Genomic DNA, 70,835 nt, shown 5'->3' on the forward strand with positions numbered 1-70,835 from the left:
GAGTACTGAATTTGTTGGTAAATTAGAAATGGAGGAATCTGAGTTGCATGAGTGACCTAATAACTTTAGCAGGTACTGGGAGCATTTGGGAGGTGCTCAGAGATACTGTGATGAAGTGAGACACATGAGTACCTAGACAGATGAATTAAACAACTAAAAGACAAAGGTTAATCAAACAAATAGGTAAAGTAAAAAAGGAAGCATAGTTTTAAAGGGTTCAAAACTGAGCTGAAGGGAAAAAAATCTTGGGCTGCATCCCATTGTCTATTTAGCTTTTTAGTATTTTGGGGCACTGATATTTCTTCATGTTTGGTCAGTGCTTAATAGACTTTGAGGCTTTATATAAATAATTACAGAGGAAATGCCAGTTTCCATTGCTCACATCCTCAGTACTCCATTGCAGTAACAGGGGCACACCTCGCTTCCAGCATTTACCTGATGACATTTTTGCTTCCTTCACACGTGACTACAGACTGCCCCGCAACCACTGACTTAATGGTCTTGCTCCAAGAGTGCTTGGCCACAATATTTCTTGTGGTTTATTGTGGCTAAAAATATTGGAGAGCCAACTGTCTTGCAGTTTGTAGTCATTCTACGGATACTGCATTGTGTTTGGCTCAGACGGGATTGCAGACGGATGCCACTCAACAGCCAGCAAATCGTGGCACCTTCCAGAACGGAACAGAATGTGGTAGAAGTGTGTAGGCCAGAGGTGGGCAGACTGCGGCCTGCGGGCCATATCCAGCCTGTGGGACCCTCCTGCCTGGCCCTTGAGCTCCTGGGCGGGGAGGCTAGCCCCCAGCTCCTCCCCTGCTGTCCCCCCTCCCCTGCAGCCTCAGCTCGCTGTGCTGCCAGCGCTCTGGGTGGCAGGGCTGCAAGCTTCTGCCAGGCAGCGTGACTGCAAGAGCCGCCGGCCTGCCCTGGTGCTCTAGACTGCGCGGTGGCATGGCTGGCTCAGGCCAGGTGCCACGGCTGCCAGTTCTGGTGCTATGAGCGGCATGGTAAGGGGGTGGAGAGCGGGGGGAGGGGTGGATAAGGGGCAGGGGGTCCCAGAAGAGGGCGGTCAGGGGACAGGGGGTGGTTGGATGAGGCAGAGGTTTGGGGGGGTGGGGGGGGCTGTCAGGGGGCAGGGTTGTGGATAGGGGTCGGGGCAGTCGGGATTGGGGGGGGGGGGGGGGGGCTGGATAGGGGGTAGGGTCCCGGGGTGGTGGTTAGGGGCAGGGGAGGTCAGGGGACAAGGAGCAGGGGGGGTTGGATGGATCAGGGGTTCTGAAGGGGGCAGTCGGGGGCGGGAGCGGATAGGGGGCATGGGCCAGGCTGTTTTGGGAGGCACAGCCTTCCCTGCCCAGCCTTCCATACAGTTTCGGAGCCCTGATGTGGCCCTCAGGCCAAAAAGTTTACCCACCCCTGCTGTAGGCCCTCTGGTTCACAACGGGAAGAGCCACAATTATGCCATGTGGGACTAGGGACAATTAAAGAAGATGAAACTTCCTGATTTCGGCATGATATGCCGATGTCATACCACCAAGCATCTCTGGCGAGGTGACAAGAAAATTTTGTATAAGGAAATGTGGTAATAACAATATAGCATGTGCTACCTGTTAAATTATGTCAGTATTTGCAGCATGTTATAGGAACAGATAATCATATACAAGCCATAGATACATGTAAATGCCTACCTTTAAATTACATCCCAGCACATAGACCCAACACTTTGCTTAGTATGTCATAAAACAGATCCATATAGGCCCCTATAAAAGCATTTATTAGACACTGTTAGAAGATGTGTGCCCATACAGAAAGCCTGCTGGATGATGATATATCAACTCACAGAATATCCTTACCAAATGTTGGGATCGATGAGCAATACACGGCAAACTGCTAGGCACAGTTGTGTAGGTCCTCTGAGCAAGGGAGTTGGGGCCAAACAGCTCATTTAAAGACTTTTTCAGAACTGTTGGTGAGGTCTAATTTTCACTGTTTAGTCATGCCTCCAATGAGGTACATGTTTATACCACCACCTACCGTTGTATAAATTACATTGCAGATAGGAGTATACAAAAATGTAAAATATGTATTACTAATGGTTTCCTCTGAATGACTGAACTATAGCAGATATGCTTATTGCCAGTGTTGATACCTGTGTATTACTCTGACTATTGCCAGAAGCAATGTTTAGCATTTACAGGCAAGGTTTGATTAAGGTTAAAGAGGTGCAGATCCTGTAAAAATCTCTGGCCTTCAAAGTGAGCACTTCTTCCCAGTGATGTGAAACCTCTTTCCCATGACAACAATGGAAGTAAAGTTACTTTGGAACAGTTGAGTTTTGTGACACCATGTCTTTAAAAATCACATTGGGGGAAAGAAGTCAATATGGTTTGATGGCTCCATGATTTGTAGGTATTTAACTACAGGCTGGTCCATATGCCGCATTCTCCACTGCCTCTAAGAATACTCCTGTTACGGTCTTCCAACATTACCTGCAGATTCTCTCACTCTACAGTCTGCGGGGTGAGAGTTGGAGATATCTACTCCCTTTTACCTACTAGCGATAAAATAATAGGACTATTTTAAGCTCTCAAACATCAACGTAGAAGTAGATGTACTCAGCCACTGTAATACCAGCAGCACTGTCACTCTATCACTTATGAGTTGAGTGTCTGCTGTTTTAGGGAAGGGGATGAGATCAGAGGAGCATTTTCAGGACCTTTTGGGTACAAAGGCATCTACTGAATCTTCATGTGCAAAAAATCCAGAACTCTTCTGCCTGTTAAATACTCAAAATCTAATTACTGTGCAGCAGAATTACGCAAACCACCCACCTGTCCAGGCACGTGTTGAAGCAGTCTGGAAATAGTATTCACCATATCCTTGCCTGTGAACATATTAGAAATAGGTCATCTTCCTATCATCCAGTATGTGTTTCTGCCAGAGATGAGGAAATTGGCAGCCTATGTGGATTAGGTCAATGTTATCAATTTCCTCTGTAAAGAGTGTAATTTGGCATATGATTGCTAATACTGTATTCTGGCTAGCAGACTGAAGGTCAGGTTTTCAATGAGGTTGGCATACAATTATTTATGCAAAATATCTTGCACACAGCCATTAAAATTTCACAGTCAAGTAACTGCATAAAAATGTGTCTAAGTAACTATTTGCACATACAGTTCTTGATCTGCATACACAATCTCACTAATTGCAAATATATACTAGATGTACAACCACAAATGCATTTTGTGCATACAATGGCATAAGCTTTCTGGAAATCAGTGAATGTTTGTCACTATGAAAACTCAGTGATCTACTGCACATGACTGCTGTATTTTCCTCACTGCATAGAGTCTAGGCGGGCATACGTCATAAAGCCTCTTACTCCTCCCTTTAAAATCCACCATTTTCCCACTCTTGACTTTCCCCTCCCCTCTCTCTTTGGCTCCCCTTTTGAGTTTCCCTCACCTCCTTCATCCGTCTCTGGTCCCCCACATCCTCTCCTCCTAGGAGGATGTTAAAACAGCAGCTACTTAAATTAGACATTTTAAAATCAGCAGGTCAGGATAATTTTTATGCAAGAGTTTTAACATTGCTGGATGAGGAGCTCACTGGATCATTTATTTTGGTCCTCAGTAAGTCTGGGGAAGTTTGAGAAGACTGGAAAAAACCTTATGTTTTGCCAGTGTTTAAAAAGAGAAAACAGGAAGACTCAGGTAATTATAGGTCTGTCAGTCTGACATTGATCCTGGTGAAGATAATGGAGCAGCTGATACAGGCTCAATTGATGAAGACTTAAAGGAGTGGAATATAATTCATGCCAATCAACGTGGTTTTATGGAAAACAGATCCTGTCAAACTAACTTGATATCTCTTTTTGATGAGATTACATGTTTAGTTGATAAAGGTAATAATGTAATATACTGGGACATCTGTAAGGTACCACATGACATTTTGATTAAAAAACCAACAACCTGGAATGATACAAAATTTACATGGCATGCACTAAATGGATTAAAAAGTAGCTAGCTGATAGGTTTCAAAATAAAATTGTAAATGGAGAATCCTCATTGAGAGGGTGTGTGTCTGCTGGGGTCCTGCAGGGATATGTTTTTTGGCCCTACAGTATTTAATATTTATCAGTGACCTGGAAAAACACATATCATCACTGATAAAGTTTGCAGACAACACACAAGTTGGGGGAGTGGTACATAATGAAGAGGACGGGTCCCTGATTCAGAGGGAGCTGGATCTTTTCATAAGCACAAGCAAACAATATGTGTTTAATATGGCTAAATGTAAACGTATACTTCTAGAAACAAAGAATATTGGCCATACTGGGGACTCTCCTGAGAAGCAGTGTGTCTAAAAAAGATTTGGGGCTTGTGTGGATAGTCAGCTGAACATGAGGTCGCAGACATGACAATATGGCCAAAGGGCTAATGTGATCCTTGGATGCATAAACAGGGGAATCTTGACTAGGAGTAGAGGTTATTTAATGAGACACCATTAAACCTGAAACATTTGTTTACCCAGGTTTTCACACATTTCATGGGTTGTCTATACAACCAATATATCCCTTGCCTAATGCTACTATAAACTATATAAATCTCCAGATGGAGACATTATACTACACCTATTACAGGATAAATCTATGGGTTGATAGTTCATGGGAAAGCCATAATGGCTTGTGAATGTGACAGGTGTCACTGATTTAGTGCTCAGTAGTTTAGTGATAATATTGTGCATGACAGCATTTTAGTTACGTACTCTGATATGCTTGTAGGGTCATGTTCAGGATTCTATTGACCTATACTTTTGTTTTCTTGAAAATGACTGTCATGAGGTCCACAGACTCTTTTATGATGTTTGTATTAATTTGTGTTTGCATCTGTTTGTCTTGATTCTAGCCTATGTGCTTCAAGTAGAAGTACTGTATATGCATCCCAATGGCCACAGTAGACATGTGAATTGACAGTTGATGTCAACAATGGAGAAATATCATTGTATTCCACCTCGCACGTAACTCATTGTGAGCTCACCAAACTGCAGGGAAACTTCTAAAAAACACCATAATAGATGCTCAAATTTAATGTATACCCCCAATTAATAATAATAATTAATAATAAAAAAAAAAGTAAGAGGGCCAAAATGTGCCACCATGGCTAAACAGAGTAAAAGGGGGCAGCTAGAGATAAAATGGCATCCCTTAAAAATTGGAATTCAAATCCTAATGAGTAAAATAGAAAGGAGCATAAACTCTGGCAAGTGAAGTGTAAAAGTACAGGTCAAAAAAGAATTAGAAATTCAATTAACAAAAAATTCATGTAAACCAAAAAAAAAAAAAAATTAAGTACATCAGAAGCACGAAGCCTGCCAAACAATCAGTGGAGCCGCTGGACAATTGAGGGTCTAAAGGAGCACTACGGGAAAACAAGGCCATTGCGAAAAGATAAATGAATTCTTTGCATCAGTTTTCACTGCAGGCAACGTGAGGGAGAGTCCCACACCTGAGCCATTCTTTTTAGGTGGCAAATCTGAGAAACTGTCCCAGATTGAGATGACAATAGGGGAGGTTTTGGTTCAAATTCGTAAATGAAATAGTGATAAGTCACCAGGACCAGATGGTATTCACTCAAGAGTTCAAATTCTAAAGGAACTCAATATAAAATTGCAGAACTACTAGCTGTGTGGTATATAACCTATCATTTAACTCAGCTTCTGTACCAAGTGTGACACCAATTTTTTAAAAAAAGGCTCCAGAAGTGATCCTGGCAGTTACAGGCTGGTAAGCCTAACTTCAGTACCAGCAAATTATTTGAAACTATAGTAAAGAACAGAATTATCAGACGCATAGATGAACATGATTGGTTGAGGAAGAGTCAATGTGGCTTTTGTAAAGGGAAATCATGCGTCACCAATCTATTAGAATTCTTTGAGAGGGTCAACAAACATGGGCAAGGGTGAGCAAGCTGATATGATGTACTTGGGCTTTCAGAAGTCCTTTGAAAGAGATTCCCTCACAAAAGGCTCTTCAGCAAACTAAGCAGTAATGGGGTAAGAGAGATGGTCCTCTCATAAATCAGTAACTGGTTAAAAGATAGGAAACAAAAAGTAGGAATAAATAATAAGTTTTCAGAACGTAGAGGGTAAATAGCGGTATCCCCCAGGAATCTGTACTGGGACCAGTTCTGTTACTAGATCATTTATGAATATGTTGAAAAGGAGTAAACTGTGAGGAGTTTGCAGATGATATAAAATTACTCAAGATAGTTAAGTCCAAAGCAGGTTGCGAAGAGTTACAAAGGGATCTCACAAAACTGGGTGACTGGGCAACAAAATGGCAGATGAAATTCAGTATTGATAAATGCAGACTAGTGCATATTGGAAAACATAATCCCAACTATACATACACAATGATGGGGGGTCTAAATTAATTGTTACCACTCAAGAAAGAGATCCTGGTGTCATTGTGGATAGTTCTCTGAAAAATCCTCTCTGTGCAGCAGCAGTCAAAAAAGCTAACAGAATATTAGGGACATTTAGGAAAGGGATAGATAAGACAGTAAATATCATACCACTATATAAATCCATGGTATGCCCACAGCTTGAATACTGTGAGTAGTCCTGATGGCCCCATCTCAAAAAAGATATATTAGAAATGGAAAAGGCACAGAGAAGGGCAACAAAAATGATTAAGTGTATGGAACAGCTTCCATATGAGGAGAGATTAAAAAGACTGGGGCTGTTCTGCTTGGAAAGGAGACGACCAAGGGGGATATGCTAAAGGTCAATAAAATCTTGAATGGTGGGGAGAAGGTGAATTTATCCCTTCACAAGAAGCAAGGGTCAACCAATGAAATTGATAGGCAGGAGGTTTAAAAACAAGCAAAAGAAAGTAATTCTTCACACAACAGACGGTCAACCTGTGGAAGTTGTTGCCAGGGGATGTTGCGAAGGCCAAAAGCATAACTGGATTCAAAAAAGAATAAGAAGTTCATGGAGGATAGTTCCATCAGTGGCTGTTAGCCAAGATGGTCAGGAATGCATGCTCTGGGTGTCCCTAAACCTCTAGCTGCCAGATGTTGGCACTGGACAACAGGAGTGGATCACTTGATAATTGCCAAGTTCTGTTCATTCTCTTTGAAGCATCTGGCATTGGCTACTGTTGGAGAGCTCACCTTAGGGAGAGCTCAGTCTCAGCAGTGCACTTTAGGAAGGGTTCAACAGTCCCCCAGACCTAGCCCTTCCTATACACCCCTCAATTAGAACCACCAGACTTGTGGAGGCAGAGAAGATGATCCAGCCCATAGACCTTTAACAGGGGAAGTAGGAGAAAGATGAGCTCTCTTTGCAAATGCTACCTGAGAAGAACTCTAAGATAGTAAAACCTGTAAATATTCATGGTTTGGAACAGAGGGGTATGTAGGGCCAAGTCCATTACTGATGTGTAACCTGCATAATTCCATGTATTTCAGTGAGCTTACAGAGAGTTAGCAGACAAACTGTACAGTTACCTGCTATGATACAGTGAACTCTTATTATCAACAAACGTCAGTATCAAATTCCTGGAATTTTCCATCAGGGGTTCTGAGCAACGCATCACCATACACATTTCAAATACAGCCTCCTATTAGGTGAAGTGACTGTGGAGTACTAGAGCTGAGGTGCACTTAACATCTTCATGTTGTGAGGAATTTGTCCTTTAAACTGGAGATTACAGAAACAGCATTGTGCTGCAGTTTATCTTGAAATATGTGACATGTGCCCTAACTGATTAAATGGTGATGGCAGTATGGTGGATTTCAAGTACATGAATGTAGCAGTCTGCAGATGGTCAGCGAAAAGTTATGGCTTAGCTGATATTTATTGTATTGTCAGTTTTATTTCAGAAAGACATTACTCTATATACAGTACAGACATAGTGAAGGACAGATCCTGCAGCTCTAACTCACTCAATACCCTCATTACAGTCTATGAAAGTTGTACCTAAGAAAGAAATGCAGGATCAGGCCATTAATGAAGATTTTCAACATGTGAATGTCACGTAGCAGTAAATGGAAAAAAATTGCAAATAGTTTGTGTAATCTCTCTCATCACATACAGAGTCAAAATGGTCTCATATTGGCTTGATCAAGGGAAGAATCTTAACAGGAAAATGAATATTTCAAGAAAAATATACTTTTTTTTTGACAAGGGCAAAATTTTAAAGTGTTCATGACTGTGATCTGATTTTTAAAGATTTATTTGAAATACTCCTTCCTGTGCATAAAGACAGGCTTTTTTCCCACTAATGGAAACACCAGACTGTGCTGATGAATCAGAAGAGCTCAGTCTGTCTTTCTGAGCATCACAAGCCCATGAAGGCCAGGCTTCGCAGTAAGATTTTTCAGGAGGAAACCCAGCCTTCTGCAGGTCACAAAAAAGAAACTTAACTCTTTGCACCAGAGAGCTTCAAAACCACTTGAAAAAAGAAAAGGAGGACTTGTGGCACCTTAGAGACTAACCAATTTATTTGAGCATGAGCTTTCGTGAGCTACAGCTCACTTCATCGGATGCATACTGTGGAAATTGCAGAAGACATTATATACACAGACACCATGAAACAATACCTCCTCCCACCCCACTCTCCTGCTGGTAATAGCTTATCTAAAGTGATCATCAAGTTGGGCCATTTCCAGCACAAATCCAGGTTTTCTCACCCTCCGCCCCCCCACAGACAAACTCACTCTCTTGCTGGTAATAGCCCATCCAAAGTGACCACTGTCTTCACAATGTGTATGATAATCAAGGTGGGCCATTTCCTGCACAAATCCAGGTTCTCTCACCCCCCCCCCCCCACACACTGTGCTGGAAATGGCCCACCTTGATTATCATGCACATTGTAAGGGGAGTGGTCACTCTGGATGAGCTATTACCAGCAGGAGAGTGAGTTTGTGTGTGTATGGGGGTGGGGGAGTGAGAAAACCTGGATTTGTGCTGGAAATGGCCCACTTTGATTTTCATGCAGGTTGTAAGGAGAGTGGTCACTTTGGATAGGCTATTACCAGCAGGAGAGTGAGTTTGTGTGTGTGGTTTTTGGAGGGGGGTGAGGGAACCTGGATTTCTGCAGGAAATGGCCCACCTTGATTATCATACACATTGTGAAGACAGTGGTCACTTTAGATGGGCTATTACCAGCAAGAGAGTGAGTTTGTCTGTGGGGGGGGGGGGGGAGGGTGAGAAAACCTGGATTTGTGCTGGAAATGGCCCAACTTGATGATCACTTTAGATAAGCTATTACCAGCAGGAGAGTGGGGTGGGAGGAGGTATTGTTTCATGGTGTCTGTGTATATAATGTCTTCTGCGATTTCCACAGTATGCATCCGATGAAGTGAGCTGTAGCTCACGAAAGCTCATGCTCAGATAAATTGGTTAGTCTCTAAGGTGTCACAAGTACTCCTTTTCTTTTTGCGAATACAGACTAACACGGCTGTTACTCTAAAACCACTTGAAGTGAGGAGGAAAGTTCTTATAACTGAATTCCTCACATTTCTAGCCATGACTAGTCTTCATTCACTGCCACTGATCTTATTATGGATCAAAGACTGGAATCATTCCCATTCCCCGTTGAATACAGAGGAATGGGCAAGTCTGAACCGGCTTAAAAAATTACACAGTGTGCATGCAGATGATCATCTGCAGTTACTCGGGACCCACTGCAATTTAGATGAAGGAGGCTCTCCGTTTAGTTTTGGGGGAAGATATGGAGGGTGATTTTTTCCCCCTTTTTCTTTTTTTACCTGATGAGGCCCCTTCATTGCCCTGTCTGGTCTCTGGAATGGAACCATTAGCTCAAGAAATGTCATTAGGCTGCCCACACCCTATTCAACATGTCCCTTGGCTTTGTTTCATTGTACAATGCAAACTCATGAATGCAGTGTGATATATTTTGGAATGTTGTTGATATGAAACTTGATCTTCATATAGGCTCTGATAATTTTCTTATCAAATACTAATGCCCGTTCTTCATAGGGACAGAGTGTTGCTAGAACACACCTACTATATGCTGTTTCACGTTATTCCCGGAAATACATCTAATATCAGTGCCTGTAAGATTTAGAAAGGGAAATTAAAGATGTACAAGTTTTAATATGAGGTATCTGATTAAAAGTGATGAAATAAAAATGATTGTACAAGAGAGAAAACATTTTATATTAAATGAAAAAATGTAATAAAAAATTAAACCTATTTGATATCCTGTTTAAGTTGTGTTGTCGGGTACAGCCCAGCAGATGGCACTAAAGTTTTCCTTTTACAAAACCTCCTATTGTGAATGATAACCAGGACTGCCCAAATTTTCTACTCTATACTAACAAGAATTTATGAACCATAGAAAGAAGAATTTAATGACTGTAAAATCCTGATCTCAAACAAGAACAAGCCTCACTTTCAGTGCGTCTGTTTACTGTATTTAGTTTGATTTGTCTGAAATATCTTTATACATTCCATCCTGCTTGGAAGTTTTGGGCCTGTTTACACAAACATTTAGTTTTCAGCAAATTGGGGTGTAAATCTATCTTGTACCACCCTGCTACCCACTGACTGAAGCACACTACAGTTTATTAGTGTGCTTTCATCTACCCTGTTCTCTTTTTTTAACACTAATCTTTAAGTAAATTACAGCATTTTTGAACTGTAAAGGCAAGCAAAGCCTGCAGCCCTCTGTTAAGAGCTGATGTAAAGAGCTGCATAGTGGAACCCATTTGCAGTGCCCAACATCAAGAAGTTTTATTGATTCTGCAAAACCCAGTAACTAAATTCTTAAATATCAACTTCTAGAATTTTTTCTATTAATTTTTTACATACATAAAGACATAGAACACTATCATGACACCCTTTTCCAAATAAGTTGCTTAGGACTTTAAACACTTAAAACGATGAATTGGAAGAAATGAAGCAGCTCTCACATCAGGTTTTTAAATAATGTTTGAACAACCCAGCCTACTTTTGAAGCATGAGTGACCGACAGGTTTGCCCTGTAGGTGAGATTATAGCAACAGTAGAGACTGCTGGTAACTGGTAATCAATTTACAGGAGTGGATGAAAAATCACAAGTGGTTGGGGGTTGTAAATATTCCTCTGAACCTGTTTGATATTTTAAAAAAATGAAAATGAATGAAATGTGATGCATTTAGTACCCTTTAACAAGAACGTAAGTAGAATTTTAGTGTTTTTGACAATCGACGAAAATAGCATTGCTAGCTCATGTGTCAAGGTTCCTTCCCCACTCTGAACTCTAGGGTACAGATGTGAGGACCTGCATGAAAACCTCCTAAGCTTACTTTTACCAGCTTAGGTTAAAACTTCCCCAAGGTACAAATTAATTTTACCCTTTGCCCTTGGATTTCCACTGCCACTACCAAACTTTATCTGGGTTCCTGAAAAAAAACAGAGTTTGGACCCATCTTTCCCCCCCAAAATCCTCCCAATCCTTGCACCCCACTTCCTGGGGAAGGTTTGGTAAAAATCCTTACCAATTTGCATAGGGGACCACAGACCCAAACCCTTGGATCTTAGAACAATGAAAAAGCATTCATTCAGTTTTCTTACAAGAAGACTTTTAATAGAAGTAAAGGAATCACCTCTGTAAAATCAGGATGGTAGATACCTTACAGAGTAATTAGATTCAAAACATAGAGAATCCCTCTAGGCAAAACCTTAAATTATAAAAAAGATACACAGACAGGAATATTCATTCTATTCAGCACAGGTATTTTCTCAGCCATTTAAAGGAATCATAATCCAACACATACCTAGCTAGATTACTTACTAAATTCTAAGACTCCATTCCTGTTCTATCCCTGGCAAAACATCATACAGAGAGACACAGACCCTTTGTTTTTCTCCCTCCTCCCAGCTTTTGAAAGTATCTTGTCTCCTCATTGGTCATTTTGGTCAGGTGCCAGCAAGGTTACCGTTAGCTTCTTAACCCTTTACAGGTGAGAGGATTTTTCCTCTGGCCAGGAGGGATTTTAAAGGGGTTTACCCTTCCCTTTATATTTATGACATCATGTGTAAAAGAAAGACCCATAATTCCAGCTGAAATCAATGGATGCAAATGTGTGGTTCAGCATCTCTGAGAATCAGACCCAAGGCATCTCAAGTTAGCAACTCCAAAACTGGGGTGCCAAGTGGCTACTTTTGACTGTTTGGGCCTTAGAATTTTTATTTCTGGGCCTGGTAACTAGTTACCTTTTGATAGCAGAAAATGGTGTTAAACTTAATTGCTTTTCTGTATATGGTATATTGCACATATTGCCACAGAGAAGGCTATTTGCCTTGGCCTTACATCTAAAATAAAAACGGAATTAGCAATTTAGAAAAAAACAAACAAAAATACAATGTATAATATCCCACCAACAAGAGGTTGACAAATCCCCAGCTAATGTGATGAGATTTATAGGAATTTGGTTAGCTGACCAGCTGTCATTTGTATTTTAACTGAGAAGATGGTAGAGCATACTGATCACAAAAAGTAGAACTACTGCTATTTATATCATTGCCAAACATGCTGTGATGGGAGTGTGCACCCCACACAGGCCCTGAAAGGGTTAATGTGGGCTTGAGAGGCTGCACCTGGAGGGAGAACCAGGCTTAAGTGAACATGAAGCCCAGCTGGGTAGGAGCAGGCTCCTTCCTATAAAGCCAGGAAATTTAGAGCAGGAGGCTGCAGGGAGAGTGTCTGTGGTCACTTTCTGTGAGCAGAAAACCCAAAAGGGAGAATGAGACTTGGAAGGAGGGTCAATCCCAGAAGAATTGTGAGGGAAAGAAAGCCTGAGAGTGCTGCGTAGGAAGAAGCCCAAGGAAACAGCAGCAAGGAGTGGGACTGAGCAGAACTTAACTGCATGTTATAGGGTCCCTAGGCTAGAACCCAGTGTAAAGGATGGGCTGGGTTCCCTTACCAGCCATTGGGAAGTGGCACAGGATTGTTGGAAACACTAGCTGGCCCACAGGAACTTTGTTACAGTGGAAGGGGAGGACTATTAAGGGTATGTCTACACTGCAATTAGACACCCGCAGCTGGCCTGTGCCAACTAGCTCAGGCTCGTGGGGGTTGGGCTGTGGGGTTGTTTAATTGCAGAGTAGATGTTTGGGCTCAGGCTGCAGCCCTAGCTCTCGGGCCCTACCATCTCGCAGGGTTCTAGAGTCTAGGCTCCAGCCCAAGCCCAAAGGTCTACAGGGGCAGCTGCGGGTTTGTAATTACTGTGTAGACATACCCACAGGGGCCTGGCCAGAGGGCCGAGTCAGGAAGAGGGAGTGTTCCGAGTTGTGGGGGGAGTCACAGCATGAGTAACCGACAGAAGGGGGAGGCCAGAGTTGGTAAAAGCTGATCTCCAAATGTAGAGATAGGAGGTGCTACCTGTGGTGAGTGTACCTCTTCACACTTGCTATGAATGATTAGAGCAGTGGCTCTCTAACTTTTGTACTGGTGACCCTTTTCACATAGCAAGCCTGTGAGTGTGACCCCCGCCCTTATAAATTAAAAACACTTTTACATATATTTAACACCATTATATATAACTGGATGCAAAGCAGAGTTTGGGGTGGAGGCCGACAGCTTGCGACCTCCCAATATAATAACCTCGCAGCCACCCTGAGGGGTCCCGACCCCCAGTTTGAGAACCCCTGGATTAGACCTACCTGATCCTGCACTCAGTGTAGTCAATTATACTACTGTATCACCATCCACTTCAATGGGCACAAGATTAGGAGCCTCTGTTGTTGACTCTCTCTTTTGGCTGTGATTTTTTTTGTTTATTCCATTGTCATCTGGGGGAAATGGGGATACTAAATGTCTTTTAAATGCGTAATCCTACAGTCATTTCTAAGGGAAAACACCCTGAGTAAAGGCTGTAGAATAGTTGTCTGTATCTCTAATTGTCTTTAGCTGAACTAACAGCAAAATTATTTATCATGTTAAACCTTGCTGTCAAACTAGGAAATCCTCACCCCAGCTTTTCTTTAGTTAGCATTGGCACTAAAGGCCTGACCATGTTCTCCTCAGGTTCATGTAGACAAAAAATCCAACTTTTGCTAATATTTTTAATTGGATAATACTGCTCATATCACTCATTTGAATTTTATACATACGCTATTCAAATACTTTTTTTATTTAACATCTATTACATGTATACTTTGCATGTTTGGGCTGAATAGCTACCCGTAAATAATACCATTGGAAAAAAGACACAAGGAACACTTGTAAATGAACAATTTAAACACATGCATACTGAGATTGAATATTAATAACAGGTTTTCACCAGATTAGGAGTCAAATCCTAGTCAGTTGATTCTCATGGCTAGTACAATCAATGACAATGACATTATCTGAATAAACAAGGCAGGAAAATTCTAATCCCAGTACAGAGAAGGCCCAGATTTATGTAATTTTCACTTTCTTCCAGTCCCATACCATGTAAATTACACCAGCTTAGCCACCTTGAGGTTCTCTGACATAACTTATATCTCCTTATACAACACCTCTTAATTTGACTCAGTTCAGCAAAGGACTTGAGCACTCGCGTAACTTTAAGTAGGCAACTAGTTTTATCGAAGTCACTGCGACTACTGATATGCTTAAAGTTAAGCTTATACTTAAGTGTTGTGCTGAATCAAGGCCTAAAAGGACTCCCATGAAAAAACACTTTAATATTAATTATGAAGTCAACTGTCATCATCAACTTTAACAGCAATAGTTATTGGTAATGGTAATAATTCCTACTTTATATGACTAAGTGGTTTTAGAATATGTTTTGGGACCAACTCTGCAATCCATACATGGACAAAACTGCTATCAAACTCTCTCCCTCCATCTCAGACACAAGGGGGTGGTCAATTTCCAAAAACTGTAAGAAAATATGGGCTGTAGAGCTTGGATACAGTATTTCACAGGGGACAAATAGATCCACCCTCCCCATCACTCCCCTGGCTTCCTCCACATCTGTGGAGTACCCTGGGCAATGGACCTGCAGCCCTGAGGCTGAAGTGGCAATCCTGGATCATACAGCATTGAGTGGTGGAGGATTCCTTAAACTTAAACCCCACGGAAATCCTCATCAAACAGCCCAGTTACTTATACTATGCACTGAAAATAGGATTTAGTCTGTAATGTTAACTGATGAGAATTAAGATAGTGATGGGGTGGGGGGGGGCGCGCTGGATTAGAAAACATGTACCTACTAGCAGAGTGGCTTTGTGATTGCTGCCACTCCATAGAAGTTATTCTGTACTTTCATCTTTGTACTTCTGGGTTATGGCCTGCTTTATGAAGCTTGCACAATTGAGCTTTTAAGGTATAAATAACCATATGGCATGTAAATATCTCCTGCTGGCAGCATAAGTGTCTGTCTTAGAGGAGACCCAGGCTATTACCTTTCCTAGTAAGAGGAGGAATATGATGAAAGTGGATACACAGGGAAAATGGTACACTCAGAATGGAGTTAGTTATGGACTCTACTGTATCTGTACTGGCTTGTGCGCCATATTCAGAGATGGTAAAGGAACAGCTTAGGCAGGGATGCCTGTTGAATATGAGAATGGGATCACTGCCAAAACAGGAAAAATATTATTTTTGAAGTAACCAAATGCCCACATTAATAAACAGCAAAAGGAGAATCTTTGTTTTCCTAACAAGAAATATGAAGGGTGATAGCGTAACAACAAAGGCTTACTAAAATGTGTGTAGTTAAAGTACTGCAAAGACTGGTTTCTGTGACATTTAAATCAATCTTCTGTAAATTATTTATTTGCCTGAAGACTTTTGTGATAATTTCTGCAAAAAAGAAAGATACATGCATGTTAATTTGAAATATATGAAACAAGTCCTAATTGTGAGACTATTCTTTATAAATAACTTAAAAGGGCAAGGACATGGTCACAACCTCCACCATATGTCAGCTGACTTGGGCTAGTATGTGGCCAGGAGTATTCACCACTCTCTTTAAAGAGGTATACTAGATATTGTTGCTGTGTGTACTCTTTCACAGGAGTCAAAAACAACATGCCTGTCTTGGGTACAATACCTTTGGGAACTATTTTCAGAGTATCAGCCGTGTTAGTCTGGGTTCGCAAAAAGAAAAGGAGTACTTGTGGCACCTTAGAGACTAAACAATTTATTTGAGCATTCGATGCATCCGATGAAGTGAGCTGTAGCTCACGAAAGCTTATGCTCAAATAAATTGGTTAGTCTCTAAGGTGCCACAAGTACTCCTTTTCTTTTTGGGAACTATTGTCTTTGCACAGCTCCTGCTCCCTTGTCCCCAACACATGGGTATGTCTACATAGCAATTAAACACCTGTGGCTGTCCTGTGTCAACTGGCTTGGGCTATGGGGTCCCAGAAGGATGTCCCCTAATGGGGTCCCAGAGTCCAGGCTCCAACCCACGCCTAACATATATACTGTAATTAAACAGCTCTGTAGCCAGCTGATGCGGGACAGCCACAGATGTTTAACTTCAGTGAAGACATACCCACAGTGGCCTAATGCCAAAATCTAGCCCTTGAATTTTAAGAAGACTGAATTTCTTTGTATCATATGTAATGTACCAGGATACCAAATGAAATTTATTTTGTTTACACATCATATACAACATCCTAAACATAGTGAAGTATGTAACGTTCCCAAACCACCTCAGTCAGCTTTAAGATTAGTATAGCTACATTGCTATATTTAAAGTTGAGCATTTCCGTTAGGCATCTCATTTTGGGAGTTTAATCTCACTCTGTGTATTTATGTGGCCCCTGTCATCATAGTATATGAGCATCTGCCAGCATTATTATTCCCGGCCTTGCTTGAGAGTGTACATTTTAGATCTGTTTTAGACCTCTGAGAAATCAAAAAAGTAGAAGTTTGCATTTTACAAAACTTTGTTTTACTTGCTCATGATAAAGTTAATGAATGAGGTTCAAGGTTACCATCCCTCCAAATAAAGTGTTATGCAATAAACTACTCTGGCACAAACATTTTTACTGTTCATTAAAACCAATGTACATACATCCAAATAAACCATATCCTGTCACTGATGCCACATTTTTTCCCCCTAGTGGCAGTTGTATCACCAAACAGTAGCTAGACCAGACTCCAAAATACATCAACCAAAAACCCTTCACTCCTGAAAATGAGACCCTTAAAGTATTTACCTGCAATGTGTTTGTCCCCTACTTTTAAAAAACTAATATTAAGAGTAGTAAAATTCATAAATTCACAAGTGCTGAATAAATAAAGCTAATGTAACACAAACTAACAGTTATGAAAATTGAAGAAAAGGTTGATATTTAGAAGAAAATATGCAGTCTTCTCTAGTCAGTTTCCATAAAGAGCCCTATGAGTTTACAACATTCAGTAAGTACATGAGAGTTGTCCTCCTCTGTGGCCCAATTGCAACATATCTATTTAAATAAAGGTTGCTCTCTAGGATCAATGTAGCTCATCCTGCATGGTCCGTTCAGCATTCAAGAGGCTAATATTAATGGTGGCCCTACAACTAAATCCCTGCATCTTTTGCTGAAAATTTCTCAGTCTTAACAGGTAATTTTTTTCTGACTTTCCCTTTTCAGTGAAAAATGGGGCTCTTGGCAGTTTGCAAATGGTGGGCCTAAAATTAATGGAAATTAGGAGCGCTCAATAAAAATAGCATACCATCTGCAGAAATTCAATTTCTGTTTGAAGAGCTTCACAAACATTTTCCAAGTCATCTTCTTTGTAAATTTCCAGTTCTTTTTTTATTCTGTTTCAATTAAAAAAAAAAAAGTCATATCCAAGGCTAGTCAATTGTATTACTGTTTCATTCAAATTTGGTCCAAGCCTGCAATCTGCTCAGCGTAGGCAGCCCCTATCCTCCCTGCACAGATCTGATTGCGTGATCAAGAGCTAGATTTACAGTTATGATAGACCTGCACGTTCAACACTGCATAACTCCTGGAGATTATTCATCACTGGCAGTTGTGGTAGTGACGAGAAGAACTTTAGAAAATGTCAATCTCTGGGTTTGTAGAAAATATATTCAGAATAAGTGCTGTAACACACAAATGTGAATTATAGGGCTATAAGTCTATTGCTGGGTGTGGTGAGATCATAAACTCTGAGAGGATTATAACATCATAATTCAAATTTGCCTTTCTTTTAATACATGGATTTGAATCATTGATCCAGGCCCTCCACAGGCTCCCACTTCTGTTGCCTCCATAGTTATCGCTGCTGTCTCTCCTCTGTGTTATGTTTGTTCCATGCTGTTGCTGTCCTCTCCTTTGCAATATCAATAGCGTATGTCAGGGGTTCTCAAACTCCTCCACAGTGTGGCTCAATTTCAATAGAGTGATTCTCTGATTATACCTCCCCTCCTGTTCACTGTGCTGTGCCCCATTTCTCCTTCCATTCAATGTCACATGATAGCCCTATGGCCACTGCGGCAATTGCTTACCTGGAAAAATAGTAGTATTAAAAGTATCTTTAATTTTTAAAAGTGTTTGTAGCTAGATTGCGATATGCATTAGCAGCTGGAAATAAGGAGGTGCCAGCACCTTGTGACCAGCCACCTCACTGTGTGGACCACCAGAAAGTGCTCTGCAAGCCAACAACAGTTCAGAGCTGTGTTAAAACTTTCTTAAACTGAAGGGCCCTAGGTCTTCACATTGAGTTTCCAGGAGGGATGTTATGGAGAATGAAATTGGTCACAAGGACAAAACTGTCTAATTGTCACTCAGCATCAAGCTCAAAAAGCAGCCCGTACAAACACAGAACCTGTGACTGAGTTAACCTCTGGCACGGAAGCAGTTAATACAGCAGATTCTTGTCAACAAAATTCTGAATTGTGGCTGATCCTGAGACAGAGGAAATGTCCGCTCCAAATATTCCTGTAGACTGGATGGAGCCATTGAGAGGGATTTGACTTACCTAATACTGTCTCCAGAATGGCCTAAGAGGCCATGACCAGAACAACAGATGCACTGTTCATCAGATAACTAGAGTCTGTGCAGCTCTCACAGAAGCAAAGAGAGCTATTCACAAGTGAATAATCCTCTCTAAAGGGGGTGGGTTCCCATGGGGAATATTAAAGTTTAGGAAACAAGCAGGCAATTAGTCCTGTCAAAGGTACCAGTCCAAACTACTGTGCATCACCCATTATATTTACTTAGTTAGACATTTAATGGACCAAGAGATAAGCTAATCCCATTAGTGGCCTGATGTACATGAAGCGTAAAATTATACTGTAAGCCCTGTTATGGGTGCTAGCAGGTAGAGAAACAGAAGAGAACTGCAAAGTTCGGGTAAGTCCACTTCCTATAACAGAAGAACAATTTCAAAGTGTCATGATGGATATTTTGAGTCTACTATATAGGCGGACAAAAAGGCAAGAGGTATATCCTAGTGCTAGTGAAATATGCCAGCTAGTCCCTTACAGCAGTAGCCTTGCACACTGCTGATGTTGAAAGAGAGAAACTGATAACCTTTAAGTGTTTCATATATTGGGTGTTAGAGGATATTGGTGAATTAGCCTAGTATGTATATATAGATGATGTTTCTTTAGCCAGCCTAACATGGGCAGAGCATCTCTTCCACGTGCGGCAGTGATGCTTCTCATAAAAATGGCTTTGCTAACCGTGAAAGAAAAAGTGTAACCTTGATTTGATAGAATTAGCTTATTTGGGACACAGAGTTAGAATGGATGGATTTAATAACAGAGACTGAAGTTTGTTTCATTTTTTCCCCATTAAGGTACCAAAAAAGGCAAACTGCAGAAAGGGATAAGTTTGAGCTGTATATGATGTGTGAGGTCTCTCTGTTTAGAGAAGGGTTACAGAAGCTTACAGAAGCATTTCTTTGGAAACGAACTGCATACATACATGTGTTCTGACAGAAAAGGGAGATATAAAAGAGAGTTTTAAAGATGGTCTACAGCTGTGGTCCACAAACTTTTTAGTACTGCAGTTCCCTTACAGATATTTTAAAATTTGGTGGCTCCCCATACCAAGTGCCTTTTTTTTTCTTTTTTTTTTTCTGACGCAGGATACTAGAATCAAGATGGACTCTAGAGTTTGGATAGTGTTTGTGACTTTAACTATATACAGTTTGTTTAATTATATAATCTAATCTAATCTGGGTTTTTAAACCTATAATTTGAAACTATGGAGGTTTTTTTTCTTGGTGTCTTTGGACAGAGCCTAACATTTTAGTGGAAAAAACGGGCTGTTCTGAACTGCATAGTTGTGCAATGTTTGGTTGAATCTCTGATAGTGCCAGGTATTAGTTGTTTTCCAAGTTTAAATGATTTCTGTGTTTAGTTTTCCTGGAAACAATTGCTGAAAACGCAGACACACAGAAATAACTTAAACCAAATGAAAGCAGCACTTTCATAGCTTTATCACTGAGTTCTTTGTACTCTCCCCTAACAGAAATCCAGAATTCCTCATTTGTCAGATTTGAAAATTTGACGACAGTTTTTAGCACATGACAATTCTAAGTGATTTTCTTGAGCTGAGATATCTAAGGTTAGAAGTGAGTCAGCTGTTACCAAGAATGGCTTTCAAATGCAATCGATCTGGAGCGTCGTGTTCAACTTCAGGAAAATATTCATCAAAGTGGGAATACAGTCCAGACAAATGAGTTAATATTGGGTCGTTAATTCCATTTCGATTACTTTCACTTTGTTCTTTTTAAAAGTCTGATAATATTGGAAACATCTCGCTAATTCCCTTTTCAATGTGGCATCTTCAAAGACAAACTTTCTTCATTAATCCCCAGATTTTCTCTTTCATATTTAGTATATTTGCATGCCTACCTTGAAGTGTTAGGTTCAGTGCATTCAATTTGCTAATATGTCCACTGGCTAACCCAATGTAATAAAGAAGTCCAATTACATATGTAATCTGCAAGGTCTGTTTTCCCCAAGGAGGAAAATTCTGATTTCATCACACAATTCAAAACCACCTGACTTTGCTATGAAACAAAACTTGAATGTGGTCAGTGCCCATCTGTTCACAAAACATACTAAAAGAGTGTTGATCACCAAACACTCTAGTTTTCTGTGATTTTTTTAAAAAAATCTCCATAAGAAACATAAAAATCCACGTTTTTTCTGTGATTAAAATTAAATATTGAATTTCAGTTTCCCTAGCCACAATATATATAGGTATCAGTTGAACACAATGTTATTGATACAGTAGAACTCTGTTTGTCTGAGCCTCCATTATCTGGCTCTCCGTATTAACCAAGCTGGGGCTGACAGCTGAGCCCCGGGATAGCAGGGCTCCCGCCATCAGCCCCAGGGTGTTTAATATGGAGAGCCGGATAATGGAGGCTCAGCTAAATGAGGTACTACTGTATATGTTTTTATGTTTTCACAAAATGTAAAAACTAAAGATTCTCTGCAAAAAATGCAAATTCTGTTTTTCCATGGCAGACGGATGTCTAGGATCCCTGGTGATCACTGCCCAGGATTTTATAAAATTAACAATTTTAATAACCATATTGAGAGCCTTATATACTTCAGTCTGCAAATTCTTCAATGCCAAAGCTTGGTGATGAATCATACAGAATGTCCAAATTGATGCCGGTGTCACTTTCTTTAATCATGCTGCAACATCCCTGTTCTTTCCAGTCATGGCTGCAGCCCCCTCCCCACACAGCCTCCTCCGCACATAGCCTGATTTAAGACCGTCATCCACTATGAATTTATCACGGATCTTGCATATTTTCTCACTTGTTGTTTGAGTTGGGCTTTTTTGCAAAATGAAAGTTCAACTATTGTACCTGCTGTGACAAATTTCATATAATGCAGAAGCTGAACTATGTTGGCTATGTCTGTGGATTCTTAACTTGTACTTACAACTGGTCCTGGCCGTTTTCTGTGCGATCATCAGTGTGCCAAGGGGTAGAATTATTTGACATCGGAATGGTTTTCAATGCCATGGCTGTTTGTTCCCCAATCATAATTCTACACATCTGTGGCTGCTGGAAGAAAAAGGCTCTTGCCAACAGTGTGTGCTTGTTTTGCATTTTGCAATTCACTTGGCTACAACGTAAGATGCTTCTTAGGCTTTTTGAGGAATGATTGCTTCTTTAGGCACAATTCTTTTTTTTTTTTTAAACACTTTCATTCTTCTTGTTTCCAAAAGAAAAAATTGTGACTCTCGTGTACAAATTCCAGGTATTTATTTTCTAAATGTCTCTGTATTTTCTCTGACCTCAGATTTTCATTTATTAACACTTGAAAACAAATTACACATTGTGTCTGTGGACTTTCCACAGTAATATCAAGACACAAAAATCCAAACATACTGTAACTGTCATCGTATTATCTACTTTTCTTCCTTTTTCAGTTTAAATTTATTAAAGTAATCATCATCTTCAGCCAAACATTTGCTACATGTAGGCTTAACACTTGATAAAAATCATTCCATTATAAAGATAAGATGCATTTCAATTATTGAACCATAGGGTTAGAAAGGACCGCAAAGGTCATCTAGTCTAACCCCCTCCCAAAATGCAGGATTTGTTGTGTCTAAACCAACCAAGACAGATGGCTATCCAGCCTCCTTTGAAAATCCCCAGTGAATAAGCTTCCACAACTTCGTGAGGAAGTCTGTTCCTTTGTCCTACTGTTCTTACAGTTAGGAAGTTTTTCCTGAGATTTAATCTAAATTTGCTATGCTGTAGATTGAACCCACTGCCTCTTGTCCTGCCTTCTATGGCAAAAGACGACAACTTTTCTCAATCTATTTTATGGCAATTTTTCAAGTATCTGAAGACCACTATCTTATCCCACCACGTCTCTTCTTTTCCAAACTAAACATACCCAGTTCCTTCAGCCTTTGCTCATATGGCTTGCATTCCTTCTCTTTGATCATCTTTGTTGCTCACCTCTGGATCCTTTCCAGTTTCTCTACATCCTTTCTACATATATTGGTGACCAGAGCTGAGGCCTAACCAGTAGCGAGTAGAGTGATACTATCACCTCCTGTGACTTGCATGCTATGCCTCTGTTAATGCAACCTAAACTTACATTTGCTTTTTTTGCAACAGCATCACACTATTGACTCATGTGAGGTTGTGATCCACCACAACTCCCAGATCCTTCTCAGCAGTGCTGCTACCAAGCCAGTTATCCACCATTCTGGGTTTTTTTTCCCTATGTGTAGCACTTTACATTTGTCTTTGTTGCATTTCATTTTGTTGTCTATAGCCCAGCTTATCAAGATCCCTCTGAATTTTAACTCTATTCTTCAAAGTATTGGCAACCCCCTCTAGTTTTGTGTCATCTGCAAACTTGATAAGTATGCTCTTTCTACCTACATCCAGGTCACTAATAAAGATGTTAAACAACACCGGACCCAGAACAGGTCCCTGTGGAACCCCACTTGAGACCTTCCTCCAATCCGACATAATTCCAGTAATAGTTACTCTTTGCTTGAGGTTGTTTAACCAATTATGTATTCATTTAATGGTAGTTCCACCGAGCCTGCATTTCTCCAGCTTACTTATCAGAATGTCATGTGGGACTCTGTAAAAAGCCTTGCTGAAGTCCAGGTCTATTATGTCCACCGCATTTTCCCCATCCACCAAATCAGTTAGCCTGTCAAAGAAGGAAATCAGCCTGGTTTCGCCTGATTTGTTCCTGGCTGATCCATGCTGGCTGCTGCTTCATCTTCCACGTATTCACAAATTGACTGTTTTATAGATTGCTCTAGTAGCTTCCCAGGTATTGAAGTCAGACTGCCTGGTCTGTAGTTCCCCAGCTCCTCTTTTATCCCCTTTCTAAAGATGGGGCATTACATTAGCCCTTCTTCACTCTTCCAGGACCTCTGCTGTCATCCATGAGTTTGTAAAGATTATTGTCAGTGGCTCTGAGATTTCTTCAGCTAATTCCTTCGGTACCCTCAGGTGAATAGCATCCTGCCCCGCTGATTTGAATTCATTCAGATTGGTCAGAAGTTCTCTTTACTTATCTCAATCTGCATCCTTTCCCCTTTGTCTATGGTAACTTCACTTGTCGTCCAGTCATATGTTATTTTTTGTGAGAAGACTGAAGCAAAGTAGGCATTGAGCAGCTATGCCTCCTATCATCTTCCATTACCAGCTCACCTTCTTCACTGAGCAGCGGACCCACACTGTCCTTGGTCTTTCTTTTTTGCCTGGTATATTTTGAGAGCCCCTTCTTGTTGTTGTCTCTAGAATTTCTTGCCAGCTGTGACTCATTCTTTGCCTTGGCTTTCCTGATTTTGTCCCTCTGTGCTCATGCTATTCCCATGTATACTTCCTTGGTGACGTGCCCCTCCTTCCATTTCCTGTATGTATCACTTTTGATTTTTAGATAGCTGAAAAGCTCCTTGTGCAGCCGGTGGCTCTTTTTATCCTTCCTCTGCATCAGAATAGCTTGATGTTGAGACAGCCCCCTTTGACTCCTTGTCTTCCTAATTGGCCTTTCCATGGGAACTTGCCTACTATTTCTCTGAGTCAGTTGAAATCTGCCTTTCTGAAGTCCAGTGTCCTTGTTTTGCTGTTCTCATGTCCTCCTTTCCATAGGATCTTGAATTCTATCAGATCATGATCACTACCTCCCAAGTTCCCAACCACCTTCATATTCGCTACTAATTCATTCCTGTTTGTCAAAACCGGATCCAAAATGGTTGATCCCCTAGTTGTTTCCTCAACTTTCTGAATTGGAAAACTGTCCTCTACACATGATAAGAATTTGCAGGACGTATAATGTTTTGCTGTAATAGTCTTCCAGCAGATCTCAGGGATGTTAAAATCCCCCATTAATACTAACTCATGTGTGTTAGTTAATCTTGTTACCTGCTTGTAGAATGACTCATCCACCTGACTTTGTGGCCTATAATAGACCCCCACCATAACATTGCTACTGTTCTTTTCCCATGTTATCTTCACCCAGAGACTCTTTGTAGGTCTGTCTCTCACTTCCCCTTGAGGCTTGGAGCAAGTGTATACATTCTTGATGTACACCGCAACACCGCAACACCTACTCCTTTTATTCCCAAACCTATCCTTTAGGAACAAGCTATCTCTCTCAGTGCTGGTACTCTAATCATGGGAGTTGTCCCCACAGTGTCTGTAATGCCCATTAAGTCATAATCTTCTTCATATACCATGTTCCCCATACTCCTTGTATTTGAATATAGGCGTTGAAGATATTTTGCAGACTGCCCTGTTGCTTTTCTTTTTGCCTTTTTAACGCAGTTGTGATTTCTAGTCCCTTCTCCAGAAATTAGCCCCTTCCCCTTTTCTTTGTTACTTGAGCCTAGATCCTCATCGGACAGATTTTTGTCACTATCCCTGATAGGACCTAGTTTAAAGCTCTCATCAGGTTAACCAGAAAATGTCCAAAGATGCTTTTCCCAGTATTTGATAGATGGAGCCCATCCCAGCACAGTAATCCTCTTTCCTGGAACATCAGCTTGTTGTCAAAGAAGCTAAAGCCCTCTTGCCAACACCACCTGCGTAGCCAAGCATTGACTTCCACGATTCGTCGATCCTTGCCTGGGCCTTTTCTTTCAATATGGAGGAGGAACGAGAACACAACTTGCGCTCCAAATTCATTGATCCTTCTTCCCAGAGCCCACATAGTCTGTACTGATCTGCTCCTGGTCATTCTTGGCAGATTTGTTGGTGCCCATTTGCATAAGCAGGAAGGGGTAGAGGTCCCAGTGCTTGATGAGTCTTGGCAGACTTTCAGTCACATCCTGAATTCTAGCTTCAGGCAAGCAGCACGCTTCTCAGGATTCCCGGTCTGGATGGCAGATGGATGACTCTGTCTCCCTCAGGAGGAAGTCCCCGACCACTACCACCCTTCTCCTCCTCTTGGGAGTTGGCTGGGTTCTTCCTCAGCCCTCTTTCACCATCTGGTAGTGCTGGTGCTGCTGCAGGCACTGGAAGTCTCTTTGCCTACCACTCCAGCAAGAGGCCTTCAGCAGAGACTTCCTGCTGAACGCTTCCCCCAGGAGGAGGTCTCTCTGCTGAAGGCCTCCTGAAGGAGCAGAGGGCACAGAAGCTCCCAGCCTCAGTGGGAGCAGCAGCATACGCTACAGAACCATAGATAAGGTACAGGAAATTTTTAAACTCAGTTTAATAGTCTCTTAATTAGAAAATAAAATGGGCATATCTACTATTTTTTTTCCCCTAAACACTTATGGCTCCCCCGTGAATCCTTCAAGGCTCCTTTTGAGAGCCAAGGCTCAGAGTTTGGGAGGCACTGCTCTAAGAGGTAATATGTACTGCACTGTAATAAAATTTAATGTATAGCTCACAGATCCTTTAGAAGGGAGAAGTGGTACATTTAAAGGTCTAAGCCTCAGATTCTGATCTTGGTTACATTGAGTTCATAGAATATCCAAGTTGGAAGGGACCTCAGGAGGTCATCTAGTCCAACCCCCTGCTCAAAGCAGGAGCAATCCCCAATTTTTGCCCCAGATCCCTCAATGGCCCCCTCAAGGATTGAACTCACAACCCCGGGTTTAGCAGGCCAATTCTCAAACCACTGAGCTATCCCTCCCCCCTAAAGATTTGTCTACAACTCTGGCCCATTTAACTGAGGCTATTCCTCATAGAATCATAGAAAAGCATATTAAGGTTGGAAGGGACCTCAGGAGGTCATCTAGTCCAACTCCCTGCTCAAAGCAGGACCAATCCCCAGTTTTTGCCCCAGATCCCAAACAGCCTCCTCAAGGATTGAACTCACAACCCTGGGTTTAGCAGGCCAATGCTCAAACCACTGAGAGTAACTTCATTGTCTTTGCTCCTAATTTATTACTTTCTGTATTTTCCTCTGTTAGCTTGATATTAAAAGCCTAATTTGTTTAATAAAAACAAAAGCATAGTTTATTTAATATGGGAATAGGCAGGCACTGATTGCTTTCAAAGTGAACACTGCTGTTCTTGTCTTTTGGAGTCAGGTGAAATTGATGTGTCTGATAGTCTGGGTGCAGGTCTTGAGCTACAAATGATACCATGGCTGTGATTCATGTGAGGAGTCCCAACTCACTTTGTGGTACCAGTACTGAGGGTAAAATAACTGAGACTCAAGCAATAATTTCACTCATATTTGCTTATCTGCCTCTTGGAGCTATTATGAGAATTAACTAATTGCTATCTGTGAAGTGCTTTAAAACTGTCAAGCGCTAATTAAATAATTACTTATGCATTTTATTTTAAAAGTTTTTCTAAAACTTTTAAATAGTCAGGTGGAGACATTTACATTTCTCAGAGTTTGGGGGGCAGTGGTAAGTCATTCTCATTCAAATGGAGAGGTTAATTTTACATTAATCAATTGATTCTGCTTTCAAGTCTTCCTTCTTTCTTATTTAGAAACTAAGTAATTACAGTATGTGCCAGGAATATTATACTCACAAAACAGGAGATGTCTGTTAGGTTATAGGCTACACAATCAATGCTGTGGAGACGCCTGAGTTAGTGAATAAATGATGAAGTTTTACCAGAAAGAATACAGAGACAATGGAAATATTCAAAATAATGCTTAACCTGGAAGTAGATTTAGCTTTCTCATTTTAGTAATCAGGTCAGAAGGACCTTCATACCAATCTTTTCACTGTCAAATTAGATGTGCAAATCTATGGAAATATATTATCCTGACATAATTCTCAGTCACTTTTAGAAGTAAGGCGTACGTCTCACCAGAACAAGGCATAATAGGACATTTCCCCCTCCCCCAGCATAATGACAACAGTTCTTTAAAAACAAAGAAAATAAAATATAAAGTTGGGCCACAAGATTCTTGCTCCAATAATGTGGATGAGTATTCAGAGAATTATTAGGTTAACCACTTACTTTCCAAATAAGCCAATATTTATATAAAACTCTATTATCCCCCTTCAAGTATGTCTTCTTTACTCACCTGAATTTGTGTAAGCGCTACACAAAACAATTCAGTTGTTTTATTTTATGCTGAAAATCATCAAAAAGCGATCACCAACTCAGTCTCACTGAGCACCTGATTCTGCAGGCTTTTCCTCACATTGAGTGGTACCTTACTGAGGATCCAATCTAATGCCCACTGGAGTAAATGGGAGTTGGATCAGGCCCTAAGAGTATGTCTACACAGTACTGCCAGGAGTGAGCCTCCCATCACCAGGAAGACAAATTAATACTAGTGGGGCTTTAGCTAGCAAATAAAAATAGCAGTGTGGACACTGCAGGTTGGGCTCTCATGTTTACCTGTCCCCCGAGGCTTCAGAGCCCAAGCTACAATGCTTACACTGCTAGCTCAAGGCTGTCTACCCGAGCTTGGAGGCTCGTACCCAGTTGCAGTGTAGAGATACTCTAAGTGACTAGCCACACTGACTTCAGCAAGGCTACTCAAGATGTAAATCAAAAGAGATAAAAATACCTTACCTCAGATTAGATAGGTTACGTGCCTGTCACTTGAGAATCTAAGTGTTGGTTCCATTGTATATAAAGTACTAATTAGGACAGAATATGTGAGCAGTATCCATCCAATTATCTTTAAAAATATATTCAATTCTTAGAAAATGTCTGGAGAATGGTTACAAAATGTAATTTAGGTATGACTGGAATACCCTATGACAAAAATTTTAAGAAATATTACATGGGAAATAGTGTTTGAAAGATAAATATTCAGTGGTCAGACAAGGGTGAAATTCACCACTGTTCACAGAGCCTGCAGAAGGCCTAAGCACCACTTACATCCCAGGTAATTTGAGTGTCTTAACTGGGTCTTAAATGACATGTTGGCTTTGTGCTGGCCCTTGGCATGCTGGTGAATTTGACCATAAACAACATAACTTTTCTCATTGCAGGATAATAGTCCAACTCATGAACATGAATTAAGGAGAAGTTTGCGGGATGGGCTTTTCCTCTCCAAGGCTTGTTGAGTAGTTGACTTTAATGGAGCTATAACAGATTACACCTACCGAGGATTTGGCTCATAGTATTTATAAAGCTCCCAGGCAATGCACAAATTAAGGCACTGCACAAATAGAAACAATCACAGATTTAAGAATTACAGTATAAATACATCAAGATTATTAATGTAATTTAATATACCATTGGTTAAACTCTGGGCTAGGTGAAAGAGTTTGTCACATACTAACACAATATTTAACAAATGTTTAATTTCAGTTAAGTTGCTGCCTGTCTGAGGGGCACATTTCTTCCCAATACCTAAATAATCCTTCATAACTCCCATTGGGGTCTCTTTTTAAGGAAGAGACTGGCAAGGGAGTGGTTAAAGCTACAAGCCTCAGACTTCAAAGCTGAAATGGATAAATATCTGGGGACTGATAGCATTTATGGTTATACCTGCTGAAAGGCAGAGGAAATCATAGATGAACCAATGGTTGTTTCAATCCAAATTTCCTATGTTTCTACTTGCATAAAGAAAGTTGCTCCCAAGCAGACTTTAGATGTCAACATTTACCTTATAGCAAATTTTATATCTGAATTATAAACCCCAGAAATTGGGGTTCATAATGGAAACCATGACACAATTCTAACTATAATAGCCTTACTGGGCAGTGCTATAAAAAAGTGTTCGGAAATCAATGAGCAGATTTTCATTAAAGAAACCCATTTTGCATCACATATTACGCCAGAGATTGATATTTCCTGCTTATAAAATTTAACATAAAATTTAATTGCAAATATTTTCTCAAAACCACCAGAATCAGGCCTTAGGCAATCCACTATTAATATGAAGCATTTGTTCAGCTCTAGTGGACATATTTCTTGTATGAATTATGTGAAAGAAGGCATCATTTGCTCCTTCATGGTTTCAGTAATGAGATTTCTTTTCCTGTAATATGAAGCATAAGAAGCAGTACTAGTTCTTTTCTAATTAGGCAAGTAAACAAAGCCCCAAACTATTAAATAATGTAAACTGACTGTGCATTTTGTTTCTGTTTCCAGGCTTCTTAAATAGTATGGAATTTCAAGCTTCAAAGACATAATTTATCCTCTAAATTCTCTTGTATAATGGACTGGTTTCAATTAGAAACTGCCCCAGCCTTCTCAGAATCACCTTTTAATTAAAAATCCTTTTAGCCTGTTTGATGTGTGGCAACACACAGTTCTAAAGTAAAAGTGTAAAACAAGTTAAATAATAATAACCATGATAAATAATTAAATAGAATATAACAGAGGCAAACACTGACCTCAAGAATATATTGTTTCAGAGTAACAGCCGTGTTAGTCTGTATTCGAAAGCTTATGCTCAAATAAATTGGTTAGTCTCTAAGGTGCCACAAGTACTCCTTTTCTTTTTTCAAGAATGTATTAGTACCAGTTAGAGGCCCCTCTCTACTTAACTCTGAGTTAGGATTTCATGTTTGAGAAACAAGAGGAGCGGAGTATTTGGCATCTGAGAGTTAAATGCAAACTATAGGTAGCAGATACCTAGAATGGGTGATTAGAATGGGTATCTCATGATTTAAAGGCAACTCCCCTTTGAAAAAGCTCAGTTTTACTCTAACTGTGGCCTTGAATATGCATCCAATTCACTGAGACTGTTGATTTTTTTGAGGCTGCTTTGAAGCAGAGAGGGCACTTCGGAGAGAAAGAGAGAGACTTCTGTGCATGAGTTGTAAGTAATTTTGGGGTAGGAGCAAAGGCATGCTTTTGTTTTTTTACCTGATGATATATCCAGCAGAATAGTGGTCACTCTATGAGGCATGCAACATACTAGTTGTAATGATCTGTGAGTGACACCAGGAAGTTATTGGAGTGACTACAGTATTGTTTCTAAGCCAGAATATGTCTTTGAAGGCATACTTTACTACCTGCCTACCTTGTTAAAGCTCTTATGAAACTGACAGTACTCATGCAGAATTCCTATTGGTATACTGTAGTAGTTGCTTAAAATTTTTCATTTGAAATATTTTTCAACAAAATGTTGATTTCTCGTTTTTTAAATAAAAATATTCTTGTTTTGACATTTTCAGTTTTTTTTATAAAAACAATTTTTGTTAGCTTTTCCCTCTTTTGTTTGCTTTTCCCTTTTTTCAGTGGAAAAATGGGAAAAGGGGGAGAAAGTGTGTATGTGGGGGCGGGAAATAAAAATGAAAGAGGATAAATAAAATAAAATGAAAACCAAAAACTTTAAATCATTTTGAAATTTTTTGGTAATTTTTTTTTCCAGAAAATTAAAAAGTTTTTCTTTTAAAACCCTTGGAATGAAAATCATTTTGAAATTGTTTGTAGCAATTTTCAGTCACTTTAGACTTTTTGTCATGAAGATGTCTACTTAAAGGCCATCAGGCCAATTTTGCATCAGAGTCATTGAGAGACTCCAGGGAAGCTGACAGGCATGTGAAGCATTCACCCTAGAATGGTAACAATTTGGGATGACATTCTGGAGAAGATCTTTGAAGCCAGCTGAGGCATGGCTCACTGGAAAGCCAGTTACCAACATTTCAAATTTTGAAGTTGTTTCTGATTGCAAAGTTTTCAAATGGAACAATTTTTCACTTTACCAGCATTTTTTTGTAATTTTTTTTGTAATTTTCAAAATGTTTGAATTTTCTTTTCTTTTCTCCTTTTCTTCTTTTTGCCACTGAGTGCAGTACTAGGAATAGTGTCCAGATTTGTCTTCTCACACTCATTCACTTTCCTTTTTCCACTCTGCGACTCTTCAAAACTTCATCCACTTTGAAAAAGTTACTAAGTAGCAAAGTAAATGTTTCATTTTTCCTTTTGCTGCATGTAATTTTCCAAAGTGGAGGACATTTTGGAAAGTTTAGAATGGAAAAAGAATATATTTTTAAAAAACTGTGGAAGAAAAAAAACGCAAACCAAAACCCTAAACTTGTTCATTCTGTTGCCTCCAGTAGCAAAAAAAGGGAGAGAAAATGGGAAAAGCAATCATTGAAAATACTGAAAATTATTAGATTTTGAAAAATATTAAACAAATCTAAAATTCAATTCAAGAAAAAACAATTGTTTAATTTCATTTTGAAATTTCACATAGAAAAAATGAAATATTTAATCAAAAGATATTTTGCCACAGAAAACTTCATTTTTGATAAAACATTGTTTTTCAGCAGGAAAATTTCAGTTAATTCTTACTCTGAGGCATGTTAGGCCAAGAGTGTTGCCAGTCAGTGAGCTAGATCTTCCAGCAACACTCAAGGCATTTCCTGAAGCCTGTAAATTGTTTGTTCACCAGAAGCTGCTGAAGGGTTTTGAATGTTCATAGTAGTTCCTGTGGAGGTTAACTGATGGGCAGAGTGCAGGTGAGGTGATTGAGGTGTATGATAGAACTAATTTAACGCATACATGATACATGCTTCAGTTTCTGAAGGCTCAGAAAAAATATTATTTATTGGAGATAAACAGTAAGCAGACTGTAGCAGTAGCAGCATCTGGCAACAGACCCGCTACCATCGGTGGTGCACAATGAAAAGACTATTGTTGGCAATTCTGGTAGTTGTATCTAATCAACAGGAAGTTGAGTGCATCCTGCCCCCAATGTGTATTGATGATTTTTGAATTCTGAGTCAGAGGCATTCCTTTGAGGCACATACCCATGGGTGAGGATCCATGAAAATACTGCATCTGGAGAACACTATTTTGTTTCAGTGTTCCTAATACCTCAGAAAAAGCCAAAAGAAATTTTAACAAATTTTCCCCAAATTTATCTTTGAGCATGAGAAATTCCAGCCTTTTTTGGGAAAACTTGTAAGTGTTGGAAGCTACTATTTTGCTATAACCACATCAGTGCTTTTTATTTAAATTGCCTGTGGCTGGTTCTTATATCTCGGGCATGTTGTGGAGCATTTGCTCATCTACAGCAGCGCCATCAGCTGTTTGAATCACCAATGAGTGGGTTTTTTTCCTGACCGTGTGTGATAATTGGAGGGATTTTGGAGAGATTTTATTAAATCATCGACATGTTACAGAGCATTTTGCTGAGCACCAAGATGAGTCACTGTAATTTGAATTACCTTGCTATACTTTTCAGCTGAAATGCAATATACTTTAAGATATATACTTAATTGTAATGAAGATTCTTCATTTGCCAGCTACTTTTAATATTGATTTTTGAGCTGGGCCTAAGTATGTGATACAATAACAGACTTAGAGGACAGTCTGGGAGCTACATATATCAGGTTTATTGATGCCGTCTGTGTCTCCTTTTTTTCCCTTTTCTAATGAAGCACTAAAAACATCTGTATTTTTACCATTTACAGAGTAGTGTGGTTTCACTGTCTGTAAAAGGTAAACAAAAATGTTTTGATTCTTTCATTTTGTAGGCAAATCTACGTATGTTACCCATGATTCTTGTCAAAATATCATCCTTTGTATACTAAATATTCATTTAGCTCCATTCCTACAATGGATTCTGCACAGGCAGCACCCTGTTTTCAAGCCTTATCTTGAAGGCCAAAAAAGTTTTTTTTTTTCCCCAATCATGTTAGTTAAATCACATTAGCTTAACATTACTGAAAATCTCTAAGATGTGGACTAGCAAGTTTGAAGCCAAATAACACTGCTTCAGAAATGTTAGTATCTTAACAGGGCTTTTCAGTCATGTTAAGCTCACTTGGCTAAACTCACGTGCCTGAAAAACACACTTTTTGGGCATTTGACTTCAGTAGGGTTCCATGCAGGTGTAAGGGCATGCCTGCCTAGGATTTGTAGGATTGGCTTTATCAAGACAATGACCTCTTTATAAAATATTTCATTTGAAAATGATACAGAATCAATGGTCAGAAATTTTTGACTGCCTGTGTTTGGGGAAAAAAATAGTGTACCTCCTGTAAAGAGTACAGCTGTGTCAGAATGACACTTAACAGATTTTGTCTAAATCAACATTTGAAGGAATATACAAGTTAAATTTCAATAATGAACTAAGAAATATAACAGTCATTTAGTTTGTTAATCTTTTTCTAAGCCTTTGTAGTAAATTTTTTCTAAGACAAGAAGTTTTTAATTAGTATTTTTCTTCTAAACTGAACAATGACAACAAAATGTCAGGTTTTAGTCAGCCCATCAACTAATGTGGAAGTGCATTTATTTTCTTGCTGAGTCAGCTTTGTGTCGGGTGTATTGAAATTATGCTTCCTTCATTCAGTGTTGAGAGTTGTTAATCTAAAATAGCTTATTTACTTTGAAGGAAGAGCCAGAGCCATGTTCATTCTTAACATGCAACTATAGAATCGAAAGCAAGTAATCAAAGTAGCTTAATAACTAGCAACTTAGCCAATAATTCATAACTTGAGCTATAACATCCACTCTTTTTTCTCCTTCCGTATTTCCTCTTAGAGGCCCAAATGTAGAGGTGAGTGGATGAATCCAAAATAGTGTAAGCTAAAGTAATTTACTCTTTAACACCCTCCTGATAGTTGCTTTTCTTTCAACACGGCTCTCTTATGGCTCCATATTTATATTAATAGAATGTAAATTAAACCATCTTTGATTCCCTTTCTATCTTAGCTCAGCTGGCCCAATTAAGTTGTAATATGTCAGGGTTGTAAGAAACACACTGGTAAAGGTGTATGAGTCCAAGTTGTCGCAACTACATGCTAAAGAGCCAAGATGAAGATGTAAGCCAAACTATCTTAAACAACTTTGGACTCACTTTGCGCTGAATTCAGAGCGGCGTTTTAAGTGTGAAATGCTAAAACAGATTTTATGTGACTGTAGTAGGTTTTTTAAAGGATTTCCTAAGTCATAGAAAAGCAAACGGTTACTATTTTAGTAGTCGTAGTACTTTATATATCTTCTAAACACTATGACGCCAGTAGCTAATTAATATAAACTTATTGCAACATAAAATAAAAATCTATGATCAATTAATCAGCAAATCTTATCATATTTCTTGTTGATTTGATTTCTTTAGGATGCTTCATTGATTAGTATTCATGACTATTTAATATATTTTATCTTCTATAGTGCCTTCCATCCAAAGTTCTTACAAACACTTTACAAACATTGATTGAACCTCAGAAGACCCCTCATTTGCTTATTACCCTTATTTACAAATGGGGAAACTGAGGCACAGGTTAAATGATTTGCACAATGTCTTTCAGTGAGTCAATAATCCTAATTCTTGGTGGTTCCTGACTTTCCACACAGACAGATTTTCCAAGAAAACTAATTATGCTAGGTTGAATATTAAGTGATGTTACAGCACTAAATTACTCTGAGAAGTGTATTATTTAGAAGGAAGATGACAACCCCATACATCAGAAAAGCTAATGCATCACCATGGAATTAATAATGTAAAAGAATGAAGTCTAACATATTCCCTTATGGACCAGCAGATACTATTACTATTTACATTGTGTCTTGTGTGTACATGTTGTACAAAAGTCTTTTGCCCCTGTATGTAGCTTTCCAAATTAATTAATTCTCAAGGGTTGAAAGGGTTAGGAAATAGGGTTGGTGGTTGATTTTCTATGAAAACTGTTTTTCAACAGAAAATTGGGTTTTTGACAAGCAAAATTTTCCTGGAAACTTTTTTAATTGAAAGAGTATAGCTGCAATCTTTCAGTTTTCAGCTGAAAAGTCAAATTTCCATGGAAGATTTTGATGATGACAAATGTTACTTCATTTTCATCATAAATTTCTATGGGGAAAAGAAAACTTCAGATGAGCTCTGCTACGAAGAAGTCCTTTCCTTTGCTTTGTTAAAGGGTTCTTACGCCCAAGGACAATTTCACCAAGCTCAGAAAACATTATATTAACATGTCTTCAATATTTTTGTATTGAAAAGTCATGGTTTCTCCTTGAAAGATATTGCAGAATTTACATTTGTATAAAAGGGTAAATGTCACATTTAGGCAAACTAAGATAGATGTCAATTTCCAGAACCGGGAAGTCCCTTTTTTTTTTTTTTCCAGAAAGTGAGTAAGATGGAAGATCAAGTACTCACATAGAGCAGAAAATGAGTACATGGTCCTCCATTTTACTTAGTCCATGAGAGAACCAGCCATACGGGGATGCTGATGCACCTTTTATGCACCAGAGGCGTGACTCCACAGTAGCTTCATTCGAAGACAATCGCACTTGGGGAGAGTGGCAGTGATCGGGGAAAGTAGATCAAATTTAAATTTTTGTGACTCCAGTGTCCTCAGACCACTGCACAACTGGTGCAGAGGGACAAGGATCACCATTCCATTCTGTAGGCTGAAACAGCACAGCAGGTAAGGCAGCACCCACCCTCCCTCCCCTTGACGTGAGATGGTCAGGTGGAGTTTGAACCTGCTGTGGGCATTGTGTTAGTCGCTGCTTTTTACCGGGGCTGGGAAGGAATTTTTCCCTCACCACCATATTGGCTTCAGTGGAGTGGGGGGGGTTTTGCCTTCCCCACAGTGGGTGTCAGGGAAGGCCTATTATGGTGAGCAGAAAAGGTGGTAAGCTATATGTCACAACTTATTTTGTAAGTGTGGGGCAGATGTTCAGTGCAGGTACTCGATAGGGAAGGCATCCAGTGACCAGATAAATGGCCTGGTAAAGGACTTAAAAAGGAAGTGCTGGTTAAAGGAATGGAACGGGGCAGGGAGTTTGGGGCTCCTATGGTTGGAACAGCAGGGAGCCAACTCCCCTTTCTTATAGCCCACCTTAACCTGTCTATGAGGGGGCGTTTATGGTAAGGTCCTGGCAAAAGATGTGCTTGAGGGACCTGGGTGGAAAAACAGGGGGAGCTGGTGGAAGCCCCCTGGGTAATTACGGAATAAATAGGGGGTTACCTGCACTGTAAACTTTTATCTGCGGGGTAGTCCCAGACATCTAATAATAAAGTTGTGGCCTGATTAAATCCATATCAAGTGTCTCCTGTCCTTCTTTTTGGTATAGCCAGACAACGAGGGGCAAAGTCTTTGACTTAACTGGATGTCATAAGTAAGGGCAACAGGATTTGTTCTGTAACACACACTAATTATTTCTTCAGACTTCAAAGGGAATACTATGCAAAAAAGTTAAAATTAGGCCCAGTGTAGCTACCATGATGTTACAGGAATGATCCAAAATCGTAAAAGCAAAGTTTAAGTTTGAAAACTAAACTAAACTACACAACTGAAGGTCATTACCTTAAACATTCAATGTCAGTCTGAGGCTTTTCACTAACTTTGACTTTTTCTGCTTCTAAACATTTTGTAATGTCTTCAGCTTCATGTAGTTGTTCTTTAGTATCTAAAAGTAAAATAACAATGTCCTTACTAATATATATTAATCATCTGTATTCACATATAGCCTGCATTTTATAAGTTCACACATTCTAATTATTGTGGAAACTGCTATGAAGGTGAAAATATTAGATCACAGTACATGAAATTAAAATATTTTACAGTTGTAGTTACCATACAATTGTAATCTTTCAAGCAATTGCAAAATCTGCAGGATGCTTATAGTATCTGTACATTAAAATTTTAACTCAGAAAGAACCATTTATGGCATTTCTTCCCTAGTTCAACTACTATTACATATGCATTATGTAAACAATACACATACATTCTGGTTATTTCTATTTTATACCGAAAGCTTTGTAGATTTAATAAAAATAAAAGATTGGCTTTATTATACTATTTTAGCCAAATCTCAGAACCGGTACTTCATCCTCATCCTCCTTGACATGTCAGCTGCCTTTAACATAGTCAGCTGTTTTTTTTTCTTGAAATCTTGTCCTCCTTTTCTTTCCATAACTTTTTTCTCTCCTGATTTTCCTCCTACTCTCTAACTGGTCCTTCAGAGGATCCTCTTCCTCACCCCTTCAGCTTTCAGTGGGGGTGTCACAGGGCTCTGTCCTTGGTCACTTTCTCTTCTCTGTCTACACCTTATTTCACCTACACCTACACAGTAATCTCATCTGTAAACACAAATTCAACCATCTCTATGTTGATGACTCACAGATCTATCTTTTGGCTCCAGGCCTATCTTCCTTTGTCCAATCTAAAATCTTGGCCTGTCTCTCTGACATCTGCTCACCAATGTCTAGTCATCAGCTCAAGATCAACATGTCTAAAACTCAGCTTCTTATCTCCTGCCCATTCCTCCGAGCCTTCCTAATACCTCTTTTCTCAATCATTGTGGACAACATAGCCATCCTGCCTGTCACTCAGACCTATGTCACGGGCATCATCTTTGACTTGGCCCTCTTTGTAGGTCCTCACGTCCAGGCTGACTAAATCTTGGTGATTCTTTCAGATTTTTCTCTGGCCTCGACAAATGTAGTCTTGCCCTGCTCGTCTCCATTCCAAATGCTGCTGCCAAGATCATTTTTCTGTCCCGTCACTTTGACCCTATCACTCCTGTCTTTGCATCCCTCCTCTGGCTCCCCCTTCTCTATTACATGAAACATAAGGTGCCTGTCTTAACTTTCAAGGCCCTCCATAGCCCATCTCCACCCTAGTTATCTCTCAGTAAGTATTGAGATGTTGACTCCCACGTCCAGTCACCCCATGATGCCATCACCAACTTGTACAATTTTTAAACAAGCCCTTCATTCCTTATTACATGCAGTTCCTCGCAGTTGGGAGGGGGAAATCTACATCATTATCTTCCTCCAAAACCCTCCTTAAAATTCATCAACGATAGCTTGAGCAACAGTAGCAGTGAAGTTGCAGCCGCACGGTCGGTGACTGCTCGAGGATGTATGCAGGGTTCTGGCAGGCAGGAGTAGCCTGTGCAGACACCAATGCTGCTGCTGTTACTCAAGCTAGCTTTGATTTCATATCTGTCTGTATATGCTTCAATCACACCTCCCCATGGCAGAATACAAATACTCTTATGTGGTAAGTTCTTTGGGACAGACATCATCTCTTTGTTCTGAATTTGCACAGCACTTACCACAGTGGCCTCCTAGTCTATGACTGGTTTCAGAGTAGCAGCCGTGTTAGTCTGTATTCGCAAAAAGAAAAGGAGTACTAGTGGCACCTTAGAGACTAACTGATTTATTTGAGCATAAGCTTTCGTGAGCTACAGCTCACTTCATCCACTGAATGCATCCGATGAAGTGAGCTGTAGCTCACAAAAGCTTATGCTCAAATAAATTGGTTAGTCTCTAAGGTGCCACTAGTACTCCTTTTCTTTTAGTCTATGACTAGCTCTCCTAGGCAGTACCGTAGTACAGTAAATAATTATGATGGTGAATGGACTGCAGTGTTAAACAAAATGGGACAAAAGTTGGATCCAGTGAACTCTGCTCTATTTGAAATGTCACACAAATAAACCCATTTTATTACTAGATCCTAGTATATAATAATCTAGATGACAGGCTATCAAGAGGTGTTACAGTATACATGGATCAGAGCTGTATTTCAAACACCAAAGTACTTTGGAGAAAGATTGTTTCAGTATTATAAAGAGAGAAGAGGTGAAAAGGAAGGTGAGGTTGGAGAAAGTAATAACGAAGACAAAAAGCGAAAGGAAATGAGGGAGAGGGTAGATAACTAAATTACTATCAATCTATCCATAAATGATAAAAATAGTCTGGAAGAGAGTGACACCACTGGTTCAAATTTATAAGCCTCAAATTTGTCTTTTATGGCCCCTATCCTGCTTCCACAGAAGACAATGGTAACACCTACTGTTTTGACTTCCATGAGAGCAGGTTCAGACCCCAGATTATCCTGAGTTATCCAATGCTCCTGCTTTATTTTATTTCAGATATGCACCACCGGCACACTGATAAAACCTTTTACTTTGTCACCTTTTGTTGGTTCTTTCGTAAATCAAGTTACACACATATATATATCTCATGTCCTCATTCTAAATCAATGCAGTATTATATTTGAAAAGATTAGCAGGATAAACAGCTTATCATTAAAGCTAGATGAACAATGGCTTTTTTTGGTTTTCAAGAAAAAGTTTTCGGTCAAACCAAAAACAACATTTAAAAAAATTGTTTGGTGAATATAAGTTTGAAAATTTTTATAAATGTATGTGTTTTACCCCAGTGATAAGGGCACTCACCTGGGATGTGGGAGACCTAGGTTCAATTCTTCCCACTGCCTGATGTGGAGAAGAGATTTTAGTTGGGGTCTCCCACATTTCAGAAGAGTAGTGCACTACTATCACTGGGCTATGGATATTCTAGTATGCGTCTTTTTCAATCTCTTCTCTTGAAGCTGTGTTCTACTTTTAAAAAATTATCACTGGAGAAGGGACTTGGGTGTCCCTCCCCACAGGCGAGTCCCTAAATACCAAGCTATACATCCATTCTAACTCTCTTTCCCTGTCCCTGTGACTGTCCATTGTCATTCTAAGTAACAGTTCATATCTTTCATTAAGACAATGAATAGTCATTGGGACAATCATACTTCTGAAAAAATATCTGAGGGGAACTATTTGTCAAATATGTTTGTCAAATCACAAATGATTATCATAATAAGTGATTATCAAACACATTAAATACCTTTGAGTTTGCTCTGGAGAGTAAATAAATCCTGCTTTAATTCATTCTTCTGCAGCTGGAGTGCATTTAACTGAACATTTTCATGTTCCATTGACTCCATTTCTAAGAAGAAATATATTTTAAGTTAAAATGTATTACAGTTTTAATCTTGATGGTATAATCTTAAATACTCTTTAATTACTTCTAACCGTCTTTGGATATTCTAAAAGGACATTAGGCTAAAAATACAATTAGACTTATAAAACCCGGTGTACAAGAAATTACATATGGACAACTCTATTAGAATTATATGTATCTACAAAGAGGGAATACAAGGAACAGGTGCATGATGAATTAAGTCTGTCAAGTCAAACTGTCTGCAGAGAGAAATTTTTTACCCCTGTTGGCTATTCATGTTGCTGGAACTCTGGACTTTATTGCCAGATGGGTGAGTTGGGTTCACCTGGAGAAATAGGAACTGAAACGGTCCAAGTAGCCATTGCCTTTGTTACTAGTGTGGTCTGTGGCTAGCACAAAGAATGACTGCCCAGTCAGCAAGGAAGAGGAACAGGAAATGCCATGGTTAGACTACCTGCTATGATCTTATATTCTGTATTTGAGCTCAAAGGGTCATAGGATCCTGTTTGAGACAATAACTATAAAGGACCAACCTCATGAGGCACCTGTGCATGTAACTCCCATTGAATTTAGGAGGGCTTGTAGGATTCAGAGCTAGGTGGTCAATAATCATTGAGGATTTATGTGGTCCATTTAACATGGAATGCAACGTGCACCCCCCTATACTTCTCTGTTGACTATGACCTCCTGGATAGCTGTGCAGGAGTAGATGCAGGTATCGCAGAGCTTGTACTTCCCTGCACAGCACAAATGAGTGGGAGAGAGTGTACTGGGCAATATAGCCACACCAACACACTGTCCCTTATTCAGGGCAGATCATGTCTTACAGTCTAGCCCGAAGAGAAATATCCAGCTAGGAAGGCAATAGGTTTAAAACTATTGCTTTACTCAGTTATGTTTTAGTCATTTGTATTCTCTAGCAATCCAAAATAAAATAGTTTAACATAAGACATACCGTTTTTCAAAATATTTGCCTTAGTTTCTAAGTCACATATTTCAGTCTTGACTTTTTTCCTAATCAAAAGCTCTCTGTTACATGTTAGTCCATACTCATTGTTAAAATCTGTGATTTCCTTAATAAAATTCTCCTCTTCTTCAATCATTTTCCTCTTTGTATCTGACTAAAAAGGTGGGAAAAAAATACACAGAGAAAAATAGAATCCTTGTTAAAATAATCGAGCTGAAATACAGTTTTGTCCCCTTATAACTATGTAAAATCAGTATGTATTCTATTTTGTAACCTGGAAAAACAGGGAAATGGTCTAGCTCTCCATCATTACTTCTGTTGCATTAATCTTACTGTTTCGCTCTTGTGACAAAATGAACGGAGTGTGTTTTATAATAATAGTGCTGTATCATTAGTGTTAGAGGCCACATTATGCTATCAATTTTTAAGCATGTGTTGAAATCAATGGAGAGTTCTGCTTAAAATCAATGGCACAAAATGGCCATTATTTTTGGTTCTTTAAATTGCTCATTAAGGGTGAAATTTATCCCTTTGCAGAAGTCCAGGACAAGGCCACTGCACTATTTAAGCTCCCAAAATATAGCCTAAGAGAGCTGACTCTGTTAGGGAGTCTGGAATATGGAGTTTCTCAGTGCCTTTTAGAAGTAGGTCCCAAATTTAAAGTATTTGCTTTTTCAAGAAAAACTTTAATTCATAGAAAAATACATTCATATAGTCAATTACAAGATTAAATTCCATTCAAAGCTCTTATCTGAATACTAATTTAAATAAAAAGTGAATTCCCTTGTAAACAAGAAGAGATAACCCATGTATCAAATCTAACTGGATACAGTTGATATCAAATTCACATTCCATCAGAGGATAGCAATTTTGCCTTTATAGCTAAGTAGCATTACTATAATATTTACAGTATTCCTATTCTGTCCTATATGTCAGAAGGGGAATATGCTAGACACTGCAGTAATACTACTAAATTGTAAAGACAACTGAAAAGTTTTTAAAGGTAATCCAGGAGGTAGATTATCTAAAATCATGGATTAAAGTTTGGAGTGAGATTCTGAATTTTTGTGTTTTAATTTGTTAGAACCAAAACAAATTTTAATCATTCAGATTTTCATACTTAATTAGTGTCCAGTTTTTTTCAAAATATAAATCTGACTGTAGTCATACAGTATTTTGTAAAACTGAACTCCCCTAAATAGTATAACTGGAAACATACAAAGATTTTGAGAAAAATACTCCTTTGATTCATAAGTTCAACTTTCTTTTTCTCTAAGATGTCTTCACGTTTCTTCAAAAGTTGTAAGTAGAAGAGCTTTTCAGACAGCTGTTGAACCTTCAAAGAGAAGAAAAGATTATTGGTGATAAAAATAAGTACACATGATGGATAGGTCTTGCACATAAAGAGCCCTATCCAAAAAAAAAAGTCTGCATAACTGCTGGACCATGGAAGCTTAATGGGTCTCCTTTTCTCTTTAGCTTGCAATCTAAACACAATTCTTTGCAGCAGTCTCTCCTCTTTAGAGGCTAAACTCAGTGCTGTTCCCAGTATAGAGAATGGAGTCTTAACTCTCATTTTTAGCCAGAAAATTTTTCATCTGGAATGGAGAGAGACTCAACAGAGCATACAATCTTTTAAATAGCTTAACATAGGGGTGAGTTTTTCTCCATCTAACCAGATATGATTAAGTCAGGCACAGATTAACTTCAAAGGGACAAAACCCCAAAGTTATTGTGCTCTTCTCTGAATGTCTGTGGTTAGCCATAGAGAGCTATTTATGCTAGCTATTACCCTGTGCCTCTTCTACTATTGACGATGAAGTAGGGATTGATGGTCTCATAAATTTTCCCAGTTTGACTGTGAGAACTATCAGGCAGAGGAGAGTAATGAAGGGACCAAGCTTTGGGCTGAAGACAGTTCTACTATAAAACCCCAAATAAACTAAAAACCTTCCTTCTGCACACATTTGTATTTTTGGATTTAATTTTTTTAACAGTACTTCAACTGATGAGGTAGGCTGCTCAACTAATTTGTGCATACCACTCAAGGAGAATTCTTCCAGATTTTGCAGCACAACCATGGTTGGAAGTTTAAAACTAAGCAAGCGTAGGGGGACAGAATATAATAAGAAACAGGAGGAGATAAGTAGGGAGCAACTAATTATTGAAGGATATTAAAGGCAAGCACCAGAAGCTTGTATCTGATGTGATGGTGCATGAGAGCCAATGAAGGGACTCAAAGAGAAGGGATGACAAGGGAGCAAAGTGGCTGTCAGGAAGCCCACAGAGTATGGGATTGCAGTAGTCAAGAGGAAATACGGTGAGAGTCTATATGATAGTTTTAGTGGTGTGGATGGCAAGAAAAAGCCAAATATTAGAGATATTATGGAAGAAGAAGTAACAAGATTTAGAAACTGTCTACATAAACAGGTTGAGAAAGGGTACAGTCAAGATGATATGCCTGAATAACAGAGAGAATGGTGGTAGTGTCAACAGTAATGCAGCTCAGGCAAAATTAGGAGAATTTAGAAAAGAAAACAATGGGCCAGATTTTCTCCTCACATACCAACCATATTTTAGTGAAGGTATCAGGGAACTTGTTCCTCCAATATCAAGAGCTTCAGGATAATTTATTGTTACGTACTGATTCAAAGCAAGTTACTAATATTGTGCTTCTGTATTTATATTACTGAATATAACCAGCCACATTGTAGTTTCTCCAACCCCAAAATGCCTTCATAATCTATTACTTTGCAGTAAATTTTTTTAAAGAAATCATTGAGCCATGAAAGGCAAAATGCTATAAATCAAGTTCTAATTACATGCTACCTGGTTTTACAGAACAGAAAAAAATTAATATTTCCTATGAGCATTCCCCTGACCACAAGCAGTCTCTGTGAAATAGATGTCAAAACATTTTTGAACTCTAAGGCTCATCTACTAATTTAGGTTTGGGTTGGGATGCGGCCGGGGGAGAGGGAAGAAATGACATACAGTTATTTGAAGGAGGACTTTAGTATTATATTATTTCTTAGTAGTAGTTTGATTATATTAATTGCAGTAGATACATTGAGAATTTGTAGAATAAGCTGAATTTTAGGTATTGAAAAATAATGGACAATGTAAATAATCTCACTAGTCAATGTATAATCTTTATATTGAAATATTATTTGATTGAAGTAATGCATTTTGGCATTTTCTTTATTGCCTGCATCATTTCCTTTTGATAAATGAATTAATTTCAAACTAAACAAGCAAATAAAATCTACTATTGTACACATTGGTAAGAATATAATTAATTTTTGATGTATAAAAGACAATGGAATCAAGTAGGAATGCATCTTCACCTTTCTCCAGTAGTCATGTACAGCAATTGTTTTACTTTTGAGTCCTCTGATACCTACCATACAAACCACAATTATAAACCAGAATTAATCAGTAACAAATTAGTGAATGCATCCGATGAAGTGAGCTGTAGCTCACGAAAGCTTATGCTCAAATAAATCTGTTAGTCTCTAAGGTGCCACAAGTACTCCTTTTCTTTTTACAAATAAAATTGTGATTCTCATAAATTAATTTTATAAGCAGGACTACAGGGGGTTGGTTATCTAGCAAATATCACACATTCCAACCTTGTATTGATTAAAGACCACTTCCTATTGTAGATCCATATTGGGTTCTGATCTTTGAAACCGTTATGCACATTAGTCCCATTGAAGTCAATGGGGCTGTTGACATGCATATGTGTAACTGTTTGCAGAATCAAGGTCTAAATTTGTAACTAGTAAATATTTCTAAACAATTCTGTGGATTCTTTTCCCCCCTCTAACATACCTTAATCTATTTTAGGGGTTTCTATAGCACCTGTCACAGTAGCATTGAAGTGCATATATAGAACAAATGCACTGGCAAACCACACAACAGCCTAAATTTTTGAAGAGATAGGTATCACCATCAAACCATTAATTCACCTCACCAAATGAATTAGTAGTATAATAAGTGTTGGTAAAATTAGGAGTCTGGTAGTAAAAGTCAAAAGGGGCACAAAGCACAATCCAGAAGATTGCAAGATTTATCTCTAACATATTTCTGTTATTTTATAGGTAGAATACTAGAGATAACATAGGCCTGACTCTAAAAGGAGCCTCTGTCTGCCTGCTTACTATGCACCTACAATTTTGTGGGTGCAGATATTTAAGAGCACAGGTGACATCATTTAGACCTCATTTACAGGCACAAACAAGTGGGTGTCGAACATCAATTTCACCCACAATTATTAGTACTGACAAAACTGAGAGTGTAAAGAGGGAGTACATGTCTCAAAACAAGGCTCCACATCTACTATATGGAAAAAGGGAATAGAAAATGTAAAAGAGTGAGTGGTAGAATACTAACTGGTCTGGCTAGAAAGGTGATTCTGTCTACAATGGCAGTAGCCAAACTATAAGTGCACTTTTTGTACATGCTAGACGGTGAGTAACACAAATAGAATTGCTGATGTGTGGATGAGGTGGAAACTCTTAAGGCCTGATCCAAAGCTCACTAAAGTCAATTCTGGGACTCTCTTAATTTACTTCAGTGCACACTAGGTACGGCCGTCATTGAATGGAAGTGGACAGTGAAGCGCGTATGTGAATGAACTCCATGTATCTTAGAGTGGTAATAAAGGAGAAGGAAGGAGTGTTCTACCTTCTACATCAAGACCCCAAGCTTGTAAAAGGAACCAGATTAGACCCCTGAGCCCATCTGGAATCCTACTGAGGCCCCTGGGGCTCCATGCAATCTCAGGGGTCAGTCTGAATGGTGAGTCTTATAGGACTGGGATCAAAATGGCAGGCCGATGCTCTTGTGACGTGTTCAGATACTATGGCAATGAGCACTACAGAAATGCCTACAAATACATACATAAAGCAAACACTATGATAATTAATATGAACACTACATGAAGTGTAGTGCTTCAAAGTGTTCATGAACAATTTATTAAAATTACAGCCCATTTACCAATAACAATAATTAACATACTATAAATATTACTACTCTACCTTAGTTTCTAATTTTATTTTTGCTTCATTCAGTTCTTCTGTTGTTTGCTTAATTTTTTCATGACTTCTGTTTATGTCTAATTTAACTGCAATACAAAATGAAACTTTAAACACATGAAATCAATTTATGAAAGTGAGATTCTTTTAACAATTTGTTGCTTGCAAGATAGAGTGGTGTAGAAAGATGACTTCAGTAGAGACATATAATTGCTAGACTTCTAAACACATCGGTTTTCCTATAATAGCTACTGTCACTGTCATCAGTTACTAGAAGCGGAAATCGACATTCAGTTGTGAACAAACGAGTGCCTAATTACTACTTTAGGGTGGACAAACATGACATTTGCATAGATAATTCAGATAGCTATCTTTGGAAATTTGATTTAAATTAAGGGTTACCTGTTTTACTGTATAGTAAAGTACCTTGTTGATACTCCGCTACACCATGACCTACTGATTAAAACAACAGGCAGGGAGACAAGATACAGGGGTTCTATTTCTAAATCTGCTGGTGGTTTTATGTGAATCTTGGACAAACTTCCTAAAGTTCCCACTGCACTCCAAGCAATTACATTTCCTGAAAGCAGATTTTGTAGAGTTCAAACTACAGGTCTAGACTGCAGTATTGCCAGACCCAAGCATTTAGAAAATCATGATTTAGCCCCCCCAATATTATGAGGTCAGCTTAAAAATCATGAGATTAAAAAAAAATAGTAGGTCCTTTTTATTCGCCTTCTGGTTTTGAGCCTTTGGGTTTGTTTTTAATCTTTCCTCCATCATCAGGAGGGTAGAAATGTACTCTTTAAAAAAAACAGACAAACAAAAAAAAAAAAAACGAGCGAGCACTGAGATTTGCTTGTAATAACATGATTCCAGGAATTGGGGCTTTAGGAATAACAACAAATATCATGACTCTCGTGATAAAAAATTATATGTTGGCAAGGCTGTGCGTGAGGATGATACAAGCCTGACCCTGCTGTATTCAAACACAGGAGAAGGGAGGTAGGCTCTTTCAAAGCAAGCCCACATGTGTCTATCGCAGGGCTGTCCTGAGTCCCTATGGAGTTCACTATAACTATTGAAACAGGAGGTGGTGAGAGAGGCAGGAACTCGAGTTATTGGGCTCAATACAGGAGTGACTGGGTAACTCTGGCCTGTATTATACAGGTGAGACTAGAGACTCTGAAGGTCCCTTCTGGCCTTATAATCTAGGAGTCTATATACTCCAGGGGAAAGGCTCAGCCAAGATTTACTGGCCTTGCTTGAAACCACCACCCCCACCACGAGATGGAGGAACCACCACACTGCCCTTCAGGGCTCTATGGGAGCCAAGGAGGCATGTGACCACAGGCCATCATTGCTGCACCAGGCATGAGATGGCGGCTGTGTGGCTGACCTTGGTGCATGAGGCGCCGCTTCTCCTCCGCTTGCTGCTCCGTGAGGAGGATTTGCTGGAACAGCGAATCCAGGCTCATTTCTGTCTCTTTTCGGGGCAGGACTTGGGGTTATTTCCCTGTCCCTGGGAGGCTTATTCACCACTTCACAGGCCCCTCACAGGGGGGTAGGGAGCTCTTCACTGAGCCTGACTCCTCCCCCTTTAGCAGCAGCCTTGTGCTCAGTCCGTCACACCTACTCCCCCTCCCCACCTGACCACCTCAGTTCCTACCTCTGTACTGGGGTTTGTGCAGCCGAGGAGAACCAGCCCATCAGGTGGGGAAGCCTGAGGTTAGAGCAGAGGAAGGAACCTGGGTTGAGGGGTGGGAAAAGAGGAGCCCAGTAGTAGAGGTGGCTGGATAGGGGAGGCTGGTGGTTTTGGGGGGCAGCAGAGGGAATAGAGATTGGATGGAGAGAGCGGGGGAGTTAGCGGGGGAACTGCTGGTGGAGAAGATTGGATTGGGGGTGGGGCAGAAGGTAATCGTAACACATAGAGGGAGGGGTGGTAGTCATGGTTGTACAATATTTCAAAGTTAATGGGATGAAACAGAACTTCAGCAAAACGTTATATTATAGTCAAGCTACGGTTAAACAAAATAAGGCTCTGATGAAACTTGAAAACATGAACCTGACCCATCTTATGTAAAACTGAAAGGATTTTTTTTTTAATTGGTGCAAAGTGAAACAGAGGGAAGAGTTCACAAGGGTGAATTTAGGAAAGTGTTTCAGTAGTGAAGCTTCCTACCCAAAGGCCAAAGGAAAAATGGAAACTATGAGTGAAGTGGGAAACTTTTGGCAATTCAGATAGCTATTTCTTATCTGAGCCTGGTGAGCGAACAAGTTATTTTATAAAAATTCAAGAAAAAGAACTACAATATCCTGGGATCAAGGCGAAAATAAAATGAAAACCATTCTTTGACGTTTTCAGGACTTTACTGCTATGGTTGCAACAGGGGCTTTCATGTTTCAAACTGTGAGAAAGCTTCTGTATGCCAGGATGGTGTTCCCTGTCACATATTAGAAGAGCTGCTCTTTGTGGCGGGGCTCCAGAGTCTCAAATTATGGGAAAGGAACTGTTCTTCATAAGAGAGGAAGCCAGAATCCAACAATAATGCATTTCTCAATGTCTGAGAATGCCCAGTAAGCCCTTTTACGGCTCAGTTAAAGAAGTCTTGAAATTCAGGATGGGGGAAGTGAAATAGTCTTTAGAGTTCAGCTTGGTAGCTGTGACTTGGGCCTCAGTTCTGTAAACACACACATGCTTAAGTACACATGGTAGTCTCATTGAGTTCAGTGGGACTACTCGTGTGCAAAGTTAAATATGTATGTAAATGTTTGCAGGGTCCAAACTAAATGTTATAGAATAAAAGTAAAATGCATTCCTGTTTAACTAGAGCCATGCAAAGAATAAGACCTTTTGTAACTTGTTGGTTTTTCCCAAAGGTGGCTTTAATTTTATTTTGTAGGTCATATCAGTGCATCCTAATCTTAATCTATATCTGTATTTTAATCATCATGCCCTAATCAGGTCATGTCTTTTTAATGTACTTCAGAATTAGTAATTGCCTTTTGTAATCAAGGTGCTGTGCCAGTAGTAAAGTTTCCTCTACAAATTCTAATTTGTGTAGGAAAGGGGTGGGTGGGGGAGGGGGGGACAGAGATTTTGTTACTAAGTGGAGCTAAGCGTAAAAACACTTGTCAATTTAATTGCATGTATTTTTAAATGTATAGTGTCAGATTTTTTCAAAAACAATTGTGATAGCCTGAAATGTAAATTTGGAACCCCTGCCCCCCAATCCTCTAAATATTTATACATTAAAAAAAAATTAATGGAACCTTCAGGATGTACATGAACTCTGAGTAGCTTCTTGCTCTTATTCTCTTCTCCCTTGTTTATTGCTCTAATTCACTGCAGCATGTCTAAAATTAGGTACTGATCTTGTGTACATTTAAGCATGTGCATAACTTTAGAAAAAAAAAAGGGGGAGGATGGGTTGGGATTTTTGTTTTTCTAATGTTCCACGCTGTGGACCCCCTCTTTTTATTCGTAACAGAAGTCTCGAACACAGCCACACAGAGATGCCATAGTCTTTGGCCTTTAAAAATATTCTCTATCCAACCGAATGTCACATGAGAAATTCATTGCCTTTCATGCTAGGATGCTGGGGGACACAGAATGTGGGTCATTCTCCCTATTCTGATTGTTTTATGACAGTGTAAGCGGGGGAATAGTCCCACTATTCTGGGGAACTTTCCTGGCTTCTGCATTACCCCGGTGAAGTGGGCTAGCGAAAGGATCTGAGTCCTCGCTCCCACTTCCTTTACCCAGTGGCCTCCCTGCCCTTGAGGACTCCCCTTCCACGCTCCTGTCTGGCAGAGTCCTTGTAACCCCAACAAGGCTGGGCCCAGCATTCCTGGGGGGTTCGACCCCCAACCCTGCTGTGGTCACCTAGGACAGGGGCTAGGGTATCCCCACTCCAGGGTACTCTCTCTGCACTGGCCACTTCTCTGACCCACTGACCATTACATACAATTTAAAGCAAATGCAAGTTATTTAATCAACAATTAATTTTAAAAAGAATAAGGAAAAATGGAAAAGGTTAAAGGAAACACATCATCCCGCTCTGTTGCAGGGAACATCACAAACAGTGTCTCTGGAATGTCAAGGCAGTTCACAGTCTGTTCCTTGTAAGTCCCAGGTGCCTTCTCAGGCCCTGGCTGTGCTGTAGAGATGCTGTGGGTTGGACGCTTGCTCTGGTGGTGGCCACATGCTCTCAGGCTCTAAGTGGTAGGACCCTTCTTCCCAGTGTCGCCCCCGCCCTGTCGGGGTTACGATCCAAACCTGGCCTGCAGAGCCCCTTGGCTGAAGTGTCTCTCTATGCTAGGCCTGCTGCCCAGGGTCCCCCTCGCTCTCCCCGGCTGCTCACCGCACCCAGCTCAGGACTGCTCCAACCCCAGCTCCACCACTCTGTCTCATGACTGCTGCTGTTGCTGCTCTGCCTCCAGCTCCATGGGCTGTTTCTTTGGCCCTTCTGCCTCTGGTTGCTACAGCTCTGCTCCCAGGACAGGTCTGCTCTGTGGGCTGCTTCTGTGACTCTGCTCCCAGCACTGACCTGCTTTGTGGGCTGCTTTTCTGGCCCCTCTGGCTCTGGTTGCTGTAGCTTTTCTCGCAGGGCAAGTCTGCTCTCTCTGGGCTGTGCCTCTGGCTTTGGGGCTGCAGCTCTCCTCCCAGGACAGGGTCTGCTCTCTCTGGGCTGCTTTTCTGGCCCCTCTGGATCTGGCTCAGCTCTGCTCCCCAGCTCAGCTTGGGCCCCACTCTGTCTGACCCAGGCAATTCCAGCTCACACAGAGGACGGGACCTCCCTGGCCTCCTGACTCCTTGATTAGCCTGCCCACCCTGTCATTCAGGCTGACCTGGAGCATTGGCCTCTCTCCACTGTTCCTGGGGACTATCTGTTTCAGGGTCCTGATTTCCCATAGACCATTCCCCTTTTAGTACTGGGAGCTAGCCAACCAAAACACCCACACTGAATGTTAGTAAGGAGGCAACTGTCCCCTTACAACAGTCTTCTTGGACAGAGTTCACCTCTGGGAAGAAGCTACAAGAAGGTGCACATTGGTAGCCTTGTGATGCCTCTAGTGCCTTGTGAGGCATGAACCTGTTAAATGTTGTTTTAAGAGAAATAACCTTTGTAGAAAACTATTTTTGGTGGGAGCAAAAGGAAAATAAGGCTGTAGTAGAACTAGGTGAGGCAATATGGCCTTCTTCTAAAAATTATAGTAGAAAGATAGAAAATACAGAAGCAGGGAATAGTTTATAAATACATTTCTTCTCCTATTTTGAATACATTTAATGTTTGTTTTTTCCTAGTCATTTTTCTCTTGTTTACCTGTAGCATTTGGACCGCCTGTCCCTCTTCTGATTACCCAAGAAGTCCGGCTGTCCATTTAGTTACATAAAAGGCACAGCTAATGCTCTTAAAACGCTTTTGAAAGAAACAGAATACTGAATATTTTCAATGTGAAACCAAAGTGCATTAAAGTGGCTGGAGGTCAACAAAGTGCTACTGAAATAAGTTCTTGGCATTGTGGGGGCAGGGGGCAGTTTTTATTCCAGCGCTTCTCTCCCCCTAACCTGCCTCTCTTCAATCTCATGCTGACTGCTTCTTTGTGTCTACCTCCACCTTCAGTCTTCCCCACCTATTTAACAGAATAGGGCGAATTCTTCCTTGTGGTAATTCTACTTACTTTATTTTGTGTTTGTTTTCAGTGATGAAGTCCCAGCTGTACGCTGCTGGGAGTTGGTGCTTAAGTGTGACATTATAAAAAATGTGGTTTTGAACAACTAAATTTCAACTCAGCATAACTAACTCCACTGACTTCAGTGGAATCATTTCTGAGTTGCACCAATGTGAGATCAAACTCAGTGTTTTGGCACAAATGAAATGAAAATTAAAAAACAAAAAACAAAATTCAAATTAATTTTACACTGAGCCATGCTAAATAGGAACATCGACTAAGTTACATTTATGACTGCATTGTTACAACACAACAAGCATCAGATAGTAAAACAGATCTCTCATCAATGGTGATGGCCAATAAAAGGATGAGTGACTAAAATAGATACATCACAGGGTTTCTGGCCCCAGTAAATGACATAGATCCAGTTTCCTTGTGCCAGAACCAGTGTTCCCACTTCGGCCAATTAAGGGGGTAGGGTACCACTTGGGGCTATAAAGGATCAGGGAGTCAGAGAGAGAGAGAGACCTGATGAAGCAGAATTGTCTGTGTGAGAATCAAGTGAGAGCTGCTGGAGACCAGGGGACTGGAGGACCTGGCATAGAGTTACTGGGGAGTTGGAGGAAACTGAGGCAGGTGCACTTGTTGTGCTGCAGCCTGCTGAAAGCGGGTGCTGTAGGGCAGTGGTTCTCAAACGTATTTGATTGCGCCACCCTTCTTTGTGTCTAGTAGTTGACGCGCCCCCTTCCCCCAGGCGCCTGGCCAGCAGCCACCGCTCAGTTCTCAAGGCAGAGCAGAGAGCAGCAGCTGCTGGCTGGGCACCCAGCTCTGAAGGCAGTGCCGCCGCCAGCAGCAGCGCAGATGAGAACCCACAACATGCATTGGCTCCCTGATTTTCTTCTGCAGCACAGGTTAAAGCATGGTCTAATCATATACCCCTCTTCATCCCTTATACTATGGACTGCAAGGTGGGATGCATAGGAGTCAGTGCTCCAGCTTTAAATCCATTGGAGGTTCCCCTTCTCTTGGATGATCCCCAGCAGGGGCTTTGTGAGTAGGTTCTGCTTTCTTTGTGTTGTCTGATCACGGAAAAGGACTAGAACATGGCAGAGAATCTGCCCCAAAGTTTTAACTGTTGCCCAGGGACCTATTTTAATATTGTGTTTGGCCTGCAGGGTGAAAAGCTTAAGCACAACTTGTATGCAGCATATCCTACATCTGCAGAAATACCTTACAAACATGAAATACTGGTTTAAATTCTTCATTTAGCTTTGTCTTAGAAAAGTTAGAAGTACAATTTTAAAATCATTTTCTTCCAAACAAATCTATTGATTGAGCAGCCAGTTCAGTACTACTGTCAAATACAAATACAGGACTGATTCTGCTTGCATTCACGTCAGTTATTTCCCCCAACTCCCCTCACCCCCATTTTCTTGAATAAAAGCAGGATTGGGCCCATGGTAAATTCTACGGAAAGAAATACAGTCATATCAGACTCCATCTTGTGGCTGTGAATGGTAATTTCAGGGTGCTCTTTATGCCCAACACCCACATGTTTGTTTGTTAATGTTTAAAATAGTGCTGCCAAATCAGCAAAATAATGTTTTGTCCAAATGATTGGTTAATTCAACTATTGCTACTGCGGTTGTTAAGAGTGAAAAATATTTATACTTCCAGTAACATTTTGTGATTTTACTTTGAAGTAATTGGACCAGATTATTGTGCAGATTTATATCCTGTGTAATCTCAGTGATTTATGTAAGTGTCAGTGAAGAACTTGGCTCATTGTTTTTCCAGACTGAAAGTGTTCAGTATTTCAAAACTGAAGTAAATAAAATGACATCACTACCTAATAAATTGTTAGTTATTGCAGAGAAACAAAAATCTACAGTAGATCTCTGAATTTAAGCAAACAGGCTAATATTAAATAATAGCACCAGGAAGTGACTTGAATCCTCCAGTGAAGCTAACATTGTCTGGGGTAAGAGTTATAGCCTTTTGCATTTTGGTAGGAATGTAAACAACTTTTCAACAGATGTCCCTTATAAAGGAAGCCAGCTATTAGCATTGTGATATCTCTGTTTGAGTCTCACATCCAAGATTTTGTGTAATTCCATCTGGAAAGTCTTCATTGGATCCCATCCCTAGGGGTTATAAAGTGAAGATTATTTTTTCTAAATCTAAGCCTTCTATTGTCTTTTGGTCATAATCATACAGCACCTGCTTTATTTGCTGATTGGTAATTGTGCTCTGTAAAAGGTCTTTACACTGTATGTCTCCAATGCTTTTGTAATTTAAAAGGTAGTTCACCTGTCTTCTTTGCTAGACTTTTCTCTTAAAACTTTTTAAATCTAACCTTCCTAATAATTTGGATATTTGACAACTGAGGCCTTCCTTTTTAAACATTTATCAGAGCTCTGAAATTTTTTGGCATGTGTATAGTAACATATGTAATGAAGGAAAAATATGACTAATCTGTCATGTAGTAAAAAACTAGCAAAACAAAAAAGGCTTTGGTTTAGTGTTGCAGCAAACTTGTTTAGTTGTTAGTCTGGAACTACAACTAAAACTACAGTTTGGTTTTAGTACACAGTAGATAGGACTCAGTTGTTTGAGGAAGCTATCAGCTGTCCATTTTCACAATGGAGAGACGTAAAAAGTGGGGTCCCCATCCCCAAAGGAGCTGCACTGGGAGCTGTGCTGGTCAACATATTCATTAATGATCTGGGAAAGAGAGTGAACAGTGAAGTGGATGATACAAAATTATTTAAGATAGTTAAATCCAGAGCTGACTTCAAAGAGTTAGAGGGGGCTCTCACAAAACTGGGTGAAAGGGCGACAAAATGGTAGATGAAATTCAACACCCCCCCACACACCCCTATAATGATGGGTTCTAAATTACCTGTTATTGCTTAAGAAAGAGATCTTGGGGTTGTCATGGATAGTTCTCTGAAAACTTCCACTCAATGCATAGTAGCTGTCAACAAGGCTAAAGAATGTTAGGCATTATTAAGAAGGGGCCAGAAAATATAATGCCACTATATAAATCCATTGTATGCCCAGACCTTGAATAGTGTGTCCAGTTCGGGTTACTCTACCTCAAAAAAATATAGTGGAACTGGAAAAAGTTCATAGAAGGGCAACAAAGATGAGCAAGGGTATGGAACAATTACCATACAAGGACAGACTAAAAAGATGAGGACTATTCGTCTTAGAAAACACTCAGTTAAGGAAGATATGATAGAGTTCTATATAAAATCATTAATGTTATGGAGAAAGTGAATGGAGAAGTGGTGTTTACCCTTTCCCACAATACAAAAATCAGGGGTCACCCAATGAAATTAATAGGCAGCAGGTTTAATGCAAACAAGAGCAAGTACTTCTTGCACACAACACAATACTAACATGTGGAACACATTGCCATGGGATGTTGTGAAGGCCAAAGGTATAACTGGTTTCGAAAAAGAACTAGATTAAATTCATGGAGGATAAATCTATCGAGGGCTGTTAGCCAAGATGGTCAGGGATGTAATCTCATACTCGGGGCAGCCTAAACCGCTGACTGCCAGTAGCCAGGAGGGGAAGACAGGGTGGATCTCTAAAGAATTGCCCTGTTTTATACACTCCCCCTGAAGTTCTGGTACTGTCTGCTGTCAGAGATAGGATATGGGGCTAGATGGACCATTGGTGAGACCCTGTATGGCTGTTCTTATCCTTAAGGCTAGAGAAGAAAGTCCCAGAAAGCTGAAGGGTATCATTTTGAAACTTAAGTTCTTTGTAGCTTATGGTAGTCATAAAGAGATGGGTTCACCACTTGTTTTGTTGTTTGTTTTTTATTAGCATAAATACTGTTATTGTGGGTTCTGACCCTGTAAGATACTGAGAGCTCTTAAATCCCATTTAAATCAATGGGAGTTAAGGATACTCGGCACTTTGCAGGATTGGGCCCTTTGTTATGTGGTGTAAGCTTGCATTAAAATAGACGGAAGGAAAATATTCATTTTGTTTAATGACTCAAATTGAGCAACTTTAAATATTTTACCATATCCTTTGTAACCCCATTCCATTTCTTTGATCCCTCTTTACCTGTCTGTTGCATGTTACTCTGTTTTCTCCCCGGAAGCCTGGCTCCTTTTTCAGCATCTATTGGTTATACAATCCCGCCTTACTTTATATGAAATATAAATCCTAGTGGGTCTTGAAATATGTATTTAACATTAATACATCAAGATAAAAATCATTTTATGCTTTCAGTATTTAAATTGACAGTAGCCTTTATAGAATATTACTAGATCAGCATCTGTCATTGTCTTCTCTAAGGCAGAGGTTCTTAAACTGTTTTTTTCGTGGACCAATTGAAAATTGCTGAGGGTCTCGGTGGACCATGTAATGATCTTTCCAAATGTTGTTTGTACTGTTAGCTAACTATTGTAAAGCACTTTGGATAAAAGCACTATATAAAAAAAACCACCTCAATAATAATAAACTTTTTTTGTTCTACAAGTAAAAGCACACCTCATATTTTAATATCAGTAGTCTTACTTTCTAATGCGATGGATGTGCCCTCTCTCCCCTGCCGTGGCAACCCCCGAGCTGGAGCTGGGAAGGAGGGGGTCTCTCCCCGACAGCCGCAGCCCTGGAGCTGGGAAAGGTTGCCTCTTTCTCTGGCCTCCACAGCTGTGCACATCCCAAATTCCCCCCACTCCCTCTTCTGACCCCACTGCCCCCTCCCACCTACTCCCTATTCCCCCCAAGGCCACCACCTCACCTTACATGTGTGTCTTCTCCAGGGTCCAGGCATCTAATTGGTAGAGCCATGCCTGTGCGGCTCCACTAATTAGGTGGGTTGCCCTTCACTCTCTCATGTGTGGCCGCCCAGGCGCGCACCTTAGAGGGAACTATCCACGGACTACCTGAATGGAGCTTGTGGACCACTGGTGGTTCACGGACCACAATTTGAGTACCTCTGCTCTAAGGTATTTCAGAAGATTTTCAAATGTTTTATCATAGTTCATAAAGCCCAACTTCTTTCTGATACTTCAAATGCACCAACAACATGATACATATTAGATGGTTAAAGAAAATAAATAAAACATCTTAATTTTCACAGTCATAACAAAAGTGGTATTCAGAACTAATTTAAATAATTTTTAAACCCTTCCCATAATTTCCATTAAAGCAAAAGGAGTTAGTTGGCATGATGAAAACAACTTGAATGCAAAAAACAAGAATTTCTTATTTTTTATAATAATAATTGTGTCTGTGCTGAAGGCTTTCATCAAATTAATCTCATAGCCTAATATGCCATATTTCTCCCGTAAAAATTTGCCAATTGATTTATAACTTCTTAAGTAACAAATTTTACATCAATATTTATAGCATTCAATATATTTCTTTCTATAAGTACAGAAAAGCACAAATACTGTAGACCTAAGATAACGTTTAATGGTCAACTAAGGTAAAACAGGCCAGTTTTTTAATGGCAATGGGTGAGTCAACCTCTGAATTTAGTAATATGTCTTTCCTCTATGGGAGACCTAGTAGGGGATGAGACAGTATGTACCTGTAAGCTTAATACAAAGGATCTGAGTTATTTGTCTAGAAGCTGTTCTTTCCCCCCAGCTCTCTTTAAAAGAATCTGAATAGCTCTTAGAAAACTTATCTAGCCTTCCTGAGGAAGCTGGTTAAGGCCTTTCCTATCTGTTAATTGCAAAAGATAATCTGAGAAACAACAGGATAATCCTGAGGTCTACGTAAACTGTGCCCTTCCCCTTTTGATATGGCTCCTTTTTGGGTGCAGGAGACCTTACTCAGAGTAGATTTGGCAGTGGTCACTCATGCTATCAAAATCTCCCTATTGATGGAGATACTGTTTCTGTGATTCCATCTGTTTAAAAAAATGTGATTGCAATTAAAAGAGAGCCTGCAAACTGTATTCAACCTATGCTTATAAGGGATTACTCCTTTTTTTATGATGCAATTTTCAAAGGCTTGCATGGGCGCAAATAACTTTTTGCATGCTCCATCTGGGGTTCAATGCAAAGGCAAAGCAATTAAAAAATTTATTTTGAGCAAAATATCACAGCGAGATTAAACTGGAATTATAAAATGTTCTGGATACATAAACAATTATTTACTTTGTGTCCCAACTGCTGCTTTTCAGAAGCGTCAGCATGTCTACTCTCTGTTTGTGTGAAGTGTGTCTAAATAATTTTTCTGGTTTATTTTTTTAAAGATTATTGAAAGAAAGTAACAGAAAAGTGAATGGTAATGAATAGCAAAGCAAATGTATTGCTTTCTTGTGAAATCATTACATCTCTATCTGAAAGTTAAATCAGACAGTTTCATATTCTCTCTCTGTCCGTTTTTTGAATATCTCATCTTTATTATCTCTGTATAATTAAGTAGGTATACATATTATTTTCACAGAAGTTTTATGTCAATGATTTTTTAATCAGATCATCTAAATTCTTTTATTTTAGTCAATCACGTTTCTCTGGATAACTATTTTTGCAACTAGTTGATGAAATGATTAATAAGACTGCACTTTAAATTTAAAGGCGACTGTTGTGTGTTAAATGCCATTGGGTTTCCCAGAACCGTACAAATAAAAAACAAACAAAAAAACTCTATCCCTTTCTAGCGAGACATCAGAATGAAAGGGCAAATCCTGCATACGTGCACATGATTAACTTTACGTATGTGAGTAGTCTAATTAGAGACATGGCTTGATTATGCTGAGCATGCCAGGTTAAAAAGAGTTTGAGTGGGACAATCTGTGCAGAATTATACCAGTGCTCTTCAAGGTAATTCCAGCCTTAGTGCACAAGAAGCTTCCCCTTCCCCAGTAACTGACCCGAATCACTGTTATATATTCTTCTTGGTATTTGTACATGTGATCAAATGCAATGTCTGGACTGTCCATACTCCACTGGATGAGACTGAAGTTTTTGTCTGAGCTGTTTATGACATCTCAGCACTTTTTGGGTAGAGAGGTTAATAAAGTGCATAACCTCTCCAGCTTGACTGTTGTCAATTTGTTGTAGAATTTATATTCTGGCAAAATCATTAGTTAGCAGTTTGGCACGTCCAATAGGAGTTACTTCTGTATCTGAACACGCACTGTCATGTGGTCTTTACTTACTTTGAGATGGATGTAGGAATCTCTGGGCAATGCCTGCAGAGATTCCCTGCTTATTGTTGGCAGACGTAAAGTTTCAAAAGTACCTTCCAGGATATATTCACCAATGTTTTGATTTAAGTAAAATTTGAGACAGTAATGAATATTATATGGGAAGCCTTAACAGCTTTTTTCTATCTGCGATAGGATTCAGACCAGGAACCAAGTATCCTTAGAACAAATGAAACCTTGAGTAAAAATTGGAATGCTTCAGTTTTGATTATCTCTAGATAATCTTTCTTTGTAGCCAAGAAATTAACACTGTCCAAAAGCAACTAGATCAATTCCTCACAACTAAGCCACAACCTTTACTTATATTAGAGAAACCATTATTCAGTCATTGGGCATCGCTCGGTAGAACAGACAGATATTTTTAGACGGGATGAACAACTCACAACTGTCTGACCAACCAAGGACTGAGAATGATCTAATTTTAGGAGAAGAGTCAGATCTACTACAAGAATTTGATCAGTTTAATTAAAATGACCATGTTGAGAGCTTGGAGAATAACTACCACGTAGCTCAGTATGCTCTGGTAGTATACCTACTGCTTGCTGCGTCTGGCCTCCCAGGATTCTCCCTGTGCAAGAATATCCTAATTTTGTGAGGTGGCATGGAGCTGAGTTAAAGGTGATGAAAGAATTCTTCAGAAACAGTATGTGGGCAAGTTTTACTCTGTTTAAAGAGTTTTGGTCATCTTCAGGACCCAAGACTTCCTGGGACCATACTGCACCTTAAACCGTCCTTTAATTAATGACCAAACTCAAAGCATCTCTTATCTAGAGCATATAATTTTGTTAGCAAGGACTCTCGGATCTGTCCTGCCACAAACCATGAACCCATAATCTTGGTATATTAGATCTTGATAAACGTCAAGAGGCTTTCAGACCCCCTTCTCAGTATTGTTCTGAAGCAGACATGAATAGCTATAGTACCAAATGTTGTATTATAGGCTATATTTTTTCTCATCTATTTTAAATACAATTTTTTTCTTATGGAGGCCTTATCTGTATGTCACCCCACTGATGTGCCTTGAAACTGTCAGTTAAAATAAATGTATTTCCAAAGCGTTCAGAGAGCTTTATTTAATCCAATTACTCTCATTTGCTGAGGTCAGAGGATCTGCCATTGTTTGAAGCCATGTGTGATTAGATCAGAGGTGGGCAAAGTACGGCCCGCAAGCCACATCCGGCCCTTGGGACCGTCCTGCCCGGCCCTTGTGCTCCTGGCCTGGGAGGCTAGCCCCTGGCCCATCCCCCGCTGTCCCCCGTCCCCTGCAGCTATGCCGCTGCGCGGTGCGGCTCCCAGACATGCTGCTCTGAGCAGCATGATAAGGGGGCGGGGAGCAGGGGGGTTGGATAAGGGGCAAGGGGTCCCAGGAGGGGGTGGTCAGGGGACAGGGAGCAGGGGGTGGTTGGATAGGCGTGGGAGTCCTGTGGGGCCTGTCAGGGTGCGGGGGTGTGGATAGGGGTCGGGCAGTTGGGACACAGAGCGGGGCTGGATTTGGATGGGTGTGGGGTCCTGGGGGGGGGCTGTTAGGGCCGGGAGGGGGCAGTCAGGGGACAAGGAGCAGGGGGGGTTGAAAGTGTGGAGGGTTCTGAGGGGGGCAGTCAGTGGGCAGGAAGTGGCAGGGGGCTGGAGCCAGGTTGTTTGGGGAGGCACAGCCTTCCCTACCCGGCCCTCCATACAGTTTTGCAACACTGATGTGGCCCTCGGACCAAAAGGTTTGCCCACCCTTGGACTAGATGGAAAACATAGATGAGTGGGAATGTACTGATTACCTCTGATTCCACTGCATTTTGGACAATGTCTCCCTCATTTCTTAATCCAGAAAACATAGAAAGTTCTAACTGTTTCGACTTCATTTCATTTAGTAAAACTTCCCAACAAAACCTATGTTAAAATGGAGTTAAGGTTGAGAGTATATATAAAACCAATTAATTTACCTGGACATTCTCAAAGATTATTCAGTATAACATATACTCTATTTTCCTTCAAAATTACAGCACTTTGAGTCCTGATTACATTTTCTTAGAACTTCTGCTTTAAGTGCAAAATTAAACTCAACCTTTACAATGGCATCTTCAAACTGACCCATCATCACAATCTAAATTAGGTGATTCTCAAAGCCCACGACTATTCCAGGCAGCATGAAGATTCCTTCCCACAAAGCTCAAGACTGTTGGAATCTGTCAGGGTTCCTTCCCCACTCTGAACTTTAGGGTACAGATGTGGGGACCCGCATGAAAGACCCCCTAAGCTTCTTTTTACCAGCTTAGGTTAAAAACTTTCCCAAGGCACAAACTTCGCCTTGTCTTTGAACAGTATGCTGCCACCACCAACTGATTTAGACTAAGAACAGGGAAAGGACCACTTGGAGTTCCTATTTCCCCAAAATATTCCCCCAAGCTCTTACACCCCCTTTCCTGGGGAGGCTTGAGAGTAAACAAGATGAGCACAGACCAGCCTTGGATTTTTAACACCCAAAAAACCCAATCAGATTCTTAAAAAATAGAACTTTATTAGAGGAACAAAAAAAGATAAGAGAACAATTCTGTAAGATCAGAATGGAAGGTAATCTTACAGGCACTCAGATTCAAAACATAGAGAATCCCTCTAGGCAAAATCTTAAGTTACAAAGAGACATAAAAACAGGAATACATATTTCCTCCAGCGCAGCGAATTTCACAAGCCAAAACAAAGAAAACCTAACGCATTTTCTAGCTAGCTAGCTTACTCACTAACTTTACAGGAGTTGGAGGGCTTGCATCCTTGATCTGTTCCTGGCAAAGGTATTACACAGGCAGACAAAAGCCTTTTCCCCACCTCCAGATTTGAAAGTATCTTGTCCCCTCATTGGTCATTTTGGGTCAGGTGCCGGCCAGGTTATCTGAGCTTCTTAACCCTTTCCAGGTAAAAGGACTTTGCCTCTGGCCAGGAGGGATTTTATAGCACTGTATACAGAAAAGTGGTTACCCTTCCCTTATATTTATGACAGCATCCATTTAGTCAAACAATGTCCATTTTGACTGCTCACTTACAGCATTTCGAAAATGTCATGGAAAAGTTCAAACACAAAAGCAGCCGCGGCCTATTATGCTGACCAATATTGTCTCATTGTTTTCCTCCCCCATCTGTTGTATCCATCTGTTGTCACCTCTTGTCTTGTACTTAGATTGTGTTTGTGCCAGGGACTGTTTTGTTTTCTTTGTACAGTGCTTAGCACAATTAGATCTTGATCCATGACTGGGGCTCCTAGGTGATACAATAATACAAATAAAAAAGCAACACCAGAATCTGTAGGTCAAAACTTTTACCATTCAAATCTGATATTTGGTGCTTGGAGTCAAATCTCAGTCTTTAGTCAATTGAACATCATCAGTCTTTCAGAGAATCTAAGGTAGTGGTTTATAATTTAGAACTGATGGTGGAAAGTTTTGAAACATTCTCACCTACCAAGTAGCGCATCAAGCAAGAGCAGAACAGTAAAAACTCAGAAAACCTTAACTGATGGTTAAATACTTCAGCAGTAGATTGAGGAGGAAAAGAAGGAAACCAGAGAGAAAAATCAAGAATCCTAAACTGCTCAGAATTATATTTTCTAAATCTACCAGTGTGTTACTAACTGGAAAAAAAATTAATGGTGGATTTGCTCAGCAGAAAGACAATTCATTCAGACAAAATGCAGCACAAGAGAGCTGCAACTGCTGAGGAATTCTAGTAACACATTTAATGATACCTGATCTTATTACCAAGTGACTCAGATTCTTCAGCTTTTATAAAATCCATTTTACAGCAGTTAAAAACGTATTGGGTTTTGCCCAGCTCTTGGTTTTTTGACTCCTACCCAAAAAGAAAAGTGTAGAAAGTGTATCTAACTTACCTCAGTTTAGCCAAGGAGGTTGTGATTCTCTCTGGTGACGTATGTGGGTTAACTTGCTCTCTTGTAACAGAAATATCTGCTCTGACATAGCGCAGTGACTCAGACCTCAGTGGTTCAGGAGCCAAATTAGCGATCAACATTACCTAGAAGAGCCAGAGTAGTGTGAATTCAGTGTTTCATTTTCTATTCTCATGTATAAGAATTATTCTCACAGCAAAATGACTGATCAAGTATTATTATTTTATCAGCTACAATTGGTTAATAACATAGTAAAAGCATTCTGATTGGTTAATAATTAAATCACAGTGTTTTAATGTCAGGTGCTGCAAAGAGCCACAGGAGACACTTTAAAGAGCCACTTGTAGTTCACGAGCCTCAGGGCTTGTCTATACTTGCAGCTAAATCGGCACTGCTGCGATAGATGCAGCGGTGTCGATTTAGCGGGTCTGGTGAAAACAACCGAAGTCTATCGCAGAGCACTCGCCTGCCAGCTTCTGTACTCCACCTCCCCAAGAAGCATAAGGTAAGTCGGCAGGAGAGCATCTCCCATCGACACAGCGTGGTGTAGATACTGCTGTAAGTCAACCTAAGTAAGATCTGCTGTAAGTCAACCCTAACTTCTGTAAGTGAGGTCGTGTAACTTAGGTCGACTTACTCGGACTGAGGGCTGATTTACACTAAAGCTGTATCACTGGCCTAGCACATGATGACTATATGGACTACCAGCAGCTAATACTTTGTCACAGGCAGGTGTTAATTGCCTATAGCAGTACCAGTTAAGAAGAAAAGTGTTTGTGTATGGCAGGGGAGCAAATAGATAATGCAGACTCCTAAAATCCCAGAAGATGACCTGAAGCACACAGTTTCTAGTCTGTGATTTAAAGATTACTTTGTGGTGCTCCCCAAGTTTGTGAGACACTTCACCACTACCTGCCCTTAGCCTGAAGGAGCCTTTTCTGTGTTTGCTGTGGGTCAGCTCCCTGAAATCAACAGCTTCTGGTAGTACAAGCACTAGCTGCCAGGCCTCTGCAGGTCTCAGTCTCTCTGTGTAGGTAGTGCTAGGCACACACGAATCCTCACATCCTTGGATCATTATTTGTAGTATCTTGCCCCTTATCCTGTGGTTTCCAAAGGAGCAATATACATCAGCTCGTAAGTTTCAGCTCAGGATCAGCACTTCACTTAGCATCATAGCATGTAAATACCTTGATAATAAACCTATTCTTGTTTTCACTATAAAAGAGTTGAGATTCAAGAAATAGTGAGTAAGGATATTGGAAACACATGATTACATATAAAACAAAATCATAACACACTTTCTAGAGACTAACCTTAACTAACAGGTTAACCTCCAGCCGAAAGAAGTTTATCTCACCCAAAGTTCTCTACAGAATTTTCCACCAAGGCTGGCTGAGACCCCATTTTCATGAATTCAAACATGCTGTCCTTTACTTTGTAGGTACAGGATAACAGGGTGTCTTCTTTGCCTTCTTGAAATACCTGCAAAGTTCATTATCTTTACTCATGGACAGGATAACCCCCGTGGCTTGTTTTTTCCCATGTGCTCTTCCTGTTGACTTCATATCTCTTCAACTTTTACTTCATATGTAAATGGACATCAATTCTGTTAGCTTACAATGTTTAATTTACATTCCGACAGAGAGATACATGTTTCTTAACTCCTGTCTGAGGGAACCAGTCTGAGACATGTCACCTTTTGGTGACCTGTTTCTACCTTACATGCTTAAGAACATAATTTTTTAGTATAGATACATGACTCCTTACATAGTATTTGTATAAAGAAAAGGAGTACTTGTGGCACCTTAGAGACTAACCAATTTATCTGAGCATAAGCTTTCATGAGCTACAGCTCACTTCATCGGATGCATCCGATGTAGCTGTAGCTCACGAAAGCTTATGCTCAAATAAATTGGTTAGTCTCTAAGGTGCCACAAGTACTCCTTTTCTTTTTGCGAATACAGACTAACACGGCTGTTACTCTGAAATAGTATCTGTATGTTTCACAATGATATTGATGATGAGTGTGACACCAGCTTTCATTTGAGACCTCACATGACATCCTTTGGTGAACCAGAATCAGGAAATTCCTGTAACCCCACCGCACTCTGTTGTCATTTGGAAGTAAGAAGCTCTTGGGTCTTGTATATAAAAATATTATTTCTGATCCTAGGGCTCAAAACAAAAGTCTTTCTTTTTTATTTTTGGATGACTCACTGGGTGAATGAATATTGGTCATCTACTCTCCTCTTTTAGCTGTCACCATGGCCATTAATGAAAACAAGATACACAGCCTCAACTTATTTCCATATTGCTTCTTCAATTCTCCAGCAGGTGGTCTTAGAAATGGGGCAGCTTATTTCCTCCCAGTCTAGATATCGGTACCAAGCATATCAGTTTGAGGGCATGCCTTTTTTTACACAATTTGGGAAGATGGAGTTCTAAAGTCATTCCTGAAACATGTGTTACTGCATGATAATATATTACTGTTCAGCCTGTTTTCTCCTAAAATATCTTGTCAGAGAAATTAAAAAACAGATTAATAAATCAGGTCAGATCTACTCTGTATATATTTCCTCCAGTCCTGTCTTGCCACATTCAGATCACTGGTTTTGCAGTGAAAAGATGGCCTAAATTATACATAGCAAATGAGAGATTCTCCAAACCTGCTAGTCCTCAATAAATCCTCAGGTCATATTTGCATTGAGCTAACTAATCTGCTACTGATACTAACAGTCAGCTCTGTCAATATTTCTTTTTTCTTCATGATGTTGCCTCCACAGAGTCCCACATGCCTAGTCATAGAAACTTTTAAAGCAATAATTGTCAGTTATATGGTGTACGTAATTTCCAAGAGCCCTACATCCCATAGATGGACATTGTGAAACCGCAGTCCTGTGCAACTACAGAATTCCTTTGTTTGTCATCTGGAGTAGTAATGGAACAAACTTCTCTTTCCCCCCATCATATTAGATGCATAAGTCCCACTGTAAATAGCTTTTTAAAAGTTGCATTACGTTTATGCTGAAAAGTTTCTGGTTTATTATTTTACTTTAATGAATTTTAAAAATACTTTTGGTTAAGATGATGGAATGTAGAAGCTGATTCTCCTTCCTCATGATGTTCTTCAGTTCATAGAGGCATGAAAAATTCCCTTTGTGGCTTGGGGGGAGGAAACTCAGCTTTATTATTTATTATGAACAGTTATATTGCTGTAGTGCCATGTTGGGGCACCACTGTGCTAAATGCTATACAGACATAGAAAATGACAGTCCCTCCTCTCAAAGAGTAAAAAGACAGTATACAGTAGGTCAATAAGACAAACGAGTTCAGGGTGGGTAAGAGTGACAAAAATAGAGTGTAGGCAATTCAGAGCCAGTAAAAAGCAGTAATCACAGCTTGCCACCTCCCTATCTGTTATCAAGTTGTAGTTTACTGTGTGCATTATGGAAGAGGTCAGTTTTGCAAAGGGACTTGGAGGAGGATAAGGTGGTAGCCTTAGGGATTTTGACTAGGAGGTTTTCACATGCATGAAGGGGCAGCATGGGGGACAGTGCAGAGAAGTGGCCAAGTGGGCAGTCAGGGCTGACATCATTGGCAAAATGAAGGCCATCTGATGGCTCAGAAAGCTGGTGGAGCTAAATGGTAAGCCTTCAAAGGCAATAACAAGAAATTTGTGTTTGATGCAGTGGTGGATACAGCCCATGGAGGGATCCAAAGAGGGAGGTGAGGTGGTCAGAGTGACAAGTCAGGAAGATGATCCTAGCAGAAGGATTTAAGGGGGTAGAGATGAGGTTGCAATGAGTTTGGTATCAAGGCCAGAGAGGAGGAGTAAAAAAAATGTTATGTAAGTGATTCAGAAGCTGACATCCCATTAAAAGTAAGTGGGCTTCAGGTCTTAAGGCACTTGAGTACTTTTGAAAAAAATTTCCACAGAGAGTATTCTAGTTAAGATATAAAATGATGAGGGTCTGAAAAAGAGCTTTGATTGTCTGGACAGACAGAAAAGGCTGAATTTTTGAAATATGGGGATAAACATGGCAAGGTTTGGACATGGCCTAGGTGTATACTTCTAGAGAGGGCTGAGTTGATGATTATACCCAGATTATGGGCCTGTGTTATTGGGAGGATGATGGTGGTTGAGAAATCGAGGCGAGGGGAAGGCATGGTGGAGGGAGATTAAAAGTTCAGTTCTGGATGTATTGAGCTTAAGTTGTCAGCTGGACATTCAGAAAGAGATGTCCGAAAGATAGGCTAAGATGTGGAAATGGACGGAGGAAGGCAGGTCTTCATTAGAGAGAGATTTTCAAAATTGTCAGTACAAAAATGACATTTGAAGTCATGCTTACGGATAAGAGGACTTAGAGATACAGTGTAGAGAAAGAAGAGCAGAGAGCCAAAGACTGAAACTTTGGGGACATCCACTGAAAGAGAGAGAGAGGAAGAGGAGGACCTACTAAATGAAGGCAGTCATGTCTTCAAGGCCTTCTCACAAAGAGCCCAAAAGGCTCCAGAACACTGTTTTATAATCACCTCCTGCAAGATGTTATTGTAGCTCAAGAGTCTGGGAGATCTCCTAAAAAGGGTAACTTCAGGCATATGTAGTTATGGCTGCCAAGACTCTTGGTTACAAAGTATGATGTGAAATCCTAGGATGAAGGATTCATCCTCTTGTAAAGAACCCCTATAAAGACCTGTCAAAGTGGATTCCGCTTTGGAATATATTGTCTCCACAGTATCACAATGACCCTCCCTTCCTCCTCTCTACTTCTGATCCCAGTTGTAAGTAGATTTGGGAAGCAGGGAGGGGTGGGATATTTATGCCATTTGTTTATGGACCACAGAGGGGATTTTATATGTACTGTAACTGCCAACTACTGCTTAAGAAGATTCCAATGCTAATTCTACAGCGGAGCTTTGTTGAGACAGAACATGAGTTACTGTTGGTAAGTAATCCCTTTTCATACAAGTTAAGGAGTTGTTTCGTTTAAATCATATTTTTACACTTCCTTCCTTCCTTCCGAGTTATCATTGATGATCTGTGCTACTCAGAGCACTTAAAATCACAATCTTTTTTAAAAATATGTCTATGTACTGGTAAATGTGAAGAACACATATTTAGTTTGGTTTTGTGATCTCTAAGGCCTTGCCTACACTACGAAATTAGGTTGAATTTAATGAAGTCAGTTTTGTAGAAAGCGTTTTTATTCAGTCGATTGTGTGTGTCCCCACACAAATGCTCTAAGTGCATGTAGTCGGTGGAGTGTGTCCACAGGACTGAGGCAACCGTCGACTTCCGGAGCGTTGCACTGTGGGTAGCTATCCCACTGTTCCCACAGTCTCCGCCATCCGTTTGAATTCTGGGTAGAAATCCCAGTGCCTGATGGGGCTAAAACATTGTTGTGGGTGGTTCTGGGTACATATCATCAGGCCCGCCTTCCCTCCCTCCCTCCGTGAAAGCAAGGGCAGACATCGTTTTGCACCTTTTTTCTTGAGTTCCCTGTGCAGACGCCATACCACGGCAAGCATTGAGCCCGCTCAGCTCACTGTCACCATATGTCTCCTGGGTGCTGGCAGACGCAGTACTGCATTGCTACACAGCAACAGTTTATGGCCTTTTGGCAGCAGACAGTGCAGTATGACTGGTAGCCATCGTCGACGTAGTCCAGGGTGCTCTTTTAACCGACCTCGATGAGGTCAGGGGCTCCTGGGCAAACATGGGAGTGACTCAGCCAGGTCATTTCCCTTTTAAGTTTCGTCTCATGGCGATTCAGTTCTACCGGCAGTGCACTGTCTTTTAATCTGCAGCCAGCAGAAGACGATCGCCAGAAGTCATACTGCACCGTCTTCTGCCGAGCACCCAGGTATGACGATGGCTAGCGGTCGTACTGCACAATCTGCTGCCAGCAAGATGTATAAAGATAGATGAAGTGGATCAAAACAAGAAATAGCCCAGATTTGTTTTGTATTCATTTTCTCCTCCCTCCCTCCGTGAAATCAACGGCCTGCTAAACCCAGTTTTGAGTTCTGTCCTTGAGGGGGCCATTCTATTTCTCGCAAAGCGACCCCCTTTGTTGATTTTAATTCCCTGTAAGCCAACCCTGTAAGCCATGTTGTCAGTCGCCCCTCCCTTCGCCAGAGCAACGGCAAACAATCGTTTTGCCCCCTTTTCTGTGGATTGCCCGAGCAGGAGTAGATGCCATAGCACAGCAAGCATGGAGCCCATTCAGCTCACCCCAGCAGTTACGACCATTGTAAACACCTTGCGCTTTATCGTACAGTGTATGCAGAACCAGCACCTGAAAAACCAGGCAGGGAGGTGACGGCAGCATGATGATGAGGACATGAACACACTTTTCTCTAAAACCGCGTTCCCCCGCAATTTGGAGATCATGGTGTTAATGGGGCAGGCTCATGCCGTGGAATGCCGATTCTGGGCCTGGGAAGCAAGCACAGAGTGATGGGACCGCATAGTGTTGCAGGTCTGGGATGATTCCCAGTGGCGCCGAAACTTTCGCGTGCGTAAGGGCACTTTCATGGAACATTGTGACTTGCTTTCCCCTGCCCTGAAGCGCAAGAATACCAAGATGAGAGCAGCCCTCACAGTTCACAAGTGAGTGGCAATAGCCCTGTGGAAGCTTGCAACGCCAGGCAGCTACCGGTCAGTCGGGAATCAATTTGGAGTGGGCAAATCTACTGTGGGGGTTGCTGTGATGCAAGTAGCCAGCGCAATCACTGAGCTGCTGCTATCAAAGGTAGTGACCCTAGGAAATGTGCAGGTCATAGTGGATGGCTTTGCTGCAATGGGATTCCCTAACTGTGGTGGGGCTAGAGACGGAACCCATATCCCTATCTTGGGACCGGACCACCTGGGCAGCCAGTACATAAACTGCAAGGGGTACTTTTCAATGGTGCTGCAAGCACTGGTGGATCACAAGGGACGTTTCACCAACATCAACGTGGGATGGCTGGGAAAGGTTCGTGATGCTCGCGTCTTCAGGATCTCTTGTCTGTTTAAACGGCTGCAGGAAGGGATTTACTTCCCAGACCAAAAACTAACCGTTGGGGATGTTGAAATGCCAATAGTTATCTTTGGGGACCCAGCCTACCCCTTAATGCCCTGGCTCATGAAGCCGTACACAGGCACCCTGGACAGTAGTCAGGAGCTGTTCAACTACAGGCTGAGCAAGTGCAGAATGGTGGTAGAATGTGCATTTGGAAGTTTAAAGGGTCGCTGGCACAGTTTACTGACTCTCTCAGATCTCAGCGAAACCAATATTCCCATTGTTATTGCTGTTTGTTGTGTGCTCCACAATCTCTGTGAGAGTAAGGGGGAGACATTTATGGCGGGGTGGGAGGTTGATGCAAATCGCCTGGCTGCTGAATATACGCAGCCAGACACCAGGGCGGTTAGAAGAGCACAGCAGGAAGCGGTGCGCATCAGAGAAGCTTTGAAAACCAGTTTCATGACTGGCCAGGGTACTGTGTGACACTTCTGTTTGTTTCTCCTTGATGAAAACCCGCCCTCTTGGTTGACTCTAATTTCCTGTAAGCCACCCGCCCTCCACCTTCGATCACAGCTTGC

At 40.4% G+C, this 70,835-nt stretch overlaps 1 protein-coding gene across 1 annotated transcript; it reads right to left on the reverse strand.

Moving 5' to 3' along the window:
• Positions 1-15,772: 15,772 nt before the first annotated feature.
• Positions 15,773-47,971, reverse strand: CCDC172 (coiled-coil domain containing 172). The gene is made up of 8 exons (XM_007056346.2): positions 47,893-47,971; positions 46,497-46,582; positions 42,674-42,790; positions 41,443-41,608; positions 40,371-40,472; positions 37,048-37,150; positions 17,669-17,756; positions 15,773-15,802 (listed from the first exon to the last, which is right to left on the reverse strand). The coding sequence occupies exons 1-8, from the start codon at positions 47,969-47,971 to the stop codon at positions 15,773-15,775; spliced, it is 771 nt and encodes a 256-aa protein (XP_007056408.2).
• Positions 47,972-70,835: the final 22,864 nt, after the last annotated feature.

This window comes from Chelonia mydas, chromosome 7, assembly GCF_015237465.2.
Source record: "Chelonia mydas isolate rCheMyd1 chromosome 7, rCheMyd1.pri.v2, whole genome shotgun sequence".
Classification (NCBI taxonomy): Eukaryota; Metazoa; Chordata; order Testudines; family Cheloniidae; genus Chelonia; species Chelonia mydas.

Coding starts and splice junctions, on each gene's coding strand:
- CCDC172 (XM_007056346.2), bottom strand. CDS start 47,971: ATGAGCCTGGATTCGCTGTTCCAGCAAATCCTCCTCACGGAGCAGCAA. Junction 17,757..37,047: donor ACTGACATTGAATGTTTAAG/GTAATGACCTTC, acceptor TAATTGAAACAG/AATAAAAAAAGAACTGGAAA. Junction 15,803..17,668: donor AAATTGAATTTCTGCAGATG/GTATGCTATTTT, acceptor TCTTTTTTGCAG/AAATTATCACAAAAGTCTTC.